The 72,089-nt window shown below is 38.0% G+C and overlaps 1 long non-coding RNA gene across 1 annotated transcript; it reads right to left on the bottom strand.

Annotated features, from left to right (window-relative positions):
- Nucleotides 1–22,158: 22,158 nt before the first annotated feature.
- Nucleotides 22,159–69,869, bottom strand: LOC108707705. The gene is made up of 3 exons (XR_001934308.2): nt 69,822–69,869; nt 50,900–50,984; nt 22,159–22,221 (listed from the first exon to the last, which is right to left on the bottom strand). It is a non-coding gene; the product is annotated as an uncharacterized LOC108707705 (long non-coding RNA).
- Between the last annotated feature and the right edge of the window lie 2,220 nt (nt 69,870–72,089).

The following is a 72,089-nucleotide window of genomic DNA, read 5'->3' as shown; positions in this document are numbered from 1 at the left end:
CTTACATATATGTAATTGTGATTTGGTCCTTAATTTTCAGTAGCAGGTCTTGTAATAATTTATTCTTTTATTATTCCACTGTCTTCCACTGTTTTTTAACTTTGGGTATATATGTTGTAAGACTAAAGGACTCATTTACGAGTGCAAGTGAATTGTGCAAAGTGCAATTTTTAAACACAAATTGCCATGTTCTTACCCACAATACAGTATGTTTTCACATAATTCCAGTGTTATTGCAGCCACAAGGGGGAGATGTACCTGATGCAATTGCTTCAATACAAAACAGACTCAATTGCATAGATAATTTTTGATTGGGTTGGCTTTAGAATTTATGGGATAGATTTCAGGGATTTCATGATTTCCATCAAAATGACATCTGCATTACCCCGGGGGAAGATGGCTACTCCAACTTATATTATAAGCAATTCAGGCAGGTTTTGATACCTCACTTAGCCATGCTGTTCAATAATATCAAGGACACTGGTTACATTAAATCCGAGTTTCTCTTGGCACACATAGTGACAATTCCGAAACCTGGCAAATCTCCTGACTTATGCCAAAACTATTGCCCTATTGCATTATTGAATACCGACCTGAAACTCTATGCCAAGATTCTAGCGTCCCGACTTGCTAATGTGCTTCCATCCTTAATCGATAACGACCAGGTGGGTTTTATTCTGGGGAGGCAGCGCTCAGACAGCACGAGACGTTTTCATACTTTGTTGCATATAGTTAAACAAACCAAACAACCCACAGTCCTTCTTTCTTTGGATGCCGAGAAGGCGTTCGACAGGGTCCACTGGTTATATATGAGGGAGACTCTGAACCACTTTGCTTTAAGTCCTGAATTCATCCAGGCAATACAACCCCTCTATTTTACACCATCTGCCAAAGTTAACATTTCGGGGACCCTCTCGGACGCCTTCCATATCACTAATGGCACTCGCCAGGGGTGTCCGCTTTCGCCTCTTATATTTGCCCTTATGGTTGAACCACTGGCACATATAATTAGATCACACCCATTATATTAATGGCCTAGCTACCCAGGCAGGGGTTCAGAAAATTGGACTCTTTGCAGCCGATATTTTATTGGCATTAACCAACCCTACAATTACCATTCCAAATGTTTTGCACTGCCTTCAACGGTTCCAACAGGTCTCCTGGTACAAAATAAATACCTCTAGGACACAGGCACTACCCATAAACATACTGCAACCAGCCCTAGATGCTCTCAGACACTCCTTTAACTTGGCGAGATTCGTATGTTACGTATTTAGGGGTTAAGTTGCCAAAAAATCCTGATGCTATTTACAGATTGAATTACCAGCCATTGTTGCACAAGGTGATCCATGACTGTGCCAAGTGGCGAAATGAACATATCTCATGGCTGGGCCGCATAGTGGCAACCAAAATGGATCTTCTTCCCCAAATTTTATACCTATTCAGGACTTTACAAATCTCTCTGCCCCCCAATTACCTCCAAGCCTTGCAACGCACAATTAATAGGTTTATATGGCATGATAAACAACCCAGGATCAAATTCCAAATCACCCAATACTCTAGGACCTCCAGAGGTCTTGGTATTCCTAACATTAAGGCTTACCACACAGCTACGATACTAGAATCGGCCATCCGAATGCACGCCCAATCGGGGCACAGAAAATGGGTAGATCTCGAACTTGGATATGCTGCCAACCGTCAGCTTACGCAGTATTTCTGGCTAAACAAACCTTCCTGGCCCTCCATTACCCTACCAGGTACACTTTGCAAATATGGCACCGTATGGCTAACAAACTTAATTTTGGGTCATTTCCCTCTCCACTGTTTCCAATTTCAGCTCTGCCTGCAGTTATTCCACAGATTCGGATAGCATCTTGGGTTGAAGCAGGCATCGAACAACTCCAGGACATTTATTTTGCGAACTCCTTGGAAACGTTTCAGAGACTTTCTGATAGATATTCTTTGAATCCACGAGACATCTACACTTACCTTCAGATTACTCACTGGCTCCTTTCCCAATCCAGGGATTATAAAAAGAGTCGACTCAAAACTAGTATGGAATATTTATGCCAAAAAGCATGGAATGGGAGACGACTTATCTCAGAGTGTTATAAACAAGTGTTGGCCCAGGACCTGGATAGTAAGTTGCCATATATGATTAGATGGGAGCAGGACCTCCAGAAATCTTATACTATACAGCAATGGCGGAAACTACTCGCTGCCCCCCAAGGAGCAACTAAATGCACCAATCATAGAGAGGCCCACATCAAGCTGATTTATAGGTGGCATCTAACCCCAGATAGGCTGGCTAGAATTGTACCAACTTACCCCAAAAATTGCTGGAGAGGGTGCGGACAGGAGGGTACTTTACTCCACATGTGGTGGGAATGCCGCATAATCTCCACCTTTTGGCAACATATCTTTCGGGTGCTTTCTCCACTACTCACACAACAACTCCCTATGGTTCCTGAAGTGGCCCTGCTACAAATTTATCCTATACGCATAGCCAAAACCACTAGGAAAGTGCTGTTTCATGTTTTCAATTCCGCTACCACCCTCATAGCCAAATACTGGAAGACTGCTACGACTCCAACGTTGCAAGAATGCTTAAACCAAATCAATATTAGAGGTAACATGGAGAGGGGGGCGGCAGAGAGAGATAATTCTTTGGAGTTGCATTATGAAATTTGGGGTGAATGGTACACTTTCATGGACACCTATAACCAACTTTGATAGAATCTCGAGTTTTTGCTAACACATTGTGTATTTTTTCTTTTCCTTTCCCATTTATTTTCTGTACTTGCACTGATAGTTGACATGTTTATATGTTTGAGGTTGATTTTATCTGCAATTGTACTTTTCATATTGGGATGTCACCTGTGTGTGAGAAATCATATCCCTATGATGTCGTATGTGTCATTGCATGACCATTTCTCTTTTCAAATATAGCAAATAAAACTGAAGTTTAAAAAAAAAAAAATGACATCTGCATCTGCTCTGCGCAAGGATGTGTCTGTTGGCCACTGTCAATAGGCACACTTGCACAATGTTGAACAGGAGGGGAGTCAGATGCAGTTATATGTAAATGCAAGGAGTAGATTTAGACACAAGTACATGCAGGTGCTGTCAAGTGATGCTGTCAAGTTGGTATAAGGACTGTGATGATTTGGTGAAACTGCAACTGTGGTTGAAGGTTGTAAAGAAGCCATAAAACATCCAGTACTTTTCCACATAGTATCAAGGATCATAGCTAGAAGTTGTAGTTCTGCAACCCCTGATAACCCAACAATAAAAAAGCTATGAACAATGACAAAAAAATAACAAACTGTTATCCTATGCTCACAGTTTCCCTTAACCATCCTTCAGAGTACTTTCAATATTATAACCAGTATAGAACAGCAACATGGAAACGCTGTGGGGGAGGGTTTTATTGACGTATATATTGCTCTCTAACATAATTCCATGTTGCCATTCTGCACTGATTGATATTGACATGTGTTTATTCTGTGGAGGAGCACACCCAAAGGGCAAGGAGCCCGGTGAGTGTCCAAATGATGCTATCATGGTTAAACACATACTCCAACAGTAGGGACGCCCTTATTCTAAGTTTCAGTTTTGATGTTGGATTTTGGATCGCCTTTGTACACTGATAATCTGAAATCTGTAGCTAGAATTGAAGAAGTGGTGGTGGCAGATAAACTGGACAAAGAGATTTCCCTTGGCAGCATTGCAGGCCCCTTTGAGTCTCCTCCATATTATAATTGCAGGGTATTCCCACTGTGTGTAGTAAAGAAGAAGGAGAAAATATTGTTTAATATATCACATTTCCTATCCAAAAGGTGAATCTGTCAATGATGGAATTGGAGTCTCAAATGCATTGCACATGCTTTGATAAGGCATTAGAGCTAGTCCTCAATGCTGGCAAAGGGGCCCTTATGGCAAAATCAGACATAGAGTCCACCTTTAGACTCCTACCTGCCCATCCTGACTGTTTTCATTTATAAGGATGCAAATTTTCCAATTATTATTTTGTGCTTAACCCTGGGATGCTCAATGTCTTGCTATTATTTGAATTGTTCAGCAGCTTTTTTGAATGGTTGGCTTCCCAGGTAGCTCAGTCAGATTATGTTTCACTACCTGGACGACTTCCTATTTCTTGGTCCAGCCGAGTCTAGTGAATGTTCATGGTTACTTAAGTTGTTCACGGTAGTCATGAAATTATCGCGTACCCATAGCACAAGAGAAAACTGAGGAACATATATCCATTTATGGTTTGAGTGTGAGATAATTAAACCATTTTGAATTTATGGTCAAAGTATTTTTGAGAAAATGGAGATAAATTGCCATATATAGAAGCTACCCAAGTCCTTTTGCTATATGACTCTACTACTAATAGAAGAATTAAGATGCATGGAGGAGATTGTAGCAAAAAAGAGAGGGGGAGAAATAAAACATTATAAAATATGGAAATGATGGTCTGTCATTTGAGTAATGGTAGGGATTGATCAAGAAGGGTATAGAGTAATATGTGAGACAATAATATATCTGTCAAGAGTCTAAACATAGCAATATGACTTAGTAAGTATAGAAAGGATGTATATAAGTAATTAAATATGGAAAATATGCCTGACCTTAGAATGTCATTGGATTAATGTACTGAATATTATTCAATTATTTGTTACTTTTTTCGTTTTTTATTTACTCTTTCTTTTTTTTCCTTTTTGTCTGTTGACATTGTGAAATGATAAGATATATCTTTTGATGTATTGCTTTGTTTTTATGAAAAAATTATGAAATAAAGATATTGGAAAATTGAAAAAAAAACAAGAGAAAATTGAGGTCCCTCATGAGTTCATAACCTTTATAGGCATTGAAATAGATTAACAAGAACTGGTTTTAAGGCTTCCACAGGAAATGCTTGAATCATTGTCTCTAGCAGTTAGTCGAGTTATAAAGAAAATTACTTTAAAGAACCTTCAATCCTTACTAAGTTGTCTATCTTTTGCATGTAGAAAATGCCTATGGGCAGACCCTTTTGTAGGAGGCGCTCTCTCTCAACTAAAGGGGCACATTTACTAAGTGTCGAATTTCAAAGTGGTAAAACTTCGAAATTCGACCATCGAATTTTAAAAATTTGATAGTCAAAGGTTTTTTTGATTAAATTTAACAGTTTTCGATCGAATTCAAATCGTTCGAACGTAGAAAGCGTTCAAATCGAACGATTTGAACGATTTAATCGATCAAACAATTTTCAAAAAAAACCTTCGACTTCTAAAAACTCGTTTTGATTCAATCGATCGATTCAATGATTTTCAAAAAAAACCTTTGATTTCTAAAAACGTATAGATTCTAGGAGGTCCCCATAGGCTAACATAGCAATTTGGCAGGTTTAAGGTGGCAAAGTGTCAAAGTCAAAGTTTTTTAAAGAGACAGTACTTCGATTTTCGAATGGTCGAATATTCAAAGTTTTTTCAATTCTAATCAAATTTTGGCCTATTCGATGGTCGAAGTACCCAAAAATTACTTTGAAATTCGAAGTTTTTGAATTCACTTTGACCCTTAGTAAATGGGCCCCATGGTGTTCGATGTTGTAATCATTATATTAAAAAATTTTATATAAATTTAAAAATACCTATCGGTATATAATGGTAGATCTTTTTGGCAATGGAGTGAAAAATATAATTTTAACTAGAACGGTACACTGATGCAGCAGGCAGTGTAATAATGGGTGCTTATTTTAAGGGACCGTGGTGAACTGAAAAGTGGCCTCGTTCTTGGAAAGATAATGACATCATACGTAACTTGACATGTTGGGAGTTGTTTCCTATAATGGTTGCTTCCCATATTTGGGGTAACTACCTTACTAACCAGTGAGTAATATTAACAAACAGACTTCACCTTCACCATCCGTAATTAATCTGCTTTAATTATTCAATGCCTATGTTTAAACATTTGCTTTAAAGCACATCATGTCCCAGGGGTTAAAAATAGCATTGCTGATGCCCTTTCCCGTTAGCAGTTTGGAGAATTCAGATGCCTGGCTCCTTTAGACAATATACAAGGAAACAATGCCTCAACTCACTTGTGGACCCTTGTTTTTGAAAATTAGCTGAAATGGTGTGTAACGCACTGCTTTATCCTTCTCTTCTAGCTTATGGCCTGGACAGATTTGAGAAAATAATTTGCTATAAAGAGAATGATAAATGGTGAACATAATAGCTTCACTTCCATTCATTTGCAGAGATGAATATGAGACAGCACTTTTTAAGGTAGTGTTTGCCCTTGCCTTTTACAGTGCATTCAGGTTAGGAGAATTAGCTTCCCCATGTACTAAAACACCTGGTGGTTTCAACATATCAGATGTAAAAATGTCCAAAAAATTATAAACAGGTTTTTCAAAAAAGACAGGTGAGGGAAAAAGATCACACTGGTTACTCTTTTGTCCACAGGTGGTGATTTATGCCCGCTTGCACTATTGTCCTTCTATATAAATTTACGACGCCCTCACCCGTGCCCTTTACTCTATTTAGGTAGCAGCCCACTATCTGCCTACCAGTTCCAACCATTTTTTAGTTTAGCTTTTTCCACCATAGGTTTAGAACCTTTAGCATGTGGTACACACATAGGGGTGCATGGGGGCTGCAACAGAGGTTAACTGTTTGGGTTTATCATCTGAAGAATTGAAGAACATTGGTAAATGGCAATCCAACCATTTCAGATCTTATATACATACACATCTAATGTAACCATTTAAGTTCAATTAATATTTTTCTTTTCAATCCTTACCAGGTTTTCCACCTGTATGTGTATGGATTATTGGCCACTCATATGTGCGCCTATGGTCGACAATAAGGTTTACAGTGGTGAACCTTATTGACAACCATAGGCGCACATATAAGGTGGAGAGGAATATGTGGTTTACAATGGTCGCAAATTATTCCTGAAGTGATACAACTTACAGAATCCTACTTATCCATGCTGGTGGAAATGACATTGGCCAAATCCGCAATGTGAACTTAATCTATAAAATAAAGCAAAATTTGGCCTGTTGCTGTGCTTTTAACAATGGTGTGTTAGTGGTGCGGTCAGAGATTTCATCTAGACAGCATTGGTGGGGGTGCTAGGGACCACAATGCTGTTGATAAAGCACGTAAAAAACTGAACATGTCTGTGTCATTCGTTGTCAACATAATTGGGGGTGTAGCTTTAGGGCATAGAGAGATGGAAAGAGACAATCACCCATTATTCAGGAGAGATGGTGTACACCTTAACCCAATAGGTTTTCATATCCTCAATATGGATTTTCAGACTGGTATTGAACAGGCCTTGGCCATGCTGGGGCAGCAGTCCATTTGCAATGGCAGCCGGGGTTCTATCGCACAGCCTAGATGTAATGCAGATAAGTTCTTATTCCCTCTAGATCCTCCAAATGACTTAATAGTCTGACTCTTCAACAGGTTAGTAGAGTAGCCATCTCCACTGCAGTAACATGAAATATCACGGAAACCGGAGAGTCTTCAAAATGTGGGTTTATTTTATCACAGCACTACATGTTTCGGACCTCTAGGATCCTTCCTCTGGTGCAAGTTACAAACAGTGTAATTGAAATGACCTTTTAAACACTTCTTTTACCCATAATCCCCAGTGTATCCACAGCTCCATCTGGTGGCCAGCGGAAAGAATGCATCAGCATAATTACAAGCATATGAATACTATGTTGCCATCTATTCAATAAACACCAATAGTACTTCTTCGTAGTGTTACAAATGTATCAATAGTAATAAGGGTTTTCCTCACCACTTTAGATCTGTTACAAAGTTCATATGTATTCAGAGTCATCCAACGTGTTTTCCACTGTAAGAGATATATATCAGTTAGTATTTTACGTTTAAATAAAAAACTTTTTTACAAAAAACATTTCAGGCTCCAGGCCTCATTAATTCCAAATGGTTCAATGCAATTTAACCTATCCATCCATTTTGCCTCGCGTTGCAATAACATTTTTTTCCTGTCTCCCCCTCTTTGTGGTCTTTCAACTTGTTCAAGAACCATCCACCTTAGGCTTGCTGCATTGTGTTTGGCTATATTGAAGTGTTTCCCCACAGGTGTACTGTATGTGTTTTCTTTTCAGTTGGATTAAATGCACCTATGGACCTCTTATGTTCACTTATACGAACACGCACAAGGCGTGAGGTTTGTCCTACATAAAGCATCCCGCAGGGACATTTCAATGCATACACCACCCAATCTGAGTTACATGTACAATATTGTCTTATAGGAATTTTATTGCCATTGTGGGGGTGTGTAATGTAGTCTCCCTTTATGATAGAATTACAGCTGCTACAATTAAGACAGGGGAAGGTACCATTCTTAGGTGTACTTAGGAATCTAGTGGTGGGTTTCTGTGTCACGATATCAGCTCTGACCAAATGGTTGGAAATATTCCTACCTCTTTTATATGAAAAGAGTGGGCGTTCACGGAATAATTTGCCAAAATTGTGGTCATGTCCTAAAATGGACCAATGCTTTCTAACGATTCCTTCAATTTGTTTACTGAGGACACCGTATTCAGTCACAAAGGGTATCCTTCTATCCCCTTTATGTGTTTTCTTTTCTTTCAGTAGTGTCGTCCTAGGTAAGGCTAGGACCTCATCCCTAATCTCACACAGGGTGTCTTTATTGTAGCCTCTGGCTGCAAACTTATTTATTAGTTTCTCCGCGGCATCCAAATATTTTATGTAGTCTGAGGCTATTCTTCTCACCCTTAAGAATTGACCTTTGGGAATGCCTTTTATAGTGTTGGGGGCATGGAAACTGTCAGGCCTTAGTATGTTTTTTCTTTCTAAGGGTTTGCTGTACAATTCAGTAGTGATTTGTCCAGCATCATTGTTCACTTTGACATCAAGGTAGTGAATACTGGTAGCACTGTATTCAGCAGTAAATTTAACTGTTGGATGTTGTTTATTTAAGTAATTTAGGAACTCCAACAGTAGTATCTCAGTGGATTTCCAAATTATAAAAACATCATCCACATATCTGAAATAACAGGCAATCTGATCATTAAATCTCGTATTTTCCAAAATCATGCTTTTTTCTAACATGCACATGAAAATGTTAGCGTAACTTGGGGCGAGATTACTTCCCATAGCTGTGCCTTGTGTCTGGATAAAGTAATTTTCAGCAAATCTAAAGTAATTTTTTCTTAAGACCAATGCCATTAGTTCCAATAGAAAATATACTTTATGATGGGCTATTGGTTCAAGGAGTAGCATTTGTTCAGCATAATGCATTCCCTCATCGTGTGGGATTGATGTGTATAACGATTGCACATCAATACTACACAAGATCCACTCAGGGTCTATGTTGCCTATTGTCTCCAGACGACTCAGGAAATCCGTTGTGTCTTTCAAACATTGGGGTATTTTTTCAACAATACATTGTAAGAATGTGTCGACATATTGGGATAGTGGCTGAAGTATAGACCCCATCCCTGACACAATAGGACGCCCCGGTGGTTTATCCAATTTTTTGTGTACTTTGGGGAGTATGTAAAACACAGGAATACGTGGGTGTGTAGTAATTAGGAAGTTTTTGGTCTGTTCCGTAATTAAACCTGCTTCAAGGGCTCCCATAACAACATCATCCACACTTTTTTTAAATTCCCACGTTGGATCATGGTTCAGTTGGACGTAATGACCAGGTATATTCAATAATCTTAAAGCCTCGGCAATATAATCAGTTTTGTTCATTACTACTATACTGCCCCCCTTGTCAGCCTTTTTAATAACAATGTTGGGATTAGATTCTAACTCATTGAGTGAATCTCTTTCAGATTTGCTGATGTTAGTTTTAGTGCCCCACATTTTATTACTCTTTTTCTGCCATAGTGAACATACTTCATGCAAGACAACATTTTCAAACACTTCTAATTTTGCAGATGTAATATCTGGAATGTATTCACTCTTATTTTTTAGTAAGTCACTTTTGTGTGTGGTTTCCCTCGAGGGGTCACGGTCTTTATTCAGGAAACACATTTTCAGCTTAAGTCGCCTAATGAATTTGTAAAAGTCAATCTTCCAGCTGAATAAGTCACTTTTCTGTGTGGGAATGTACCCCAGCCCTTTGTTAAGGACAGAACGTTCAGTAGGGGTTAAGGCGTGATCCGATAAATTAATAATCAAATCGTTTACCTCGTTCAGTATGACTGGAAGAACTGTCTCTGCACAGGCCTGCGCTGTGACTTTCTTTGCGGGTACACGTTGCCGACCGGCTCCTGAGATACTACTGTTGGAGTTCCTAAAATTACTTAAATAAACAACATCCAACAGTTAAATTTACTGCTGAATACAGTGCTACCAGTATTCACTACCTTGATGTCAAAGTGAACAATGATGCTGGACAAATCACTACTGAATTGTACAGCAAACCCTTAGAAAGAAATAACATACTAAGGCCTGACAGTTTCCATGCCCCCAACACTATAAAAGGCATTCCCAAAGGTCAATTCTTAAGGGTGAGAAGAATAGCCTCAGACGACATAAAATATTTGGATGCCGCGGAGAAACTAATAAATAAGTTTGCAGCCAGAGGCTACAATAAAGACACCCTGTGTGAGATTAGGGATGAGGTCCTAGCCTTACCTAGGACGACACTACTGAAAGAAAAGAAAACACATAAAGGGGATAGAAGGATACCCTTTGTGACTGAATACGGTGTCCTCAGTAAACAAATTGAAGGAATCGTTAGAAAGCATTGGTCCATTTTAGGACATGACCACAATTTTGGCAAATTATTCCGTGAACGCCCACTCTTTTCATATAAAAGAGGTAGGAATATTTCCAACCATTTGGTCAGAGCTGATATCGTGACACAGAAACCCACCACTAGATTCCTAAGTACACCTAAGAATGGTACCTTCCCCTGTCTTAATTGTAGCAGCTGTAATTCTATCATAAAGGGAGACTACATTACACACCCCCACAATGGCAATAAAATTCCTATAAGACAATATTGTACATGTAACTCAGATTGGGTGGTGTATGCATTGAAATGTCCCTGCGGGATGCTTTATGTAGGACAAACCTCACGCCTTGTGCGTGTTCGTATAAGTGAACATAAGAGGTCCATAGGTGCATTTAATCCAACTGAAAAGAAAACACATACACCTGTGGGGAAACACTTCAATATAGCCAAACACAATGCAGCAAGCCTAAGGTGGATGGTTCTTGAACAAGTTGAAAGACCACAAAGAGGGGGAGACAGGAAAAAAATGTTATTGCAACGCGAGGCAAAATGGATGGATAGGTTAAATTGCATTGAACCATTTGGAATTAATGAGGCCTGGAGCCTGAAATGTTTTTTGTAAAAAAGTTTTTTATTTAAACGTAAAATACTAACTGATATATATCTCTTACAGTGGAAAACACGTTGGATGACTCTGAATACATATGAACTTTGTAACAGATCTAAAGTGGTGAGGAAAACCCTTATTACTATTGATACATTTGTAACACTACGAAGAAGTACTATTGGTGTTTATTGAATAGATGGCAACATAGTATTCATATGCTTGTAATTATGCTGATGCATTCTTTCCGCTGGCCACCAGATGGAGCTGTGGATACACTGGGGATTATGGGTAAAAGAAGTGTTTAAAAGGTCATTTCAATTACACTGTTTGTAACTTGCACCAGAGGAAGGATCCTAGAGGTCCGAAACATGTAGTGCTGTGATAAAATAAACCCACATTTTGAAGACTCTCCGGTTTCCGTGATATTTCACTAGATGTAATGCATAATTTTAGTGAGTTAAAGGAACAGTTCAGTTTAAAAATAAAAAATGGGTAAATAGATTGGCTGTGCAAAATAAAAAAATGTCTCTAATATAGTTAGTCAAAAATGTAATCCTTAAAGGCTGGAGTGAGCAGAAGCTAGGGATGGGCGAATTTTTTCACCTTGTTTCGACATGGAAATTACACCCAGAGACTTGTATGGCGACGTGCGTCAAAAAAAAAAAGACGCGCAACAAAATTTTTTTGACACCCATAGACTTAAATTGGGGTTGGCGACATTTTGCCGCCAGCAAGTTTTTGGTGAAACTAAACGGGTCAATTTCGTCCATCCCTAAACAGAACATAACTTCCTCTCTAACTTTGAGTTAATCAGGGGCTTTAAGGGGGGGGGGCACATCATCATCATCATCATTTATTTATATAGCGCTGTCAAGATACGCAGTGCACATGGGACATAACTGTTCAGGGAGTTTGCAATTGATCTTTAGCATGCATGTCAGATTCAAAAGCAACAGTTATGACCCATGTGCCCCCCCTCAAGTCACTGATTGTTTACCAAGAGAACTGCAAAGCAGGAAGTAGTGTTCTAGCTATTATGTTACACATCCAGTCACCCCAGCCTTTATAAATTACATTTTTAGTTAACTAACTATATTGAAAACATTTTTTATTTTGCATCAGTTTATCCACTTTTTCAACTCTATGGGTTACAAATGGTTACTAAGGGTCGAAGTGAATTTTCGAATTCAAAAACTTCAAATTTCAAAGTAATTTATGGCAACAGCAGGTCTGTATGTGCCCCCCCCTTTTGGCAGCCAAGACTTTGAGTGCAGCCATAAAGGCTAGTTGCTGATTCCATTCTGTCATTCACAATAACTGGTAAACTTTTAAAAGGTTTTAAATCCCAATGCCTGTAGAGACTGGGGAATATGCAGCCTTCTAAGCAATACAATTTATTGAATTTTACAAAAAGTTATACAAAATGACAGTCCTGGTAGCAGCTGACAGAGATTTTTGATAAATTACCACCTTACTATAACATATTTGATATGCTACAAATGGATCTGAATAAAACAATTCAAACAATTCTCTTTTTTTCTTTCTTTCTTTCTTTCTTTCTTTCTTTCTTTCTTTCTTTCTTTCTTTCTTTCTTTCTTTCTTTCTTTCTTTCTTTCTTTCTTTCTTTCTTTCTTTCTTTCTTTCCTAAATTTAAAATGGATGGTCACAGGAATTTATCTTGCAGAACAACAACGGAGTATTTTAGTCACTTAATCTGGTGGCTTCCCTTGTGTATTTAAATAATTAATGGACTTATGCATTATACACTAATCTAAATACATTAACAAGTACTTAATTGGGTCCCACTAGATCCTAGTATCCAGCGATATATATTGTATTACTTGTAAATCAATGCAACATCTTTGTCCCTCCTCATGTCTGTTTCTAGGCTCACTGCAGGTAATGATAGAAGTTGTGACTGTTAAGCTCCTCCAGATATCCATCTAGTGTAGATTGGTTTATTATTTATATCTTTAAACAATTGCAGTAAAAAAGAAAAAATGGCCATTGACTTCAATGCATTGTACGTGGAAAAAAAACCCTGTGAAAAACACCCATGGACAATGTGTTGCATAAATTCTTTGGCATTTCACAAATTTTTCAGCTGTTTCAAAAATTTTCAAGACTTACAATTCTTGTTCTGCACCACATTCCTTATGTAAAACTCTTTCAACTCTATGGGTCGAAGTGAATTCTAAGTGAATTTTCGAATTCAAAAACTTCAAATTTCGAAGTAATTTTTGGGTACTTCGACCATCGAACAGGCCAAATTTCTATTCTAATTGAAAAAGTTTCGAATATTCGACCATTCGAAAATCGAAGTATTGTCTCTTTTAAAAAAACACCTTAAACCTGGCGAATTGCTATGTTAGCCTCTGGGGACCTCCTTGAATCTATACGTTTTTAGAAATCAAAGGGTTTTTTTGAAAATCATTGAATCGATCGATTGAATCAAAACGATTTCTAAGTTCAATCTAACAATTTGAATTAGATCGAAAACTGCTAAACTTAATAAAAAAAACTTTGACTATCGAATTTTTACAATTCGATGCTCGAATTTCGAAGTTTTACCACTTCGAAATTCAACCCTTAGTAAATGTGCCCCTAAGTAACAAACTGCAAAACGGAATTTTAAAAAACACAAACAGAATGAAAAATCACAAAATAAGAATAAAAATTTGCAATCCGCAATGCAATGTTCATTGCACAGTTTATTACATTGCAAACTTAATTTCTAAATTTCTGGAAGAGTATTTTTTTAAGTGCAAAGCAATGGCTTTTTCATTAAGACATTTTATTACATTCACTGTGCTCTGTTGCAAACATTAAATCACACAAACTTTTTTTTGGTTGTCTGTAGTAGTAGTGTTCTCAAAGTTATTTTAATTTTGCGCAAAAGAAAAACTAGCTGCACAAAGGAAAAATTGTTCACATTGCAGTTATTTTTTCTGCTAACTTCTATTACTACATAGGGCTATTTATATCTCTCAGTTTCAAATTCTGTTCTTCACTTACCCAATCACAGGCAGTTGTTGCTGCCATAACCCTATATTGCTATTTCTATGTAGTTTTCCCAATGTGTACAATAATTTAGATTATGTTGGCTCTAAATAATTAATTTGCATCTACCTTACCCTTTCTCGTTTTCTTTTTACTCCACAAACAAGGCTATTCTATCAAGAAATTTCCAGAAATATTAATTTGCGATTAAAACCATCGTCCTCCTCATCCTCCTCAGTTAATTGTGCTATACTACGCCTAACGCTGTCATAATGTTTGTTTACTATGTCTTCCTGGAGAATGGCATCTTAAAAAAAACAAGTGCATTTTTTTCCACAAGCAGGTCTTTGACAAATGCGGTTGGACAGGTAGATTTTAGGTATCAATCTTTTTATTTCTGTCAATACGCTCTCATGGTGGAAAAAACACCTTTTCAGATCTCATCCTCCATATTATTGAGTGCAGAAAAATTGAGTGAGTTCAGGAAATCACTTTTTCAAAATACCCAACCATGGCCAGGTAAAGTTAATAAAAATAAAGTTGCAAGATTGAACTAGATGGACGTGTGTTTTTTTTTCAAACTAACTTACTAAGACTATGACCAGTGGCCTTGTAGGGGTTAAAGGGCCGCTGTCAGAGCAGACACACTTTTTAGTACTCTTTTATTCATTGCATTTTATTCATTGCAATTGGAAATGTGCAATAGAACTCTATATTGAAATCCACTATTATTTACTTTTATCAAAATAAAAATGTAGTTGTAGTTTAAACAAATACTGTTATTTGAACTCTTGCTTAAAGTGGGTAACAGTAGATAACAAGCAGTTTTCTCAAAAATAATTATAACTTTGTATTAAAGGGAAACTATTGCGAATTTTTTGCGAATCATACTAAAATAAGAAACTTTCTAAAAATAATCAATTACAAATTCTGACCTCTTGCTGAAAGGGGGCTTCTTTTGCCTAGGCCCTAGAACATGTATTAGGAGATCCTGTCAGTTATTTTGTTAGATTTTGTTTGTGCTGGAGTTAATTATTTGAGTTACAGTAGCTATAATACATCTGCTAGAAAAATAGTCCCCCCTAAAAGATATATTGGATCTGTCAATGAAAATCTGACACCCAGCTCCTACAAGAAGACAGAATGAAGACAAACAGATGCTGAGAGTACAGATGTGAAGATTAACTTGATTGTATCAGAAATGGTACAGAATTTTTAATTGATTTTATTTAGAAAGTGTTTTTCTTCAGTATGATGACGCTTATATTCATTTTCATTTTCATGATAGTTACCCTTTAAAGATTGACTATTAGCGGGAAACTATGAAAAGTCCTTTTTTATACTCAGCTCTGTCTCTTCTTTGTTTTCAGTTGACTTCAAAGTTGACATCACTGTTTTCAGTTGAACACAATAACATCAAACCATAACTTCCAGGGCTCTATGCAATGTCTCAGGCAAACTTTTTACAAATAGTTTATAAAGCTACATAACAGTATAGAATAAGTAAATAAAACAACCATTTTATGCTATCTTCTAGCACTGCACCCAGCTTATAAAATAACTTTACACCACAGAAAGGACCACTCCATTTGTCAACAATAATTTTGCACATCTGATGTTTAAGGTCCTATCTAGGATAAAATATGTGAATTATAATTCTACAATTTAGCTATAAAATTACTTTTAAAAATGCTGTCATGAGTTCTAAGGTGTAGTGCTACTGTCAGTCTTATCTAAAGTTTGTTGCAGATATACTGTACATGTACCAGATCTCCATCTTAGATTAAACACATGCCAAATACATCCTACTGTATAAATTGTATAATAGTATTTTATAGAAAACAGCAGATATTTAAACCTTTCCACCTTTCCTATACAGTAAAGTGCATGCACTTATTCGACAGTCTTTCTTTTTTCATTCAGCAGTGAAGTAGTTAAGGGAGCTCATCTACATTTCCAAAGATTAACTCATCTCCCAGGTGTAGGAGAAACACAAGGCTAGGACATTATTAAAAAGCAATGGACCATGCTCTAATTTGTTCATGTTTTCAGTTAGCAGTCATTTATTAAGAATGTCTTACTTCATTCATATTCAGGTCAGCCTAATAATATCATATTAACCTCCTTCTCCATCCATGCAAAAAATCAAAAGTCTAATCACATTTTTCTACAATTTCTCTGTGGAGGAATAATGGGATTTTTTTCTCTATTCTGGATTGTTAGATTGATCTACTATGAGTATGCATACAATGTACACAGCAGTTTTTGCTTGTCGAGTAGTTTTCTGCAGAAATGACACTACCTGTAATTGTATTGGAAAAAAGGAAAATTTTAAATAGTAAAATTTATTTGTTATTGGAATCATTTGGATAATTTCTGAATCTTATTTGTATATGATGGATTTATTAAACCCTAATTTATTAAACCCTAATTTAATAAAACATGCACAAATATAAAAAACTCTATTCCCAGTTATTACTATAGCCCTGAATATTGTGCCAGTATAAGAAGACATCCAAGCACCTTTTAAGGAAGATTTTTTTTTGGTTTAGGCTCTACTTTGATATGAAACATTAAGCCAAAGCCACCTTTCTTGGAGCAATGTTAATGAAAAAACAGTTACATCATAAGCACACAGAACAGATCATCCGTTTTCCTCTGCCTGTGTTTTATAATGTGGGGAAAGCAGTTCTGCTGTCATGAGCACCTTCCTGTAGCTCCATTGACAGCCATAATCTCAACCTGTGTGGAGCTAAATTTAGTGACTTTCACCTTGCCAATAGCTGATCCATGTAACTCCACACAGGACAATGCTGTGTCTGTCAGTGAAGCTGTAGGAAGTAGTCCCACAGTGAATTAACTTTCCTCTACCTATGTACAAAACACAGGCATTGGAAATCTGATAATGTACCCATTGCCTTACTGTCTCCTGTCTATTTAAAGTCAAAGAGCTTATGAAAGCCAAATGCAAAGCTTGTGCTTATCTTGACACAACTTCCAAGTACACAACGCTGTGTACTTTGTATTTTAATACTTTGTATTAAAATTTTTGTCTCCAATTCTCCGAAAAAGTCTCTTAAAAAGGCCTTTCTCCATTTTAACAGTGCCCAAGCTGGCTTCTGTTCACAGATCCTGCTGAAGCATTATTTACTATTGGAATTTCCTGGGTTTTTTTTTTTGTAACTTAATTTTTTATTAAGAGTTTTACAGTTTTTTTAACAGAAAGAAAAAAAAAGGTGATTACACGGCATGCATTTAGATTCAGTGAGTAAGACAGGTCCAATGCAATTGAAGTAATAGAAGGCACCATTTACATGTTGTACATAATTGACAGCCAAGTTTATCAAACCAGATATACAAAAAAATAAAAGCAAAACAATTAACTGGGTTTCCTGGGTATTATAAACTATCTATCAATCAATGCTCAGTGCAAATAGGCGGGCTCTGTATAGTTTTGTTCTGAGAGAAGCTAAACACTATAGACAGATACGTTTAAAATCTGCAGTAGTAGTAAAGGTATCCCATCTAGACCAGATCTTTTGGAATCGGGGGAGAGTATCTCTAATTCTCGCCGTCATGCATTCCATCTCCCTCATATCTGCTATCCTATGAATTATATCCTTTAATGATGGGGGCTGTACTTTTTTCCAATGATGGGTAATTGCTAATCTGCAGGCTGTTAGAATATAATTGAGCAACCTTTGTTCAGCTTTAGTAAAGTATTCTAAGGGTTTTCCAACTAACGTGATAAGGGGATCCAATATGATTTCTGAATAGAATATAATACTCAAAAGGTTTTCTACAGATTTCCAAAATGGAGCTATTATAGGACAATACCACATTATATGTGGTAGAGTACCAACCATCCCGCAAGCTCTCCAGCAATGTGGAGTGACTGTGGGAAACCAACCATGTAATTTGCTTGGGGTGTGATACCAAAAGAACATAGTTTTATACAAGCTTTCCTGTTTCTTACACATGAAACGTTTTTTTCTGGCATTCTCCCATATATCTTCCCAAGTTTCCATCGATATTTCTTGAGCCATATACTCCTCCCATTTCAGCATATATCTGTGCTTAGGAAAGGGATCTATTGGTAAATCAGATAAAAATTTATAAATTATGGAGATCAGAGCCCTTTGAGGGAGTCCAATTTTACATAGCCGTTCAAATCCCGTGAGGGGGGTCCGCTGCCCTTGGCTAGGCAAAATTGTTTGGCAGAAGTGCAGAAGTTGCATATATTCAAGGAACTGTGTAGGGGATATGTTGTATTTAGTCTGTAGTTCAGCAAATGTGAAAAAACGATTTGTAAGGGTATTAATAAAGTCATGGACTGTAAAAAAATGTTTGGGGCCCCAAAATAATTTAAAAGCTTCCTGCATTCCCGGAGGGAATAAGGGATTACCAAATACTGGAGTCAAAAGTGGATGAGGGCTAATTAAATTATATTTTTTCTTACACTGATGCCAGATACATAATGTAAATATTATGGGATTTAAGACTCCAGGTGGCAGTTTGACGTTTGGCCCTGTAGGCCAGATAAATGAGGCTAGGTGTATGGGGGGATAACCATAGTGTCTCTATATATGCCCATTTCGAAGTTGGCGTATAAGTCGACCACCCTATAATTTGACGGAGATGGGCAGCAATATAGTAACTTTCAATGTTTGGGGTTGCTAATCCACCCTGTCTCTTACTAGCCAACATAACCGTTCTGGGGGAATTTCCTGGTTTTTGACTTCTACCTGTTTTGACTTCAATTCCTGCCGCCTGCCTTGACCCTTTTGCCCGTTTGCCTAATCCTTGCTGGTACCTCTTTACAGACTTCTTACTACCAAACACACAAATTTCTTGTTGGTTCCGCAGCAGAAAGCCCGGGGCCCAAAAAGGGCATCGGTGAACACTGGAATCCACAGGGGTTCCCTTGTGCTTCTGAGTGTACCACCTGCCTTCAAGGATCCTGATTGACGAGTATATTACAGTTTTACTGGGTAGGGTCGGATGCAGGTTGAGGTTTTCCTGACCCCAACATCACTATTGTCAACCAAACAAGTATTGTTCCTGCATCAAGTATGTTCCTGCATCTGCAAAAAAAACCCTATAGCATAGTCCACATCTCTCATGTCTCTCATTACAATGATGTTTCAGTGTAGCACGAGAGCACAGCAGATGTAAATCCTTTGAATTGTTTGACTGAACCTTTGACTGATAACATGATAACATGTATGAACATGCAAAATTTACATCTCTATTATCTGACTTACCTCAAAGCTAGGTATTATATGTATACATAGCATTTTAAGAATACTTTTTGCAACCAGACTGTACTACAATAAATTCAAAGTACTCTATGGGATAAGGTGGCTCAAGTGTAAAATGACAGAATGCACTTTGGACGAAATTGTGTTTTTAAGGTATTGTATAATTAATTATGTCAATTACGTCAGTGTACAAGCCCCAGTTTCAGATTAATAGGTGTAAAAAGTTTTGTTAATTAACTAAAATTAACTGTTTTTCAAACAAATGTGCACTTTATACCATTTTATAAATAAAAATCAGCTAAGCACCCATTTAAAATGTGGCCCAATCAAAACAACAAAAAAATATGTTGGTTTCATCTTAATAATTCAGGTAAGAAGAAAATATCTTGCAAATTGTTATTTGACAAAGGCAATACCTCATGAAAATAACTCCTGGAGTACTGCATTGATGAACATTCCTTGTGGTTTAAGGTGATAAAATGTTTTAGTTCATATACACCTTTAGTGAATAAACCCTTGTATGTGACACCTTGATGTGTGTATGTTTTTTATTTTGAAGCTTTCTAAAAAATCCGGGCTTCATAGCTTTAAGAAACAATGAAAGCAAAGAAGACCCCATGGGAAAATCGCATGTAAGAGAATAAAGATTTACAGCATATAACGAAGGCAAATTTGTACAACTTCTGAATTTTTATAGCCCGCTGTCTGAGAGCCTGCTTAAATTTGATGTTCTCTTTAAGTCAATTTATTTAATTGAAGGTTTGTAAATCTGTAAATTTGCAGGCTTGTGAATCCAATTTACACAAAACTAAGCAGTATAATTTGCATATGTTTGGCGAAAGTATAAGTTAACAACAAAATGACACTGCATCGTGCATGTCTGCAATAACAGACCAAATGTGCTATGGCAGATCGTTGCAGGGAGAAAAATTGTATATCAATTGCTACGGGATTGCTGAATACCTGCATATCATTTTGGCTCTACAAATTCATTAGAAGAATTTTTGTTTTACAGTTCAGTCTGGTGGATAGTTATTTTAAATGTGTGCAGCATTACTGATAAAGGAAATCTTGAGCTGGTTATAAAGATAGGAAAAGTTCTGTAGAAAATGTTTTGGTCACTATTAAGTGTCTTGAAACTATATAGGTATGGGATCCCATACACAGTATTCAGAAAGCTCCAAATTAAGGGAAACTTATCAACCAACCCAATTTTAATTTAAAAGAATCAAGTTTTTAAAAAGTATTTCCTTTCTATCTGTAATAAAACAGTACCTTGTACTTCAGTTGTACTTGATCTCAGTTAGGATATAAATAATTCTGAGGAAAAATCATCCTATTGGATTAAAGTTTTTTTATGGTAGAAAAAGAATGGTGATGTCAATTATGGATAAAAAACCCTTACCCCAGGTCCAGAGCTGCCAGGCTTACTGGGGGGATTCAGGGAAAAAGGAGCAATGGTCTTTGAAGAAGGTGTTTTACAAGCGCCTCACACAACACAGAACCCATCTGAAGTGTGGACAGGGGGCTGGTGAAGTTGAAAGTAGCCAGTGAGAATAAACTGGAGCAAAGTACCAAGCGGTTCAGGTAGAATCATAGTCAACAGATCAGAGGTGGGCAGCATAGATTCATACTCACAATCGGGCCAAAGGGTTAAGGCAGGCAGAAGGCAACGAAGTCCAGTAGGCAAGCAGAAGGTCACAAGAGGAAATCAATGGAAAAATAAGGCTAGGCTTCTGGAAACAACCAAGACAACCAGGCAATGAACCAAGCCTTTAGCATCCTTTAAATAGGCAGAATTAGCTCCAAAATGGGAGGGGTGAGTCAGAACATCTTTGCATATGCGTCAAAATGTCCTTGCGTCCAAAAAGTCACATATCGACGCTCGTGTGCAGGTGCACATCTGTGCACCGATTTGTGCACCTGTTCATGCATTTGAAGGACTGTGGAGAGAGAGCCCGGAAAAAGGAGTGTGCCCGAGGATGCTGATACAGATGAGTATCCTCACAAAGAGCATTCAGGATAACAGATTCTATACTTGATTTTTGTTTTGACATTAATTAGGATTTTTTTTTAGATGAGGAAATGTCATTCTTGTATTTGTGAACTTTCCAGAGAGATTTCTGTTTAATGGATCTCATACTATGCCCTATGATTATTATTATTATTATTATTATTAATAAAAATATATCCAGCAGATACTTTTTGAGTTTAATAGCATTGAAATAAATATACTACAGGGTAGCTTGACATCCAAGGAAAACAGCCACATAAGCTGTGAGTTGGGGAGATCTAGTAATGGAGGAGAGAGACAGGTCCCATACTTACCACAACTGAGCTACAAGCAGAGGGGAGGGTGGACAAAACGAAAAATAAACTACCCCTGGTACAAATGGCTGCCTCTACATGAACTCTGGCCCTCACTTCATATCCAAGATGGCACCTTAAATTAGAGCAGCAGCCCATATTACACAGCAGAAAGTATAAATTGCACTCTTGAACACTACAAAACAATACACAAGGAAATAGTAATGCTAGCCTAAATTACTTACTGATTTACTGATTATCTGAAACACTTGTAGACCTGACAAAGAAACTTGCGCACGTCACCTAGAGCAAAAAAACAAGGAAACTGTAAGTTTACACAACAAGTATATTGATGGATATACAAATCTAGAAGAAGACATTCAAAGATTCACTGTCACGTTCGGCACCCTATATCCAGAACACAAGCTAAGCTCCCTGGTCTCGGCTCTCACTTCTTCCTTTAACCGCCGCCTTTCACCTCGGGAAGAGCCCTCGGCTAATCGGATGCCGCCAGGTCTTAATTGAGAGAAGAGTTAAGCTTAACGGTTCTGGGCGAGCAAAGGAGCACGATAGTCTCACCAGGATACTAGAAGGAAGAACACCACCAGAAATAGGCAGGCCGGACCAGCACAAGCAGAGAATTGTCAGACAGGCTGGAATCGAATTGGAGAAAGTAGAAAAGTCGGAGAACAGGCAAAGGATTAGGATTGGAGAGATCAGCGTAATCACAGACAGGCAGGGTCAGGATTGGAGAGGTCAGAGTAGTAAGTAGGCAGGCAAGGGTCAAAACCAGTAGATCGGATAGAAAACACAATAACAAGGCACCAAGGAACTTAACAAATTGAACCTAACAACGGGCAACTTGCTAACACTGAACTCCCCTTTTATATTTTGAATCTCACACCAAATGCGCAATGACGTCATCACACTGGAGCATAAACCAGGAAGCGTGCCATAGAGGAACTGGACACCAAAGGAACAAAACGCATGCGGCGGGCGTCCCCGGGGGGCACGGTGGGCACCCCCGCATGCCAGGGGGCACACTACTGGACGTCCAGGGTAAGCGGAGTCTATTACATTCACTAGTTAATTAGCAGAAATTAAATACTGCAATACAACATAGGTAGAATAAGGGGCATCCCAGAAGAAATACACCACAAAGAACTGCTAGTGTATTTTACCACTGTATTCCAGGTAATCATGGAAAAATAGATAGAGCCACAGGCTATACAAAAGCAAGACTGCCCTCCCTTCAAAACATGGCATGCAAGTACTGAAACACTTAAAACTAAGGGAGGACAAAGCAGAAAAACACTCAAACCAAAAAGACTCTTACAAGACTGGCACCAAACAAGGCAATCACTGGACAGGTCAATGCCAGAAGTTCTAATTCACCAGCACCCTGGAAAACACGAAGCATTAACTAACCGGTCATCCTCTAGTCAAGAAAATTTTCTTAATGGGCACAACAATCTCTACCCCAGTCAAAAGGAGCAAAATAATCTAGTAGTCCATCTCTCCCCCAACCCTGTATATATTTTTGTTTCTGCTGCTTTCTATCTTTTCTTTCCCTTTTTCTCTCGTCCCATACTATACCCTCCATTTTCTCCCAGATAAGACAAAACAGAAGGCACATGCCTTCAATATGTACCAGTCAAGAGAAAGAAGATTTGCATTCTGCCAAGAAACCAAAGCAACATATACTGTATGTCACAGGGAAAACCACTTTAGAACATTCTGCATATGGGTGAGTCAAACTCAACCACTTATCCACAATCCATGTCACATAATGCCAAAGAAAGTGACATCACATAACACCAATGGACTCAACTGAAAAAAAATTCAGGAAATAGCAACTTAATCAGCTCCACAAATACTATACATATAGGAAACCCATATAGAAAATGGCAAACCTGCTAACTTTAGCACACAGAATTTCCCAAATAAAAATTACTGTATATCAAATAAAGGTATAGGACCTTTTATCAAGAATGCTTTGAACCTGGGGTTCTCCAGATAAGGGGTATTTCTGTAATTTGGATTGCCATACACTAGGGGAGTTGTTTATCAAAGGTAGTAGTTTTTTTTACCCAAAAAAAAATCTAGTTTTTGAGGGTAGTTTCAGTAAAATGTCGAATTTTTCGGGTTTAAAAAAAACTCAAATTTTTCTAGATTTATTATCTCACTCTGAGAGCAATCAGTATTCTAATTCTTTACAATCCTGACGCAGATATCAAGAGTTATAAAATGTCTTGTGAAAATGAGAGAGACTACACCCAAATGTCCCACTTGGTCTGATCACATGCCACTAAGAGGCCTTTGAAGATTAATTAAGAAAATAAATAACTAAGCAATAGTAAACTAGTAAAACTGTATAGAGGCTTGAGCCACCTACTTTCAACTCACCCAAACTGCAGAAACACAAATCAGCTTTATGTTGTGAGCACACAAAGCAACATTCAGAAGGCATTTATTATAGGATGCATCTACACATAAAGAACAAAAATCCCATAAACGACTTCACTACGCATTCTAGAGTGCCCAGTTGGCTAGCCTACCTCTGCTAGAACAATTAAATAAACTACAGCCTCAAAAGCAGGAAATGGACATTAAGAAACTTGAATGTAAACTTCATAGATTTAAATTAACAAGATACACAAAGGGCAGCAAACCTTTGAAACAGCTAGCAAAGCTACATGTACCTATACAAAAACAAACCACAACAGCAACAGACTATCTACTTAATAATTTAAAAAAACATGAGCAACCGGAAAACAAAAAGTTAATATTAAACACCTCAATTAAACAAATGAATTCTTAGATGCAAAGCAATGCAGCCTGGCAAAGCACCCTGACCAGGCAGGCTTTATCTCCTTTGCTAACTATTGCCCAGTATTACTCCAAAACAATGACTTAAAATGATACACCAAAGGCATAACTAAAATACTAAAAGACTAGCTGAAGGTGACTTCCAGCAACAGATCATGCATGTGGATCAGTCAAGATTCACTAAAACAATGGACCAAACAACTTAGCATACTACTCTCACCAGCAAAGGCATTTGATAAGAAGGGTCCATTAGAAATATATGTTAAGAATTCTTTAAGCCTATGGAATGTTCACACTGAACCTGAAAGTCAACAACATGGGCTTTATTATTTTCATCATTCATAAAGGCATTTTCTTTTTCTCTAAATTACTGAAACTGCATTATACTTAATGTTGGCTATGCTAGAATAAACCCTTAATGATACAATATACAATACTGTATATTGTATATAGCCTTTTTTCTGTTGTTTATTTTTCACTAGCCTTAAGGAATCATGCTCCAATGTATGAATATTCCCCTTATCAAAAAACTGCAGATAGTAAGCATTTCAGGTAATAGATTTTATACCTGTATGATTTTTCACTACTAATTTGTTAAACCTGCAATAGAACAGTGCCAAAAACTGGTCTGTTGCATGAGAATGATAAAACAGCCCCTTTACATGTATCTATTGTCCTGTCTATGTCATAATGCTTATTTAATACCAATTAATTTTAGAAAAAAGACCATCGCTAGAGCCAACGATGCATCTCACAATAAACTGAAACATAGGCATGGATAATCACAGTTTTTAAAAATGTGTATGCCTTTAATTATTTTCTGTTAAATATGTAGATAACATTTACTACTCCCTAATGTAAGAACATTGTGCACAGTACAAGGACACTGTTTTATTATTTGCTAAACTATTCCTATTAATATATGTAGTTTAATTTCTGTATCTGAAACATCCTACTGCCTAATGAATTCACAAGAGAATCCAGAGCACACTGACTTACACATGCTAATTGAATTACATCAGGTTTCAATTAACTAACTAACCAATTTCAAAATAATTAATGATCTGCAGAATCTGCAAGCACAGATGCATACAGAAAAAAAAAACAACCAGGTTTTTTAATCTTTGCAATATGATTACAGCACAGGACACTCAGAACAGTTTGTGATATTTGTCAGTTAGACTAGAATATTTAACCCAGCAAGTGAACACACTTTATTGCTCAGTAACTAGTGAAGAATAAAAAAATTGCATTTTTAAAGTCAGTTTCTGAATCACTGTAAATAATGGTAGTGATATTTCAGATCAAATGGTTAGAGGAGGACAAGGTGCTCCAGAATTAGTTGTAAAGTTACTCATCAAACAGTGAAAGTGGTCCGGGTGCACCAGCCCCAGACCCCCAGCTTCGGGGAGCGGTACAGCAGAAGATAAAGAAGCAGGGCTGACCGGCACTCAAACGGATCCACAAGACCAGAGATATTCAGTTAAAAAATACATTTATTGGTAGAAAAATTAAAATGATAGTTTCATCTCCATCCACCCTGAGCGTTTCACACTCTTCAGGGTGCTTAGTCATGGGAAATTCATTTAAACATTAAATAAACCCAATAGCTTCCAATTGGGATTAATTATATCTTAGTTAGGATCAAGTACAATCTACTGTTTTATTATTACAGAGAAAAAGGAAATCATTTTTAAAAATTTGGATTATTTGGATAAAATGGAGCTTTCTGGATATCGGGTTTCTGGATAAGGGATCCTATACCTGTATAAGACTTCCTCAAACACCTGCCATGACACTAAAATGCAATAGTTCAAATGCATAAAATTGCATAAAATTGCAATTTTACCAAACTGAGATGTTTGCTTATTTATTTCAAAATTTGGATCAAAAATAAACTGTCAAAAACAAATCCAATACTCATTATTTCCAATGTGTCTAAAAACTTTGCTTTTGCACCTGGGCAGTAACCCATAGCAACCAATCAGTGATTAGCTTTTTTCAGTCAGCTGCAGGTGGAACACTGAAAGCAATAATCTGATTGGTTGGCAATGGTTATTGCTCAGGTGCAAATTTGCCCAGTTTTTACAATCAAGAACCTTGTTCTTCTGATTGATATGTGTTGCTGTGTTCCTGTTAACAACTGTTCCCATTATCAATTGACTGCTACATGGACTGACCTCTGACTGAATTTGACCACATCTCTGGGAGTTCCTGTTCAGTAGGGATGTAGCGAACGTCGGAAAAAAAGTTCGCGAACATATTCGCGAACTTGCGCAAAAACGCGAGCGGTTCGCGAACGGTTCGCGAACCCCATAGACTTCAATGGGAAGGCGAACTTTAACATCTAGAAAAGACATTTCTGGCCAGAAAAATGATTTTAAAGTTGTTTAAAGGGTGCAACGACCTGGACAGTGGCATGCCAGAGGGGGATCAAGGGCAAAATGTATCTGAAAAATCTGCCTGTGTGTGCTTGGAAGAGATAGTGTAGGGGGAGAGCTGTTAGTGATTTCAGGGACAGATGATAGTAAGTTTGCTGGCTAGTAATCTGCTTGATACTGCTCTGTATTGGAGGGACAGAAGTCTGCAGGGATTTGAGGGACATTTTAGCTTAGGTAGCTTTGCTGGCTAGTAATCTACTGTTCTCTTTAAACAACTGCCATACGTTGACCTTGTAGGCATTGTTTGCCCAGTTTTTTTGGACGCAGCCACTGAAGCACAGTTGCCAGAAAAAATATGCCATATAAATGCTGAAAATAGTCATTTTTCGCCATACGTTGACCTTGTAGACATTGTTTGCCCAGTTTTTTTGGACGCAGCCACTGAAGCACAGTTGCCAGAAAAATTATGCCATATAAATGCTGAAAATATAAATTTTTTTGGTTGCAGCCACTGAAGCACAGAGGCCAGAAAAATTATGCCATATAAATGCAGAAAATATGCATTTTTTTGGTCGCAGCCACTGAAGCACAGTTGACAGAAAAATTATGCCATATAAATGCTGAAAATATAAACTTTTTTGGTTGCAGCCACTGAAGCACAGAGGCCAGAAAAATTATGCCATATAAATGCAGAAAACATGCATTTTTTTGGTCGCAGCCACTGAAGCACAGTTGACAGAAAAATTATGCCATATAAATGCTGAAAATATAAATTTTTTTGGTTGCAGCCACTGAAGCACAGAGGCCAGAAAAATTATGCCATATAAATGCAGAAAATATGCATTTTTTTGGTCGCAGCCACTGAAGCACAGTTGCCAGAAAAAATATGCCATATAAATGCTGAAAATAGTCATTTTTTGCCATATACGTTGAGTCAACGTATGGCAAAAAATGACTATTTTCAGCATTTATATGGCATATTTTTTCTGGCCTCTGTGCTTCAGTGGCTGCGGCCAAAAAAACTGGGCAAACAATGCCTACAAGGTCAACGTCGTTGACCTTGTAGGCATTGTTTGCCCAGTTTTTTTGGCCGCAGCCACTGAAGCACAGAGGCCAGAAAAAATATGCCATATAAATGCTGAAAATAGTCATTTTTTTGGTCGCAGCCACTGAAGCACAGTTGCCAGAAAAATTATGCCATATAAATGCTGAAAATATAAATTTTTTTGGTTGCAGCCACTGAAGCACAGAGGCCAGAAAAATTATGCCATATAAATGCAGAAAATATGCATTTTTTTGGTTGCAGCCACTGAAGCACAGAGGCCAGAAAAATTATGCCATATAAATGCAGAAAATATGCATTTTTTTGGATGCAGCCACTGAAGCACAGTTGCCAGAAAAAATATGCCATATAAATGCTGAAAATAGTCATTTTTTGCCATACGTTGACCTTGTAGACATTGTTTGCCCAGTTTTTTTGGTTGCAGCCACTGAAGCACAGAGGCCAGAAAAAATTAAACCAGTAGGGTTTGCACCCTAGTTTGTAACGGTGGCGGAGGGAGGAGGAGGACGCTAAAGGACAGCTGTGTGTGGAGTCATGAGGCTTGAAGAGAAGGACAGCTGCATAGAAGTCAGAACAAGTCTTCCGGCGTGCAGTAACCCTCCGAGATCCACCCCTCATTCATTTTAATAAAGGTCAGGTAATCGACACTTTTGTGACCTAGGCGAGTTCTCTTCTCAGTTACAATCCCTCCTGCTGCACTGAAGGTCCTTTCTGAGAGCACACTTGAGGCTGGGCAAGACAAGAGGTTCATGGCAAATTGTGACAGCTCTGGCCACAGATCAAGCCTGCGCACCCAGTAGTCCAGGGGTTCATCGCTCCTCAGAGTGTCGATATCTGCAGTTAATGCCAGGTAGTCCGCTACCTGCCGGTCGAGGCGTTCTTTGAGGGTGGATCCAGAAGGGTTGTGGCGCTGCCTTGGACAGAAAAACATTTGCATGTCTGACGTTACAGACTGGCCAAAGGGCTTTGTCCTTGCAGGTGTGCTCGTGGCAGGATTACTGGCACCTCTGCCCCTGGAATGTTGATGAGTTCCTGAAGTGACATCACCCTTAAAAGCATTGTACAACATGTTTTGCAGGCTGGTTTGTAAATGCCGCATCTTTTCGGACTTGTGGTATGTTGGTAACATTTCTGACACTTTATGCTTGTACCGAGGGTCTAGTAGCGTTGCGACCCAGTACAGGTCCTTCTCCTTAAGCCTCTTGATACGGGGGTCCTTCAACAGGCATGACAGCATGAAAGACCCCATTCTCACAAGGTTGGATGCAGAGCTATCCATCTCCGCTTCCTCATTATCAAGGACTGCATCATCCACGGTCTCCTCCCCCCAGCCACGTACAAGACCAGGGGTCCCCAAAAGGTCACCACTAGCCCCCTGGGAAGCCTGCTCCTGTTGGTCCTCCTCCTCCTCCTCCACAAAGCCACCTTCCTCCTCTGACTCCACTTCTGGCACCTCTCCCTGCGTTGCAGCAGGTGCCTGGGTTCGTTCTGGTGATTCCGACCAGAAATCGTGCGCTTCCAGCTCCTCGTCACGCTGGTCTACAGCCTCATCTGTCACTCGTCGCACGGCACGCTCCAGGAAGAAAGCGAAGGGTATTAGGTCGCTGATGGTGCCTTCGGTGCGACTGACCATATTTGTCACCTCTTCAAAAGGTCGCATGAGCCTGCAGGCATCGCGCATAAGCACCCAGTAACGGGGGAAAAAAATCCCCAGCTGTGCAGATCCAGTCCTACCACCCAGTTCAAAAAGGTACTCGTTGACGGCCCTTTGTTGTTGCAGCAGACGTTCCAACATAAGGAGCGTTGAATTCCAGCGAGTCTGGCTGTCAGAAATCAAACGCCTGACTGGCATGTTGTAGCGCTGCTGAATGTCAGCAAGGCGTGCCATGGCTGTGTAGGAACGTCTGAAATGGGCCGACACCTTTCTGGACTGGGTGAGAACGTCCTGGAATCCTGGGTACTTGGAGACAAAACGTTGGACTATTAAATTTAACACATGTGCCATGCAGGGCACATGTGTTAAATTGCCTAGTCTCAACGCTGCCAACAGATTGCTTCCATTGTCACACACCACTTTTCCGATCTGCAGTTGGTGTGGGGTCAGCCACCGATCGGCCTGTGACTGCAGAGATGACAGGAGTACAGATCCGGTATGGTTTTTGCTTTCCAGGCACGTCATCCCCAAGACAGCGTGACAACGGCGTACCTGGCACGTCGAATAGCCTAGGGGGAGCTGGGGGTGCACAGGTGTGGAGGAGGAGAAGGAGGACCCAGCAGCAGAGTAAGAAGAAGAAGAAGACGAGGTAGAGAGCGATGGAGGAGTAGAGGTGGTGGCAGAACCGCGTGCAATCCGTGGCGGTGACACCAACTCCACTGTTGTTGTTGAGCTACCCATTCCCTGCTTCCCAGCCATTACCAAGTTCACCCAGTGGGCAGTGTAGGTGACATACCTGCCCTGACCATGCTTGGAGGACCATGCGTCAGTAGTCATATGGACCTTTGGCCCAACACTAAGTGACAGAGATGCGGTAACTTGGCTCTGCACATGTTGGTACAGGTGTGGTATTCCCTTTTTAGAAAAAAAATTGCGGCTGGGTACCTTCCACTGCGGTGTCCCAATTGCTACAAATTTGCGGAAGGCCTCAGAGTCCACCAGCTGGTATGGTAAAAGCTGGCGGGCTAAGAGTGCAGACAAGCCAGCTGTCAGACGCCGGGCAAGGGGTGACAGTCAGACATTGGCTTCTTACGCTCAAACATGGCCTTCACAGAAACTTGGCTGGTGGCAGATGACTGGAATGGGAACAGGTGGTCAAGGTGGAAGGCGGAGTGGAGGGTGGTTCAGACGGGTCAAGGAGAGCAGAGGTAGAGCAGTAAGATGCTGGACCAGAAGGAGTGTGGCTTTTAGTTTGCCTGTTGCCTTTGAGGTGTTGCTCCCAAAGTGCTTTGTGCTTGCCGCTCATGTGCCTTCGCATAGAAGTTGTACCTATGTGGCTGTTGGGCTTACCAAGGCTCAGTTTCTGACTGCACTCATTGCAAATTACAATGCTTTTGTCAGAGGCACACACATTAAAAAAATCCCACACTGCTGACTTTTTGGAAGTGTGCGATCTGGCGGTAACAGTAGAAGTTGGCGGAGTTGGCGGTATTGGCGGCAATGGCGGGTGCGTTGGCCGGCTGAACACAGGTGCCGATACATGTTGTTGCCCTGCTGATCCCTGCGGGCTGTCCTCCCTGCTTCTTCTAAGTCTTATTCTCCTACTGCCTCTCTGACTCTCCGTCTCTCCATCTGAACTACCCTCCTCTTGCTCTCTTCTACTAGGCACCCACAAAACATCAATCTCCTCATCATCATTCTCCTCAGATGCATCAATTTCTTCTGACACATCACAGAAGGAAGCAGCAGCGGGGACCTCCTCCTCATCACTCATTATGTCCATCTCTATCGTGTTCTCTGCCAGAATTAAATCTGGTGTAAGGTCCTCATCTCCTTCATCTTCTTCTGGCAATAATGGTTGCGCATTACTCAGTTCAAGAAACTCATTGGAAAATAACTCCTCTGACCCCAGTGAAGAAGGGGCACCGGTGGTGGAGGAAGTGTTACGTGGGGTGGCCATAGCAGTGGAGGATGAGGAGGATGTTGTGGTAAAGTTAGAAACGGTAGAGGATGGGGTGTGCTGTGTAAGCCAGTCAACTACCTCTTCAGCATTTTGGGAGTTCAGGGTCATTGGCTTTTTAAAACTGGGCAATTTGCTAGGGCCACAGGATTGCATAGCAGCACGGCCCCTAGCACGGCCTCTGCGTGGCGGCCTGCCTTTGCCTGGCATTATTTTTAAAAAAACAACAACAACAACAAAAACTCAGTTGGTTTTTCTGGAAACGATAATACACACAGCTAGATGGCGGGTTGAAGAAAACACTGTGCAAATAATGCCTACAAAGTCAACGTATACACTACTACAGCGGTGGATACGGATTACGTAAAATATATGAATGCTGCTTGAAAAAAAGTAACTCAAGTGGTTTTTCTAGAGACGATAATATTATCAATATTTAGACAAAATGTGAACAAGCTCACACAGCTCGATGGCGGGTTGAAGAAAACACTGTGCAAATAATGCCTACAAGGCCAACGTATACACTACTACAGCGGTGGATACGGATTACGTAAAATATATGAATGCTGCTTGAAAAAAGTGACTCCGGTGTTTTTTCTGGAGACGGTAATATTATGGATATTTAGACAAGATGGAACAAGGTCACACAGCTCGATGGCGGGTTGAAGAAAACAGTGTGCAAATAATGCCTACAAGGCCAACGTATACACTACTACAGCGGTGGATACGGATTACGTAAAATATATGAATGCTGCTTGAAAAAAGTGACTCCGGTGTTTTTTCTGGAGACGGTAATATTATGGATATTTAGACAGAATGGGAACAAGGTCACACAGCTCGATGGCGGGTTGAAGAAAACAGTGTGCAAATAATGCCTACAAGGTCAACGTATACACTACTACAGCGGTGGATACGGATTACGTAAAATATATGAATGCTGCTTGAAAAAAAGTAACTCAAGTGGTTTTTCTAGAGACGATAATATTATCAATATTTAGACAAAATGTGAACAAGGTCACACAGCTCGATGGCGGGTTGAAGAAAACAGTGTGCAAATAATGCCTACAAGGTCAACGTATACACTACTACAGCGGTGGATACGGATTACGTAAAATATATGAATGCTGCTTGAAAAAAAGTAACTCAAGTGGTTTTTCTAGAGACGATAATATTATCAATATTTAGACAAAATGTGAACAAGCTCACACAGCTCGATGGCGGGTTGAAGAAAACACTGTGCAAATAATGCCTACAAGGCCAACGTATACACTACTACAGCGGTGGATACGGATTACGTAAAATATATGAATGCTGCTTGAAAAAAGTGACTCCGGTGTTTTTTCTGGAGACGGTAATATTATGGATATTTAGACAGAATGGGAACAAGGTCACACAGCTCGATGGCGGGTTGAAGAAAACAGTGTGCAATAATTGCCTACAAGGCCAACGTATACACTACTACAGCGGTGGATACGGATTACGTAAAATATATGAATGCTGCTTGAAAAAAGTGACTCCGGTGTTTTTTCTGGAGACGGTAATATTATGGATATTTAGACAGAATGGGAACAAGGTCACACAGCTCGATGGCGGGTTGAAGAAAACAGTGTGCAAATAATGCCTACAAGGCCAACGTATACACTACTACAGCGGTGGATACGGATTACGTAAAATATATGAATGCTGCTTGAAAAAAGTGACTCCGGTGTTTTTTCTGGAGACGGTAATATTATGGATATTTAGACAGAATGGGAACAAGGTCACACAGCTCGATGGCGGGTTGAAGAAAACAGTGTGCAAATAATGCCTACAAGGCCAACGTATACACTACTACAGCGGTGGATACGGATTACGTAAAATATATTATGGCTGCTTGAAAAAAGTGACTCCGGTGTTTTTTCTGGAGACGGTAATATTATGGATATTTAGACAGAATGTGAACAAGGTCACACAGCTCGATGGCGGGTTGAAGAAAACAGTGTGCAAATAATGCCTACAGGGCAAATAATGCCTAAAAGGTCAACTTATACACTACTACAGCGGTAGTAAAATAAAAAAAAGTAAAATAAAAAAAAAATGAATATTAAAAAAAAAAAAATTAAAGTTGGTGCTGCTGAACTACTAGGAGCAGCAGATTAGCACACCAGTCCCACTCCCCAACACTGCTAGACTAATAGCACTGGGCTCTTATAGTAGTAGTAGTAGTAGTAGTAGTAAAACAACAAAAAAATAAATAAAAGCAGTCCTTACAAGGACTACTGTTATTGCAGCAGTCAGCAGATGAGATTAGAAGCAGGACAGCTGCCCACTGCAGCTACATACAGAGCACTGCAGTAGAAGGTAGATTACTAGCCAGCAAAGCTACCTAAGCTTAAATGTCCCTCAAACCCCTGCAGACTTCTGTCCCTCCAATAACAGAGCAGTATCAAAACGATTACTAGCCAGCAAACTTTCAACTGTCCCTGAAATCACTAACAGGCAGCAGCTCTCTCCCTACACTATCTCTTCAGCACACACAGGCAGAGTGAAAAAACGCTGCAGGGCTTCGGTTTTTATAGGGAAGGGGAGTGGTCCAGGGGAGAGCTTCCTGATTGGCTGCCATGTACCTGCTGGTCTGGGGTGAGAGGGCAAAAAAAAGCGCCAACAATGGCGAACCCAAAATGGCGAACGTCGCGCGACGTTCGCGAACTTCCGGCGAGCGCGAACACCCGATGTTCGCGCGAACAAGTTCGCCGGCGAACAGTTCGCGACATCTCTACTGTTCAGCACTCTTGCCATTCCTCCACTGAGCCCAGACCTGTTTCCAACCTCAGGTGCTGATTCTCTTGTGGGACTTGTAGGAGAGGCTTATTAAATCTTTTGTGCCTCCTTGATCAGGTACATGATATTCCTGCATTGAAATCCATTTTCCAGAAGAGCAAACAGATGTTAATATTTAATTCTGAAATTTGACATTGGACTAGACATGTCAGTTTCCCAGGTGCCCCCAGTCATGTGCTCTGATAAACTTCAGTAACTCTATACTGCTGTACTCTCCCTCCCCAGCAGCCCATTGGCAGAACAATGGGAAGGAAACCAAATACCAGCTCCCTGACAGTTGCATTGCTAAAAATGTTCCCATGCCCCGCCTAGTGGTAGATATGAGAACAGCAATCAATAGTAAAAATCCAAGTCTGGCTAACTCATGTTGCAACTCCTTCAATTGAGTAGGAGCCTGTCTTAAAGGAACAGTAACACCAAAAAATGTAAGTGTTTTAAAGTAATGAAAATATCATGTACTGTTGCCCTGCACTGGTAAAACTGTTCTGTTTGCTTCAGAAACACTACTATAGTTCATATAAACAAGATGCTGTGGAGCAATGGCGGAAATTGAAAAACGGCTATATGGCACAGGTTAACGAACGGATAACAGATAAAACCATTAGACAGACAGGGCTTATCTTCTATCTGCTGTGTAACCTGAGCTTTTTCTCCTTTGAATGGCTGCCCCCATTGCTACACAGCAGCTTATTTATATAAACAATAGTAGTGTTTCTTAAGCAAACACAGCAGTTTTACCAGTGCAGGGCAACACTGCATTATATTTTCATTACTTTAAAACACTTTTATTTTTTGACGTTACTGTTCCTTTAAGCCATTACCATTGTGAAGTACTGTCTCTTTCTGAAAGCACATGCCCAGGCAAAATGACCTGAGATGGCTGCCTACACACCAATATTTCAGCTAAAAAATACATTTATTGGTTCAAAAATAAACATTTTAATGGTAGAATGAATTATGTGCAATGTAAACACTCTAATTTAGCAATAAAACTATATCATAAAAATCACAACAAAATCCCTTTAAATAGCTATCAAACAGCAGTAACAGTAGAGAATACTTATTTGCCGAATAAACAAAACTCTGTTATACTAACACTTTATTACAGTATACACTAACAAAATGTTAAGATAGCAGTGTTAGACTTTCACAGAACGGCAAGTAGGAAAAAATACACAGCCTAAGTAATTCCAAGTAATTATTTGGTACAGTGAAGAATTACAGCTATTCAGGCAGAAACACCTTTCAATCAAACAGCACAGGCAGGTTAAATTAAAGTTGGGTCTGTGTCCAAAGAATGAGATGATGGCCTCTCCTGAGGAATCAATCTTAGATTGAGGGAAATCTAAAAATAATGTGCTGGAACAACATTGTTATCAATAAATGGCTTCCCTTGCATTACCAGTTGTAAAACAAATATATAATTTTATTGGCTTTCCTTATAAGATTTGAAAACTAGCCAATCAGACAAATAAGACCAATAACATCATCAGTTCTCATCAGCTCTCATAAATGATGGCTACATCTAAGCAAACTGCTACCTCAAGGGCATAGCCTGTGACACTAACAAAAAATACCAAATGCTATGAATCGATAATGTTAACTCAATGTTACATTGATTATCAAAGACACTTGATTACATGCTGTGAATGAAACCCCTATGTAACTAGGATATGTATAAGAATGTTTCTAAAACAATTTAATTTTGTTGTATTTAATAATACAAGTATGGTATTCATTTTCCGGAAACCCATTATCTAGGAAGCTCTGAATTACTGAAAGGCTGTCTTCCATAGACTCCATTTATCCAAATAATCCAAATTTTTAAAAAGGATTTCATTTTTCTCTGTAGTAATAAAACAGTACATTGTAATTGTTTTCAACTAAGATATAATTAATCACTTCAATTAATAAAACCCAATTAATAAAACCTAACCAGTTTATTTAATGTTTACGTGATTTACTAAGACTTAAGAAGAAGAGCCAAATTACGGAAAGATCCCAAACATTATGGATAACAGGTCTCATACCTGTAATATTTACTTACAATAATGTATTTTTGCATCAAAGTATCCAGATAGGTAGATAATGAAAACATGAGAGTTAAAATCGGAAGAAAAATTAAATTTTTTAAGACGTTGCATAACAAATATACCTTTTAGTATATTGTATTTCCCTTCTAAGCACAAAATCACGATTTTCAAGATTTTTTCGTAATTTTCACCCGAAAACTCCGAAAACCTCTGAGTATTGACCGAAACCCAGCGCACATCAAAAAATCATTGGGATTTCTCCCATTGACTTATATGCAACCTCGACAGGTCTGAGATGCCGCATTTTCAGATAAAGACTTTTCCATCCTCAGGGTTTAATAAATTCCAAAAAAAGTCTGATTTTATATAAAAAAAATCACACATTTTTCATTATTTTTGCATTCAGAGTTTAGTAAATAACCCCCTTAGTGTTGACTTGGGAAGAAAAAAACATGAATTTAAATACTATGGCACCCCATTCCCCGCCCATGTCATGCACCTCTTGTATATGGAAGAAGCAAGCAGCACTACCAAGACAGGAGCCAGCTTTTGTTTGCAAATCCAGAAAGAAGGCAGTTACATTGAGGGCAAAGTATCAGTTTTTTTGTATCTGTGTTTAGGACTTTGATGTTTGCCCTAGTAATACCAAACCCCTTACAATTATATTAAAGTGTAAATTATATTTTCAAATACCATTTAACTTTAGTAAATATTACATACAGTTAATTTTTTGTATATCCTCAAAGTATTCACTGAGAATTGTCACAATTTTACATGGCTTTGAAATAGCTGACAGTGACTGTGAAATTGGCAAAGCATGTCACACTTGAGGACAGGGCTCAAAAGATATGATTACTATGATTTTTTTATGGAGCAGAAAACCCCTTTAATAGCTGGGTGCCAGTTCAGTGCTTGATTTAAGTCTGTACAATTGGGAACCTGGGTGTTTATTCTTATTTCTCTGACCTTTGATATTGATGTTCTTATTATAATTTCCTTTGATCTTTATTTAATACCCTTTTGTACCTACCAGACATTGTACAACAACTTCTTTACTGATGTATAGATTACCCTCTTTGGGTATTTGGGGCATTTTGACCTCCCTTGTCAAATCTTGAAATGTCATGGCTCAGATTAAGCAGGGGGGCATGACTCTTTCCAGATGAGAGGGAAGCTCCTGAAAAGTCTTTTCTGTGTCCAACTTATTGATATGTGTAACTTTGCAAGTAGATCAAATATGTAACCATTTGGCAAAGTTTGCTTGCCATATCCCACCATATAACTCAGTTTAGATAGATCATTTAGACATATCATTATAATAACGTCTTTAACCAAAATAAGTCATGTGACACATTTATATTGATTATGTGATGTGCTGGGATCCATTTATTTGAATCACACTTTTTTTGTAATTTGTATGGCAATTAATAAGCCACAGGTCAAGATGCAACAAGTAAAACATTTATCCACTTAAGTAATATAAGGTGTTAGATTTGCCCAGGTAGCGTAACCCTATAGCAACCAATATAATGTAGAATGCTCTCCTTACCTCCCAGTTTGCACATTTTTCAGTGTAGCAGCAGTTTTGTTCATTAGTACATGTCTGAAGATACCTGGAGATATTTACTTTGTGGGTAAAACTCAATGAAGGCAACAACCATCAAAAGGGTAACAGCATACACAAAAGAGAGGAAATGCTATAATATATAAGCAGACTATATTTATCGTAATTATTTTGTATGTAGAACACAGGTTTTCTATAAAACCTTAAAAAACATCATTAGAGCTCATTACTTGATAGCTAGCAAAGTTTAAAAAAAGATCCCAGAAAAGATGCACAGAAAACAATGTTAATAGTGAAGGATTACACAAAGGTCATCACATGTACACCTAGGCTCTGCAGATCTCTAGCATGGGCTTTGGTGACCTCCAGATTTTCAAGCAGCAGATCTGTCATTCAGCCAGTTTTTGGCTAAGGTCAAGGTGGTTGTCCTCCTTGACTTCCCGAGTGGTCTCATTTTAGAAGAGGGGTGTTGAGAGTATTTATAGTGTTGGAAATCCACCTTTTTTTCTGTAGGAACCAAAAGTTCATTGCTGCTCCTAGCATCCTTAAGACAACCTGGGACATTGCATGACAATCTCTGAAGAGTTACTCCTTCTCTTCCAAATGGGTGCTTATAATATTATGCCCCTGGACATACAGTATGTAGAAAATATTATTTTTCCAAAATAGTGTGACAATTTAATGTAATAACTAAACAGGTCTGCAGGTCAGATTATATACTCTTTGTTATACTCCAAACAGTTCTTCTGATTGGAGTAAAACTACGATACAGATCATCGTCTGATGATAGAGGAATGTTAGATGTTGAATCATACCATCATACCATGAGAGTAATTTTTTTTTTTGCTATGACCCATTGTTCAGCTTTTAGTATCTGAGTATTTACAGACAGTATAAAATAAGACTAAGAAGTGCATATATAGCATCTTACAGTCAATTTATTTCAGTTATGGTGAAGAATGCTCAGGGATTCAGTCTAAAAAAAGGTCAGTATGCATCACTCTTTTGCAAGTTGTCATTGTTCTTCTCAGTAGATGGGAAACATCACAATTAAGTAATGCAGGAAGGCTTAGCTTTCTCAAGTCATGACCCAAACTGCTGCTACAAATAAAACATATGGAAGTTTTTCTTACATTCTTATTCCAAGAAAGTTTTGTCCTAATTAGTCACTCTGTGGTCTACTCTTCAGGATGCTGTTTTGGATAACACAACAGATGTAAATGTACGAGAAAAATATTAAAAATATTTTATGTGCATGAAAATTATACAACAATGAGCCAGATTCAATTCAGTGAGAAAAAGGTATCTCATGTTTTATCATGACAACTCATGGATGAGATTCAATTTGAGGAGAAAATACTTTTCTCCAAATTCAGTTTCAGTTTTTTTCCCATAGGCTTTAATTGAGTTTTCACATGATAAACCATGAGATAAGTTTTTCTGAATTGAATTGCATCTCAAATTGATTCTTGTCCATGCCTTTTCACGTGATAAACTGTTTTCTCACTGAATTGAATCTGGCCCAATGTATGTGATTTGACCTTTGCATTTTTTCAGCATATTGGAGAGAGCAAATGATTTTGATTAGTTCTACAATCCTCATCCTCACATACAAGTGAAGTGTTACATAAAATAGTATTGTACTGAAGCATTTGAGTATATTTCTGTTAAAGATAATCCTGTCTTGGTTTAGTATACCAAAATTATAGTATATACCCTCAAAGTTGTAAAATATTGGGCAATTTATTCTTATGTGCAGTGGAGTTTAGATTTGGATATTTAGTTTAAAGCAGAATGGAATTATATACAGTAATTGTGTTACTAGTATAAAGACTGTATTTTAACAAACAAGCAAATGTGCATAGTAAAATCAAACAGATTACAAATTCATTTAGCATATGACTAATTTATCATATGGGTAAGCTTTCCATTCAGGGTTGATAGCGTTACAATTGTAAATTTATTATGGACAGAAACACATTGCCTGCATGCCTTAAGGCACATGTTCCATGCTGTTGCCATGTCTCATCTCGTAACACTGCCAGCCTATAATCACACTCCAATAACAACATCTTCGTTCCATAGTGCTATTAAAATTTAGAAGGAAAAATAAACCAGATGCTTAACACATGACACACACAACACATGTATGTGTTTTTGTCCATAGTCCCCATGCGTTACAATACTTTTCTGAATTATGATTCTTCTTTGGATCTGTAATTAGAGAATTAAACAGATGGCAGAATGAAGGTTTACAGTGTTCTAATGAGCAAGGATGGCTGAGTGAGCCACAGTCTGGCTGACAGTAATATTTCGAATTTCATATAATTCACATAGAGCTGCAAAGAACAGATTTTTTATGAGATTTTTATGACTTTACTTTACTGTTTTGCTCTTAGAAATAGGCATATAAGAGATTTAATAACAGTCAGTTAAAAGACAAGGGCTATGTCCTATACAGCAAAATACTCACATATACTATCCTAGCTGTTTAACATAATAATTAATCCTCTATACTTCCTTTACTAAAATGCCCACATCTGGATATCAAAGAATGTTACCAGGATTGCAATGGCTTAAAGGAGGTAAGCTCCTTGACAATAGGTAGAACAAAACGGCTAAAGAAAAATATGAATAGTCCATACGTCATTCCCCAGATCCATCCCAGGTGTTTAATATTTGCACCAGGAATCTGCTGACTTTTACTGATGCCAACAACCTGACAAATTATTCTTTCCAGAAAACAAGCTCAGTCTTTATAGTGTTAAAAAGAGCATACTGAAAACAAAAGCCCTTTAGGCATGTCATAGACATTTGGGAATGGCATAAGTTGGCCATTATTATATGATAAACTGTTCACAGAATCTGAAAATCATTTTCATATTATAGCAGTTGTTTCAAGGGTAGAAAAGTCACTTAATATAAACATGAAGGTAGCACATAGTGACACTCAAACACAAAGGGAATAAGAATATAAGAGCAAGAACGTGATTGTCTTCATCCAAAGATTGCAATAAGCCATCCTTTGTGACATGTTCATTACACACCTCTGACTAAATAAATTATATAATGGATGAATGTGGAATATTAGCAAATGTTAGTGCTTTAAAACTTATATTCAAAACCAGCAAAGCAGAAAATATAAACAGACAGATAATATTTTATTAGCAAACATATTTACAAATAATTTAAAGATGTTTTAGTTAGTCTTCCTCTTTAATCTTATCTTCTTAAACCCAATGTAAAGCCCATCTTTCTGGGCTAGGCCGCTAGCTCCATCTTAAAGGGTTATTTTTTTTGCACACAAAAAAGCAGGGAATGCCTGGGTGCTGGTTATTCATACAGATTCAACATAGGAAAAACAAAAACCGCACTCACAGGTCTTTCGTGAAAAAGCATCATAGTTGTGGTTTATTTCAACGTCTTGGCTAATACACTCTAGCCGTCCTCAGTATATATACTGTAAATATATAGTGAATAAAGTACCCCCTCTTGTAAAATATAAGGATATTATAAGTTACCGAGGAGTTTCATGACCATATAAAATCACGAGGCCGAAGGCCGAGTGTTTTTATACAGGTCATGGAACTCCGAGGTAACTTCTAATATCCTCATATTTTGCAACTGGGGGTACTTTATTTATTATAATACACACATTTCAGTGAGTCATGTGACAGAAATTACATCAGAACTCACCGTTTATAACTGATGACTTCAGAACTCACCGTTTATAAGGATATAATTTACAAGATATTCATGGCTTTTGTGTATTATATATATATATATACACACACACATAGTATAACTAATCATTCCCAGCACACTAGTGGTGACTTCCTTAAGTAAAGATACTTTTCATAAACTTTTTAAAATACTTTTGCACAGCAGAGTGTAATTTCTACAATATATTACAAAAATATAGAAAATGTGAATTTTAAATACAATGGTTTTCTTTCTAGTTTATTTATTATTATATCTCAAATACATTGAGTTTATGTTTATATTTTTTAAATTAACCCAAATAATGCTGCCCTATAAACTGCACTTATCACTTCCTCCTATTGTTCTCACTTGTCATATACTTTTCCTTTTCCTAAATATCCTCTGTCAGTTTTGTACTTATCAGACTTGTCAACTTAAAGTCTTCAGGGCTTTTCAATAATCTCTGTAGTAGCTTACAGTTGTAAACTCCTATTAAGGTAAATTCAACTTTGTGGTCCATTTCAGTGATTTGAAGCCTACTTAATTGTTTTCCCTTTTTTCTATCTGCAGTTCCACATATACCAATGCATTTATTTATAGGCATCTAAAGTAACTTTGCTGCACCTGATATCTAGCACATTTATCTAATTTCAAATTCATTTTTTTAATCTATTAAATTTGAATATACTCAAAATTTGACTGGAGGGTTATTCAATAAAAAATTGAATATCTAAAACTCAGACAAATATTACTGACCCAAAAACTTGAATCAAATTTGAATCAAATTCGACTAAACTCAAATCAAGTTTTTTCTCCAAAAAACGCAAATGTCAGGAAGGCTACTAACAGCATAAAAATGGTCACCGGACCTCTCCCATTGACTTACACACAAACTCGGCAGGTTTTAGGTGACAAATAGTCAAATTTTAATTTTTAAAGGGCCAAGGCTTAAAAATCTCGAAATTCTAATTTGAATTAAAATTCCAATTGAGTTTGGATAATTCACAATTTGAATTTGACAGTTTTGACCATAAAAAATTTCAAAAATTAAAATTTTCAATTTGACCCTTAATAAATCTGCCCTTAAAGGTACCTATTTGAATCTCTCCTTCCTCTCATTGTAAACATTTTTTTGAACCTACTGTATACTGTATTTTATTTTAGTCTTATAGCTACTTTAAACAAGTGGCACAACAGTGTACTGTACATGTAAAATAATGCATACTATAGTGTTATTAAATTGAATCATACATAACAGGAGTTTCCATTAATAACCATATTTAGTTATGATTAAAGAGAAGTATGGGTTAGTAAAACTGCAAAACAGACCAGTTAAGTCATAGGTTAAGAAATAAGTAAGCAGTCAAGCATAAAGAATAAAAGAAGGCAGCAAGGGAAAAGTTTGGTAAAGCATAAAAATGTTATAGGAGTCATTCATAACCACTGGAGTGCAGATGCAAGATCATTAAGGGGCACAACAGCATACCCCATTTCCTAAGCACTTGCACCACTTTGCTAGCTGCTCCTTGCACAGCGCTCCAGTGCTCGATGCAAAGAATAGCATCAGGACACCCACCCCAGCCCTGTCCTGACTTCCTGCTTTAGAGCAGGCGGTAAGGACAGGTCCCAGATGATGCCATGTCTTAATGACAGGAATGACAGGAAAGGTATGGGACAGGAGGGGAAGCCTACATGATTCCCCCTGCCAACCTCATTTGAATTGAGATCTGCCTAACGTAGGCAGCTCTTGAAGCTAGGCACATTCAGCACACAGCACACAGTTATCTGAGCAAAGCCCCACGCAGTGGGCAAAATGCAAAAAAATTGCAGATTGCCCTGTTGTATGAACTTTTCACACTGTGAAGCTGGCACTCATTGACACTACAATTACCATGCAAAATTACACTCTGGCGAAGGGACATAAATGCGCAAATTCACTGAACGTTACCCCCGCGCCAGACTTGCCTTCGCCACCTCAGACCAGGTGCCATAGAGTAGATAGGACTTCCTAAAATGTAGTTAAAAAATTTTCTAAGCCCCAAAAAACACTGGCGTCTTTTCTTTTTTTCAGGGTGATAGGCTGCAAAAGAGCGTAAATTTTTTTGGGGGAAACCTGCTTCCCCCCTACATTTCCTTACATATGGCACATAAACTATACACTGGGCTCATGTGTAGGGCATTTTAACAACTCTATTTTCTTTTATTAAGCTTCCCTGGGCTTGTGTAATGTAATGTATTTGCTTCAACATATACATCCATTCAACTTTAACTTCCCATCGTATGCAAATTAGCCAACGCTAGCGCAACTTACCTCAGCTTGCCAAATTAACGCTAGCGCAACTTCGCCAGCATTAGGCGCCCTGGACGCAATTTTGTATGTTAGTGAATTAGCGTTGTCTGAGCGAATTTTGGTCTGACGAAGTTTTGCGCTGCCATGTGAAGCAACTGTACATGTTCTCTGTTCTTTACTGTTTCATAATGCATTATGTATACAGTTTACTCTGTACTTAAATTGTAATTTATTTAATTTCTAACCAAAACCCCCTGTTGGACCAAAAATAACACAAACAACCCCCAACATACTATAGAATTAAAGAAAAGTGTACTGATTCATTTTTAAGCCTAAAACTTTTTGAAGTAAAAAATGACTGTTCTGAACGGTACATTACAAATGACACCTATTTACTTCAGTTAAATTAAAGTACTTTTGAAAGGTCTTACAGTTAGTGATGGGCGAATTTGCGCTGTTTCGCTTCGCCGAAAAATTTGCGCGAAAAATTCGCGAAACGGCGCCGGCGTCTCGTTTTTGACGCCGGCGCCCGTTTTTTCGACGCCGGCGCCCGTTTTTGAATTTTTTCGGCGAATTTTCGCGGGCGTTTCGCGAATTTATTCGCCTGCCGCGAATCGCGCAAATTTGCCGCGAATTCGCGCCTGGCGAATAAATTCGCCCATCACTACTTACAGTATTTGGCAAATTAGACCAAACGCATTTCATGAACTTGGCATTGGCTGGTCTCCCGTCCTGTGAAATGTTGCTTTGCTGACTTATTTTCTGACCAGTGATTGTGTTTACTTTCACCTCTAATACTCTGCCAACTGCAACCAGATTTAATGATAGTTCCCCACTCAAAAGTGCTCCCAGAAATCCAAAGTCAAAATCCTTCTTCGCCATTGAGTAGCTGCTCAATTACTAGCCAATACTTTCCCACTCTAAAGCTGGCCATAGATGTTGAGATTTATAAAAGATCCGATTGTCATCGTGAGACTACGATTATCTCGGAACGATCGTACGATCGTACGAATTTTACATCAACTAAAAAGACGAATTTGCCATGAAAACAAAGGGTTGCTGCCTGCTTGGCCCTGCAAACATAGATAGATTGCACTGGGACAGACAAAGATTTTTTGATTAGGCCGATCAATTTCCTAACAGATGTCGGCCAAAAATTCGTAAAATGTTCGATTGTTTGAATCCCACTAACCGCACGATAATTTCGAAGGATTGGTCGGACTTTGTTAAAATTGGTCGTTTGGCAAGAGAAATCTTTGCGTCTATGGGGACCTTAATACTAGTCAGTCAGATTCCTCCAAAGCTAGTGTTCAAGTAAGCTACAGTATATACAGTATCTCTTCCCAATATTATCAGTGGGATCACTGATTGCACATCAACCTGTTAATAAGTACTTTGTTATTTTTTAAATATATCACTTATCTACCTTAATGAGCATTATACATTGTTAAGTCATTCATACAAAGATTCTATTTGTATCATATCATAGGGAAATGTGATGTAAAACCTTAAATGTTCGCATTGCAAATGTTATTCCCTTATCAACTTTAATTACATTCCCATGTAAGCCTTATTTCTCTCATACATATCTCAGCTGCCCAGGAAACCAGTGGTCCAGGTCATTAAGACAATCAGAGGATCATAAATAGTGATGATTCGCTTCGGAGAAAAATTTGCAACTGTGAAAAAATTCACGAAATGGCAAAAAATTCACTTAACGCATTGATGTTAATAGGTGACTTTTTTTGTCTCAATGCATTTAAGTCAATGGTTGTTTTCTCTTATGGCAACTTTTTTTTCTCAGTGGCAATTTTGGCTTGGGGACTTTTTTGTCATGGCAAAATTTTTCGCCGCAGTTTTGCGAAATAATTTGCAGATTGCAAAGTACTTACTGTATTTACATGCCTGCCAAATAAATTCGCTCATCGCTAAACATAAACAATAGTAAACCAGAATGTATTTGAGGGGACAAAAACTACATTTGAAAATAGACAATTAATTGGATAACTTGAAATACAGTGGTTTGGGTACTTTTAGAAAGGTTTCCTCAAGAAAATATGCACGGTATTAGTACAATTTTTGTATTTTTGATATCTATGGCAATTAGTCCACTTATACAGTAGCAGCCTTAAAGGTCACCCTTACTATTCTACTGTATCTGTCTTAAGACTGCTCAGAACCTTAGTATAATGCTATCCTCTGAGAATTATTGAATGTGGTGTAATTATGTTACCCTGGGAGATCATCTTGAGTGTTCTAAGGTGTGACAGATTCCTGTAACTAAAAGCTCTGTAGACATCTTGTAATTTCACTTTGCAAGTATATTCCGAATGAACAAAGAGCATTTTAAATCAGAAGTTCACATAAAGCCACCCCATTGAAAGTAACATGGCAATTCAGATTATAAAAAACAGACATATTCTATGCCAGTGAAGTTAAACATGAAGTTTAACCTTTTGCGTGATTTTAGACTGACTGAAATATTTATATTTACATTGATCCACTATTCAAAAGCTCTGCTGCCTTTGTTTGGGCCTGAAGAAACATGTATTTTTTCTGAGCTGTGATATCTCAAAGGACAAACTGAGATTTTATGGATGAAATTACAGTGTCAACTATGGAATAAAAAGATCTATACTATTGTAGAAAATGCTTGTGAGAATTCTAGAAACTATAATTCTTTAAGCTATAATTTAATGAAATTAAATGAATACATGGGTGCTTGTGTTTAGTTTTAACAAAAAATACCAGCATAGAATGTTTTTTTTGTTGTTATTCAATAATATGTGTAGTAATTGTATAATTTGAAAATGTACAGTTCAGTTATTCTTAAAGAAGAAAGAAAGGCTTTTTAACTTGGGGATACCAAAAGTTTGACACACCCAAGTGATTGTATTTACTTACCTGATACCCCAGGCTATTCTTATCAGTCGAAAACTGACCCAGGGTGCTTCCAGCAAGTACCACGGATTCAGTTTTGTTACTGAGATGCCTTAAAGGTCCCCATGAGACCACACTCTGATGGTCTGCATCAATCACCACAGCACAGTTATGCTTAAAAACAGGGCACACAAATGCCAGGACAAACCAGACTTTTCCAGTGCAACTGCTCCCATTTCATGTTAAAGTACAAGTGCAATTTCATCTGTTTTTGCATGACCCCCTGGGGACCACAATTACACTGGAATCATGGCAAAACATGCTGCATTGTGGGTAACAAACATGGTCACTGTACTAAAAAATGCACTTGGCAAACTGGGGTGGTAAATGACCCCTATAGAGAGATTGTTATATATAAACAGACAGATAATGTCTAGGGTGGTGCACCTCTGCTATCTATTAAAAACCGTAATGCTGCGCACAAAATGCCAATATCTGTACCAAAAATGCAGGGATAGAAAGTACGTACAGTAGACATTTGAGTCAAGTGACCCAAAAAAAAAACCTTTCATTCACTATGATCTAAAGTCTTGGAAACACCGTTAGTGCCCCCAAGACTTTTTGTCAGGCCATCTAACATGGGGCATTCAGCCCCTCTCAGCCCAATTAAGTGCTGCAAGCCCAGTCTTCATTCAATCCCAGGTCTAAGGCACTAGACTGTTGTGCAGTTTTCCTTGGAACCCTCAGAGACATTGATGTTGCTTTAAGAGAGAGAGTTATTGATGTGGAGACATGTACATGAAAGGTCATGTATAACCTGACTGTGGAGCAAACAAAGTTTTTAATGTTTTTCATGGTATGACAAAGAGAAAAGAGATCCCAACCCACAAGAGAGACATGACTAGGCTAAGAAACCTTAAAGGAATTGTTCAGTATAACAATAAAAACTGGGTAAATGGACAGGATGTGCAAAAAATAAAATGTTTCTTATATAGTTAGTTAGGCAAAAATGTAATGTATAAAGGCTGGAGTGACTGGATGTCTAACAGAACAGAACACTTTTTCCTGCTTTTCAGCTCTCTTGGTTTCCACTGACTGGCTACCCTGGTGACCAAGCAGTAACCAATCAGTGACTTGAGGGGGGGCACATGGGTCATAACTATTGCTTTTGAATTGAGCTGAATGCTGAGGATCAATTACAAACTCACTGAACAGTTATGTCCCATGTGGTCCCACTTCAAGTCACTGACTAACTCGGAATTAGAGAGTTAAAAAGCAGGAAGTTGGATTCTGGCTATTATATTAGAAATCCAGTCACTTCAGCCTTTGTAGATTACATTTTTGCCTAATTAACTATATTAGAAACATTTTTTTATTTTGCACAGCCTATAATTTTTTCCAGTTTTTATTTTCGAAGTCGAAGTTTTTTCAGTTCAAATCTAATTTTGGTCTACTCGATGGTCGAAATTCAAAGTTTTTGATTTCGAAAATTCACTTTGACCCTTAGTAATGGGCCCCCTAGTCAATACATTTCTAATCTTTGGCCCTAAGGCAGCTGTTAGAATAGTTACTAATATTCCAAAGATATTGCTGTGAAATATATCAACTAATGTAATAAATTGTAACAGAATATGCACTTGGACTACTTAGCTGCCAGACAAGAACATTTAACTTTAAAGGAGACATTTCATATAACCTTAAAGGAGACATTTCATATAAAAAATTCATATTGTAATATAATATTCCCCCTTCCTTAAAATATATAGTTAAGCCACTGGTCTCATACCTGTATTCTCATTTTACTATCATGTGTTCATCTGAAGGCAATATAAAATTGACACTAGAAGGCCTTTTAAAGGGGGATATGGACTGGACTGATAATACCGTATGCCTACAGTACACAAGCCTCTTAAATAGAGTGCTCTAAATGTGATGATTGATGACCTATCCTAGTAGCATTTTTAGTAAGTAATGTATACCATGTTCAATCATATAAAAAGTTTGGCAGGGTTCCGTTATTATGTAGCCAGTTCTTGACAAAATATAGAAGAATTTAGCATATATTATAAATACAATATACAGGTATGGGATCTGTTATCCGGAAACCTGTTATCTAGAAAGTTCCGAATTACAGAAAGGCTATCTCCAGTAGACTCCATTATAATCAAATAATGCAAATTTTTTAAAATCATTTCCTTTTTCTCTGTAATAATAACATAACAGTAGCTTGTATTTGATCCCATCTAAGATATAATTAATCCTTATTGGAAGCAAAACCAGCCTATTGGGTTTATTTAAAGTGGACCTGTCACCCAGACACAATAATCTGTATAACAAAAGTCCTTTTCAAATTAAACATGAAATCCAATTTCTATTTTATCCATGGGCATAGAGGCGGGGCAGACAATTACTTTCACTTTCCATTCAGCACTTACTAGATGTCACTGCTCTCCCCACATTCCCCCAGTTCTCTTCACTATTTAATTGTGTAGCCAGGGCATGGGGATGGACAGGGTCGGACTGGAGGGCCCAGGGCCCACTGGGACTGCTGGTCCAGGGCCCCCCGCCCCCCCTTCTGCGCCGCTCGAACGCCGCCATGCGCATGCGCGAGCGGCGCTTCTCGGTGCGCAAGCGGCGATGCGCATGCGCAAGCGGCGATGTGCAAGCGGCGATGCGCATCGCTGGAAGCTTTTTCAACATTTTTATACTATTAGAGGGGGTCTGGCCCGGCGGGGGCCCTCGAGGGTCGGGGCCCACCGGGTTTTTTCCCGGTGTCCCGCCGGGCCAGTCCGACACTGGGGATGGACATCGGGTCCCCCATTCTGGTGCACAAACATGATTCTGAGATGATACAAGGCTTTCCTTAAAAACAGTGTCCACAAAATGGCTACTGCCTGCTTGCTATCATTTTGAATTCCCAGACTGAAGGAAACAAGATTCAAATAATTTATACAGTGTAATTAAAGTTAATTTTGCTTGACTAATGTGATAAAATAGGATTTTGAACATTTGTTTTGGGTGACGGGTCCCCTTTAATGTTAACATGATTTTCTAGTAGCCTTAATTTCTGAAAGACCCATTATCCAGAGAGCCCCAGGCCCCAAGCATTCTGGATAATAGGTCTCATACATGAAGCAAATCAATGGTCTTCAAATGATTTATTCTGCTGGGATTAAAAAAAATTGTATTATATTGCTCATTGCATAATATTATGTTTAACCAAGTGCTCACCTAACCATTATATGTGAAGTAAGGGACTTACAAGTAATATTTTGATATATTCCTGTTCCATTGTTCTTTCAATAAAACAAAAACCTAGCCTTTGGGACCTGCTGACCAGTCAGAGCCCCTATCGTTACAGATGGGAGATGAAAGGGGTAGTACACAAAGAATGGAGCAAAGAAGTGCATAGGAAGAAGTGCAAGAAAAGGGAAAGGGTGCGATTCAAAAACTGGTTTTAAATAAACTAGAAACATATTTATAGACATTCATCAAATAATAACACTTATATTTTTAAAAAGTCATTTGGAATATGTATTAGATTAAATTAAAAATAAAATGTATATAGCGTGATATCAGTTTGTAGAAATTTGCAGCGTGTTTTTTAGGCTGTTACAGTATATGACATACATTTTTGATATACAGTGTATATATGAGTATATTTTTTATTTCCTGATTTATAAATTCTCTTGGCTTTCTAGGTCAGCCCCCAAACCTTCCCACTTTGTACCTGAGGTGAACATGCTCCACTTGGTGCGGCATGCATGTTATTGTCTTGATACGTCTATGAATTATTCATCCATACCTTATCTCGTAGAATATTGTGTGTAACAAATAAACATGCACTTGCTGCTTCAGTAACCCCATGTAAAATCTTCCCACGAGATAGCCTGGTGAAATACAAAGCAAATACAGAGAATAAGGAACAAAATCAATGACACTAAAAATAAGATACATATAACAACAGCAACTGCAGTTTCATGTTTGCTTGAAGATTAACTTTGGAAAGAAATTCATAGTGGGTAACTGTGCAAAGTTATGATGCTAGCACTTGGCAGTCTTACAAAGAATCACTGTTTTACTCTTTTTTTCTGTTACAAATAAGCTTTTCTGAAACTCATATGAGACCCTTATCTCTGAACTACAAAACACCATTTTGTATTAACAATTCATGAAACAAAAAGCTTGGAGTACCTGAAAAACTGGAAAATCTATTTGGAGTAGAATACTATTTTTTTTTAATGAATTTGTGTTGCTGCGTGTTAAATATTCTGTTATTTTACAGTCTTACATTCATCAGTTATTGAATAAGGCTTTGCAATAGTGTTTATTTTGTGTTAGTATCACAGAAACCTTGTTTGCATAGGGAATATTTTAACAGAAACACTTAGCCAGTATTAAAGTATAAAAATGCTTGTAAATAAAATTAAGAGAGTAATAATCAATAGTTTTCTCCTGAGAAATATCAATTATCAAAAAAGTATACATTGCCTCTATGAACAACTAAATTGTGTGATATACCTATGTCAACAGCAGCTTTAAAATATAGAGGCAAAAGGCAGCCATAAGAAAAAATAATCATTAGTTATCAAAAGCTCAATAGTCAAAATATGTTAAACAGTAAGTTAAAATGGCAAGAAAAAAACATTATGGGGAAAACAAAATCAGTGCTTTCATTTGGTGAAGAAAAACATTTATTTACTCTATTAAAATAGGTGGAAATTTTAAGAAATATATATATATATATATATATCTATATATATATACACACATACATACATGTGTATATATATATATATATATATATATATATATATATATATATATATATATATATATATATATACATATACACACACACACACACACACACACACATGTGGAAAATGCTGAAGCACAAGGTGATTTTTCATATTGAAGTTTGTTTATTAGATCGATGTGTCGGTCCACACAGCGACCTTTATCAAAATAAGTAAAACATTTAAGTGCAAGTACTTTATAGACTCACCCACCAGAAAACCATCACCAAACCCAGCCCAGAGTTCAAGTGTATAATTTAACCCATGGTGGACCATGTATTTAATCTAAGTGATCTGAAAAACAAAGTACATAGTGCCATGTAATGATATATGTTAAAATCTAATATCAACTATTACATAAATAAATAAATGAAGATAGTATTATACATTCACATATATGAAAAATATTAAAATTGCATAACACACCATAAAACCAATTGTTTACATAATGAAAGTATCTAACAGTTGCAGTTTAAACAGAAAAACATTACTTAGGGGCAGATTTATCAAAGGTCGAGGTGAATTCCAGGGAATTTTCGAAGTAAAAAATTTGAAATTCAAAGTCATTTTTTTGGAATGTCGAACGAATTTACTTTGACCGCAGAATACACAAATTTGATGAAAAAAGTTCAAATTCGATATTCGAATTATTTTAATTCGATGGTCGAATTTCTAATATTTTTTACTTCGAAATTCGAACCTTGATAAATCTGCCACTTAGGACATTAAGGGCCACAATAGCCACTCAATATTAACTTATTTATAAAAATATAGTGAAAGAACAATACTCATTCAGACCATGGGGGGGTGACGGTATTTAACTTTCTGATCCAATATACCTCTTTCTGTAGAAGCATACGGTCCCAATCTCCTCCCCTAATCAGCTCTTGCACCAAATCTACCCATAAATCTAAGTGTTGGAAGTCTATGTCCCATCTTTAAAAAGTGCTGGGGTAAGGGTAAGTCTGATTTCCCAGTTTCGTAGGATTCTATGATTGCCCATCCTCTCTCGCAATGTATTTTGCGTCTTGCCAACATATGTCAAACCACATGGACATGCTATAATATAGAGAACATGTGTGGATGTGCAAGAAATCTGATGTTTAATAAGGATTTCTTTACCAGAGGATGGTATGGGGATGCCTGAATGATTTATCAGGTGACATACTGTATATCTACATGTAGTACACCCTGTGCACTTGTAGCATCCATCCTTTAATTCACTAAGAATATTCCCTTTGGATTCATAACATTTAATAGGATGTCTGCATTAACAAATTCCTTAAATTTGGTCCTCGCTTGTACCCCCACATTGGTTTTTGAGTCGGAGTTTGGGACAATTTTTTATCACTTTGTAAAATGGGGCAGCTATTTTCCAAAATGGTTTTAACTGCAGATGAGCCATTGGTGTAGCTAGATGTTACAATAAAGCCATTTTGTTCATTCAAGGATGCTTTTTCTTGTGTATCGTGTTCCTATGTCAGATGATTGCGAGCCTGGTGTGCTTCAGCATTTTCTACGGATATACAATTTTCTCTGAATATCACCCAGGTCTTCATCCCAGTAAGTTTGTGCCTTAGACATCCATCGCATATATATATATATATATATATATATATATATATATATATATATATATATATATATATATATATATATATATATATATATATATATATATATATACAGTATATATATACATATATATATATATATATACATATATATATATATATATATATATATATAAAATCTCAACAATATATCAACCAACGAGTTCAATGGTCATCATTACTAGCTGTTATATAGTCATCATTACTAGCTGATAGGAAATGTCAAACATATGGAGCCATTGACTTGTTAATTGTCTGTAAGTGTTTGTCCACTGTGATAGCTGCCTGAAAATGCAGATGTTGCCTGTCAAGTGCTTCCACAAACTGAGATTTTTCTCTTCCGTTGGTTTATAGGACACTGTAAAATGAAGCTAAAGTTGGGCTGTCAAACATAAAAATGATGTCCCACATTTCACCCTTACTAATGTCTTGTGATGCTCCTGTGCTTAGGGTGTTCAGAGTTTTCCTTGTATATACATGCTTGTAGGCCTCTTCTGAGAAGAGGTGATTGTCCAATAATAAAATTTGCTGTATTTCTCTTATCATATTTTTGGTAAGAATGTCCATTCATTTTATTTTTTCCAAATAGGTATTTTAAAACAAAGGTTGAATGTCAAGCCTATATAAATATGGAAGAGATGTGGCAATGACACATCAGGGATTTAGTAGCCCAATTACAGTGCAACAATCTATTAGTATGTCAATAAAAGCACAATTATTTGTTTTTACTGATATGGTCATTCAATGTATATGAACTGCAATGGAAGTGCATTTTCAAGTGGAAAAACTGTAATTAGCAGTGTCAGTGAGTTTCTAAACTCTGACTGATCACTATTTTCTGGGGTTAAAAAAGTAGCTTACATGATTCTGCCATTACAGACCAATTCAAAGCAACATGAGTATCAATAAGAAACACTAAAATATATTTTACAAATGCATTATATTTTAGAGTCTATCTCATCCTATTAAGAGAAAACCCTATTCATCAAATACTGCATTCATGCATTTCATCTCCCTTATTTAATAACAACATGCTCTAATTCATAAGTATTTTATTCTACGACTTGTATAAATTGAGTTTTTCAAAATGTTAATTAGAAATATGATGAAAAGTAAACCTGAAGCAGTTTTTCTAATGGAACTATGGCACTCGTTTATTTTTAATTTAATGATATCATTTTCATCACTTGGGCCCAAATAATTCTTAAGGCACCCCATAATTTAATTAAACAAGAATTCCAGGAGAGTATTAAGAGGGTAATTCTCTTTTCTTTTTTCTAATTAACTCCTTGAGCACCAATATCTGGGTTCAGTGTTCTATGCAACATTACTCCAGTTGCTTCCAAACAATAAAAAGAAGTCAAGCATATGAAACAGCCTATAATATTATAAAATTGCATTACATATACTCATTGTAATACAAGCAACATCTATGACCTGAATACTTAAATGGAAATCAACTGGCTAGCTTTCGTATGTTGTCTTTATTCAATACGTACTACAGATATAGAATCTGTTATCCAGAAACATTTAGTTATAAATAAATATATGGGCAAGCTCCCATAGCATAAATTCAATGTTGCAGTTTAGAAAAAAAATTGCCACAATGATAATGTTTTATTCAGATCAGATTGCACATGTCAGCATATCACATAAAGTCACATAAAGTCAACATGTTTCATCTGTAATCCCACTTCATAATAATAAAAGTGTACTGCATGAAGTCATTACAAATCATGGACATAAACTCCAAGGTAGTTGCGTGTAATGCTAAAAACTCAATTGCACATGTGTGAACTACATAAGGGGGTGTTCGGCACCAACGGTTTCAGTGTACTGAATGTACATGTGCTCCACTATGAACCAGCGCTTCATATGCCGATTACACACACAAAAATGTTCTAATTTTAGAAGATAATTGGCTTAAAGCATTCAGGCCAGAAAAAGCACTTTGTTTTTGGATTGTGGGGAGGCATTCGCTTGTGTGAAACATACCAACTTCTCCTTGCGACCAATACAATGAAAAACACCTCAGACTCAGATTTTCCTGTCTAAATGGGTAGAGGTTCACCACAGCTTTATTAAACCATGTTTAATCAAATAGAATAACCCATCCTTGCCATATTATGCCAAACCACGGATTACCCTAGATGCCAGCCACCGCAGCCGTGGTGGGCATGTAAAGAGAAAAACTTATATTAACCAGACCCAAATGGCAAGGACCAAAATCCTGCCAGCAGCTGTGATCACATCAGATTAAAACACTGGTATAACTAACATCATATTGACAAATGTAAGCATTTTTTTTTTTTTGGAAAATAAAAACATATTACAGTAACATTGTAAAATATAACAATGTAATAGGTTGGGGAGTGGGATGATAATTAGGTTGAAATCAGCTTGCTCTAGGAGTGAGAGATAGCCAGGTTTGCCAGAAAGGACAGCCTTTTTTTCCAACAAAGAGTGAGTATTTGTGGAATAGCCCCCGGGCGATGGTGCACCAGTTAGTAAACTGAAGTGTACAGTATTAGGTTAGTGAGAACATAGAAAAGCTCATGCACTGTGTGTTGGAAGAAACCCCTGTGTGAGAATCTTCTGAGTGGTGTTTATTTTGTTTAACTGCAATATTCTGAACTGGCAACCAGTGCTCCAGTCTGCCCCTGCTCGATCTGTAAGAAGCTATCCAATAAAGTCTTCCTTGGGTCACCATATACTTTGTGACATGCCTAATTCTTACAGCAAAGGCCTTTCCAGTCCCCTTTCCCCTGAAGAGGGTCTACCAATTACAGGTTAGTAACTTTACAAATGCTTTAAGGGCTTAGTTGTATGCTACAATGAGAACGGGTATGCTGTGTAATTGTATACACACAAAGAATAACAATTCTTACAGCAGCTGTTCAAGTGACCATTCACTTGTGAGAGATGTAGGTGGGTTTTCCTTTTGGAAACTTCTTTACAGAATCTAAAGGGTCAGCTAACAGTATAGTAACGCTGCTCACTACTGATGAGCTAATTATTTTCACCATGCATAGATTCCACATTTTGCCATTTGTGGATTTTTTCATGAAGCTGATACAAAAAAGCCACAGAAAAAAATTTCTGAGAAAAATGTAAGAAAAACGGTCAATGCATTTAGAGTGAGAAAAAATACCCACTGACAATGAGCAGTGGAGTGAGAAATAACTTGACCAAAAAACACCTATTGACTTTAATGCAATTGGAGTGAGTAAAAAAGTCACCCATAGACTCCAATATATTTTTCTACAAAAAAGTTGCTGCAACAAAAAAGTTGCCATAACAAAAAAAGGAGTCCCATAGACTTTAATGCATTTCACTACAGCAGTTTAGCCAATTTTTCAGCAAATGGGTCGCTCATCTCATTCACTCATCACTACTGCTCAGTGACGAACCACTGGCAGGGGCCAGTGAAGTAGAGCGGAAATGGGACAGTTGAGTATAAGGAGGGAGACAGGTTTGTTACAGTTAAAAGTAGATGTTGGTGGGCAAAAAAGCAAGGTGACCAGTCTACAGCTAGCCCACACAACCAGATTTTTGAAAGGCCACAAAGGCCTGGGCCTAGGGCTGCAGGAGATCTCTGCACATGTTGTTCCCTGTGTAAAATCAAACAATCAGCTAATTCTCTCTCTCTCTCTCTCTCTCTCTCTCTCAAATGGGATAATTACTGTATTTTTATACAATAAAAACACAGAAAATCCAATTGCCAGCAATCTCAACATTTACAAACTTTGCTCTTATGCCACAAGAATAACCCCCACCAGCCAATACCAAATTATGGCTCTACAACTTCTACGCCAATTTTACCTAACCCCATTACGCAGATATAAAATGGCTGTATAATCCTGCATGTCTAAGGTGCCAAGACAAAGAGGCCTCCCTACTCCACTGTATCTGGCTATGCCCAGTTGTTCAAATCCTATGGTCAAAAGTGTATGATTACTGGCACCTTTTGACGAAACAAAAATTCAAACCTAACATTGAATGGGCAAAATTAAAGGGGGGGTGAGAGGTAACCAAGCCAATAAAGCCCTAGCATAAAGGTTGGTTGCAGTGACCAGTAAAGCCATACTATAGTAATAGCTATCCGTCACCCCACCATCAATAGAACTAGTGAAAAACAAATTACACTGCTTATTTCATAAAGACAGGTTGGAGATGTCCATCAACAAAGAAACCCAAACATACAACATTTTCAACATCTGGTCCACCTATATCTTACATCTCCCCCCAGAAATTAGACAACTGACAGTCAACATGTTTAGACACACAACCTGGTACAACCTAGAATGTCTTCATTGCAATAGCCCCCTTCTACTGGCTACTACATCCCCAGTTTGAAAATACAGCAATGAATAAAAGTACAGTAGGAGCACTTACAGGTCAGAGTTCAGCTCCAGCGTGCCACACAAACACTGCGATCCCACACAGCCAGGTTCCATATACAGCCAAATGGAGCACCAAAGGAGCTGATTATTCGTCCATTAAAAAATAGAAATTTATTAAAGAATCATTAAAAATGGTAAAGGCATGCCCAGAACATATTGTAGACTGCACACTTTACGCGTTTCATGGCTTCCTTTACATAAGATAGAAAACTGGATTTGTGTACAGAGGGTGGTTGTCAATGTAATTCTATTTTTCAGGTAGGCTTCTTGGTTGTTGCTGCAGTGATCACTGTTGGGTCTATTTTTATTTACTTTATTAATTAATACACTGGGTCGGGTATAATAAGCAATGTGTAGGTGTTTGCCAGTGATACAAAACTATATATATGCCAGTTAATTCCATCCAGGATGCATTATCTTTCCAGCCAGATCTGGACAATTGACAATCTGCATAGATAAGTGGCAGATCATATTCAATGTTGATAAATGCAAGGTTAAATAACTTATATAGTGTAAGTGAAGTTTATTTTTCTTGACTAACATCATAGACTAGGATTTGGAATTAATTCTTAACGTGATACTGACACTAAAAAACTACTTTTTAAAATATGAATGTGCATTAAAAGTTACCTATAGGTTATGCTGAGTAATTGTTAGTTGAGGTTCCTAAACCTGACAGTTTTTTCCAACAATAACTTGACTGTCCCATCTCAGCCTGCATCTCAGTTAAAGTTTCTAATACCTAACGGACTCCTGCTGCACAAATAGGTCGATCACATGGAGCCAGATAGGTAATGTAAAAGTATTGGGCAAATACCTTTATGGCAAAATTATAAGAAGCGTTCAAAGTCAATGTTATGGTAGATGTTACAAAAAGGTTACATTTCTGGTGTCAGTATCTCTTTAAGGTGACAGTTCCCCTTTAACAAAGCACTGGCAAGGGCCCATCTCAAATATTCAGTGGAGTTTGGTATCCAAAACTGATGTTATATTAGTCCTATTTGCTCAAGGAACAGGTCCTTTTTTTCATCCAGAAGGAAAATATTGCCCCCTCTGAGGTGATTTGGAAAACTATTTGTCACTGTCTTGTTTCAATGCATAGCAGAAAGCTTACTGGTACTCTGATGACAAGCATACCTGCAAGACTGTATGCATAGTTTATATAACACCATAACTTCACTTGTGGGGATCAGAACTATAATTGTGGACATACATGAGCTCTCACTTCTTACTTGTTCATTTTTGTGAATAGCTGCATCTGACCAAACATACACACACTGAAGTAAATTGAATTACTGAATGGGTGTACAAAAAGTTACTAAGAACCTGATTTCACCCTTACGGTGCCTCTAGAACAGAATGTACTACACCTGGAAATCAATGTGTCTGTTTTATATGGCTATGCCAATATCAGTGTAATACAGTACTGTCGTAGAATATAAATTATTAGAATGCTGAGAAATAAAGCAGTGTACCTTGTAAACAAGCAGCTCCTTATCTCCCTAGTCTTTAAGCCTTATTTTTCCACATAAGTACAAGAGACTGTAGGCTTCTCTTTGTGTAGCAGTGCTTGTATGCACGTGTGTGTGTCTGCATGCATGTGTGTTTCTGTTCACATATTATAATAGCTTGAGTATCCTAGATAGTAGAAATATTGTTGTTGTCCAATGACTAATTTCAGTTTTGCCTGCTGCCTTTTTCGCAACAAAAATACAGCATTAAAATATCCCAAATTATGCTTATAGGCAATGAAAGTCGTGCAAAAATGACATATTCTCATAAGAATCACATGGCGGTGTCACGTTATTTCCTTTACCAACTATGGGACACAAGAGGGGATGATCTTATATATTTTTTTAAGAATGTTGATGACACACACAACAAAATAATTTAGCCTGATTCTTTCATGTGATGTTTGATTTGACTGCTGTAAATTGTGGGGCTATATGGAATTTAATTTGAGTATTTAATTTCCACAGTTTGCTGCATCATTAACTCTTCCTGCTAAAAATTCTTTCCAACTGAAATTGTGGTGGCCTAGCAATTTTCACTCTTCTCGTTAATGTCATTAACGACAGTTTTGTCTTAATAAATTAAGGGATATTACATTAGTGACAACTCTTTTGCCTATTTTAAGAGTCTACTAAATTTTAGGGTTCAGCTATATTGCTTCTGTCTTAGCTTAATTACAAATAATACAGTAAAAGATGCACTTACAGAGGGGCTGTGGAAGTGTTAGATTGATCTCTTTTCATTACACATTAGATATTGGGGCACAAAGACATTTTGAATTAGTGCATAAACAAGCTAGTCATGTCTAGACAGGTTTCTAGTTTCCAAAAGAAATACAGTTTACCATATGAAATAAGGTAGGAACAGTCTGTATTTGTAACATTTCCTTGACTGGTAGAAATGAATGAAGCTTGCAGATAAAGCTTATGTTAGTCCTCTGAACATTGCAAGTGTGGAGGATCCACACTAATAGCTTAAACTTAACAACAGTAAAAGGCCACACCCTGCTATATTTCTGCACTCCTAGTGATTGTCTAGCTGTCGTGTACTGCACACATGTCTAAAGTTATATTCAAAGGGGGGTGCCTAACATATCGCCCCCCAATTTTAAACACATCACTGTTTACTGTGCCTTTAATTTCATTGGAACATGCCCTTATCAGCAAACTCCCAATAACTATGCATGGATCATAACAATTACCTCTTCCCCCTGGGAGCTATTACACATTTTTTTTGTATAATAGTTTTTTATTGGTTTCCAGAAAGAAAAGGGGGGAGGGGATACAGAAAAGAAAAGGGGGCACGGGGAGGAGTGGGGGAGGGTACACACAGATGTCTTTAAAACATCACATCATAAACATCATTCTCATGTAAGGCATTACACAATGGAAATATAGCAGCAGGGAGAGTCCCTTCAAGACCCTACCTGCATAGGAAGCTATTACACATTTTGACAATCCCTTTACTAGGTTTGATGCCTTGTGGACTGCCAGAAAAAACAAACAAACACAAATAGTTGTGATCATCTAGTATTCACTCAGTCAGTAGTGTAACAGACCAGTGGACAGTGACAACCAGACTGCAAAGTACATTTCACTATATAATGTGGATCGGTGGGAATGGAAAGTTTGGTCTACTTATTCTTTTTAAAACACCCAGACCCAACAGCAAGACCTGAATAGATAATACACTTCCCTGGGGTTTAAATCTCCCACTAGGTTAAAAAAATGAAAAGGAAAATAAACAGTTTGTCACTTTGACAATATGTAAATCTGTGGAATCTTACAAAGGTTAGATTTTCCCCCACAGATGCACAACAGAATGCAATCCATTCAGCATATTCAAAACATGATGGTAAATGCTGCAAGGCATCTGTTTATATATTTTATTTTCTTATTTGTAGTTGCACAATCCCATATTTATTCTTGCTCTCTGAATGTCACATAGACCTACTATATCATTCTAATATTCAACATCACTATGTTATAAGCTTTTGATAACATCTAAATAGATCCTTTTAAGTTAAGCCAGTATCCATTCTACATTCTAATTCATGACAGCCATGCTTGTAAACTGCTTGATATTACAATAAAAATATTTCAGTCCGAGTGGGAAAGCTAATTCTCAATAAGGCATGGCCTTACAAAGTGCAGTAAAATGCTTTCAAACATTATGAAAATGCATATGTCTGAATACAAATCTATTCCATGACCCTTTGGCATCTGATATTGCAATGATTAAAATGACCTTCTTCAGTATGAAGATTGCTTCTATTCGAATATTTCCCTCTTGTAGCTCTTTGTTATTAAATAAGACAACTTAATCACAATCTGCTCTGGGTATTCTGTCACATTCATAATTAGGGTTACAGGGTTTCTTTAGAAAAAAATTGGTTTATATGTCTTCATAGGTGGTTGATCTTTTTTTTTCTCCAGTACTTGAATGTGCGGTGTAAATGTTTCTCAAATATTTCTCCCAGCTGTTGATAATGTTACTGCCTCTGTTTCTTCCAGTGATTTTCATAGTCTATACATATAACTCATTATATCTGCAAACATTTGCCTTAGTGCTTTAAATAAAACAACGATTGCTTATTCACAGTAGTTGATATTCTCCTTCTGAACATTTACACCATTGACTGCACTGCTATTTATATTGCTGCTGCAAGAAAAAATGTGATATTAAAAAAATAATACCTAAAGATTGCATAGGTTTTATAATTTTGGCAAAATTAGAACCACATACTTGTGCAGCTATGTCATTGTGCCAGTGATTGGAAGAATACAAAGCTTTGTTTTCAATATACAGTCCCTTCAAAGTAATTTAATTAAAGGGGCTGTTTAACTTGAAATGTACTTTTACTTAACATAGGTTTCAAAGAAGGTGCAAAAAAAATTTTTTAGGCATGTATTATATGGTTTTGCCACAAATCTCAGATTTCTGTCACCAAGGAAAAGTTTCATGAAACTGTGTCAAAAATTTGCCTTGTGGTCTGTTTTGCTGGTGAAAAAAAGACACGTGGTGCACAAGATAGACACATGGTATTAAAAAGGAGTCTGCTCAAAATAACCAATGAGATTTGAGCAGTTGGGATTCGAGTACCCAGATATTATCTGTTGGTGTTCAGATTTATTAATTTTGCCTGCGTTTGTAAGCTAGTACAGGTTTACAAATTACAGAAGCTCCAGTCCTGAGCATTATAGATCAGGGGTGTGCAGCCTTTGTCACCCTGTGATCTCCTCTTGCACCTGGTTTTTGTCATAAAAATAAAAATAGTGTGCCATTTATCGTACAGTGCAAACCACAAAAAAGCATCACATAATAGCAGGGCCGCCTTCAGAAATCATGTGGCTCTGTACAGCAACATTTTGTGGGCCCCCTAGTCCCTGCCAGCTCCCAAGCCCCACCCCATATCTCTTCTACCCTACTGTAAAAAGCCCAAGCAGTCATCAGAGCTAAAACAATAACCCCCCCCCTAAGTTATAAAAAGCCATTGGAGATTAGGGCCCCCTGCAAGTAAAAAAAATACTGATGGCCTGCCCCCAACAAGTAATAAAAAGCCATTGATCGGGGCCACCTGCAAGTAAAAAAAATATTGATGGGCTGGGCCCCCCACAAGTTGTAAAAAGCCATTTATTAGGCCCACCCCTACAAGTAAAAAAAATATTGATGGCCTGGGGCCCCACCACAAGTTATAAAAAAGCCATTGATCAGGGCCCCCCTGCAAGCAAAAAAAATATTGATGGCCTGGGGGGGGCCTGGCAAATCAAGTCAGTGAAGCATGACCGGGCCCCCTAAGACACAAAAACCCTGCATCATAGTATATAAATGCAGTTTTAACTCCATGTTTAATGCCTGCCAATACACCTATATAAATGCAGTGCCTGCCAACTTCATGTTTAATGGCTGCCAAAACTTCATGTTTAATGCCCATGATTCAGAATATTGAACAGCATAAAAGCAGCACCAGCTTGATGTCAAATGCCCACCAATACAGTGCCAACTTCAAAAACATTGGGACTGCAGGCTGGGACTAATTGCAGAGATGGTCTGTACCCACTGATATGTTTCTACAGCCTCTATGAGAACAACAAAACCGGATGCACTGACCATTTGTGAGGGAAGGCAGTGAGTATTCTATACAGGCTTATTTTTTCAGGAGAGTGATCTGCTCCTTCCTTTTTCTATACGTGCACTCTCTGGTGCTGGTGTTCAAAGGCAGCTGCTATTGGGACATGGTGTTGTGGCAAGGCAACAATTTTTTTGTATATGGGAGCCAGGCAAGGACAATTTTGTATGAGATAAATCTTTAACATGGAACTCAAAAGTTCTGGTATGATTAATTTTGCATCCCCCTCATGGTCTACCAGATTGTTTAACTGGTGGACTGTGAATGATGTCTTGAGCATCCCTGCTATAAACCATACTTTTTTAGTGAAACAGAAAAATGAATGTAATTTTGCCTTCCCATTGACTCCAATGCAATTTGGCAAATTTTGACACTGGCTTGAGAATTTTGACAAAAAAGCAAAACATCATTACCTCATCACTAGAGCCTATACTTAGGGCCGGAACTAGGTCTAGGCAGAAGGCACGTGCCTAGGGTGCAAAGGTGAAGGGTGTGCTAGGCACATACCTCTTCCATCCTCTTACCCTTAGTCTGGGCCCTCTTCCCCACACTGAAGAGCATTTGCATGCTCCCTGCCATCCCTGTGTGCTTTCACAGAGCTGTATTAAATTATTTTTAGTTTCATTTAATTCCTATTATTCCTCCATTTACTAAGCATACAAAATAATGTTTGCCAGACACAAATACCAAAAAATATATGCCAGTACTCATTTAAAAGTTTGTTCATTGATACACATATTTATCCTTTAGCTTATCTCTCCTACTTACACAAATCCAGTTTTTTCCATATAAGTTAGAAATAATGACCTGGGCATGTTGCTCAATTTACAGTATGTAGGAGTATACAGGGTCGGACTGGGGGGCCCAGGGCCCACTGGGACTGCTGGTCCAGGGGCCCACTGGGACTGCTGGTCCAGGGCCCCCCGCCCCCCCTTCTGCGCTGCTCGAACGCCGCCATGCGCATGCGCGAGCGGCGCTTCTCGGTGCGCAAGCGGCGATGCGCATGCGCAAGCGGCGATGTGCAAGCGGCGATGCGCATCGCTGGAAGCTTTTTCAACATTTTTATACTATTAGAGGGGGTCTGGCCCGGCGGGGGCCCTCGAGGGTCGGGGCCCACCGGGTTTTTTCCCGGTGTCCCGCCGGGCCAGTCTGACACTGGGAGTATAAACTAGAACAGGCAGTGCTGAACCCATGACATGTTCAGAATCAAATTCAACAAACACAGAATATTTGTCTTCCTTTCTTCCATCACTCTTCTCATTTACTCTGCCACATGACAAATAGTTTGTTCTCTTTTTGATGATAGAAGGTTGGGCACTGAAAGCCTGCCACTGAGTTAGTAAGCTTTTATTATTACTGATTACAGCTTGTTAGTAAGAGAGGTGAGTGTGCTCTGACAACGGACTTGCTGCAAGAGATATCTTACACATTCAAGTTTCTTTGGTTAAAGTAAAAGCATAACATTTATAAGATTCCTGTGTTTAAAAAATGAACTACTTTCATTACTATTTAATAGATCCACAGAGAAACATTTTTCTTTGGAAAAAAAACTATGCTATATAAAGCCATACTCAGATGACCTTTTTTTCAACAATAGTTTAAAGGCATAAAATGTTTTTTTTTAAAACACATCAGTTAATAGTGCTGCTCCAGCAGAATTCTGCACTGAAATCCATTTCTCAAAAGAGCAAACATATTTTTTATATTGAATTTTGAAATCTGACATGGAGCTAGACATATTGTTAGTTTCCCAGCTGCCCCCAGTCATGTGACCATAAAACATAGACCATAAATAACCCGATGAGCCCATAAGCCTTCATGGGCCCGCTGACCTAGACCTGCTTCATGTGGCACTGCGGCCACACCCAGTAAAAAATGCACATCAGAGGTGACAGAGATGGACCCCACTACCCCTCCACTGATCACAGGTTAAGGTAAAGGGTGCACACCAGTGGCAAAGAACGGAGAGGGGGTGCATGTCAAAAGGGGGCCCTTCATGTCTCATGGGGGGACCCTTGAGGATAGAGCTCTGGTGGGCCACGGAACCCCAGTTCAATGCTGGAGATATTAAGCTACTATTAATTCTTAGTGAGAAGAATGTGAGAAGATGTTATAGTTCACAGACCTTGAGGATCAAGCATTTAACATCTCTAATTTAGTAGTTAGCATTTTAAAAAAGGTGACAACTGACAAGGTGAAAGCGAAACAACTTGGACTATTCAATAAAAAGCAATGTTTCTGCTTTTCTCACAATTTCCTTCTCTATTAGCTAAAATAAGCTTAACCTGTAATGCACTCCATGAATTTGCATAAAGCTATACAGCCTTCTCCTTTGAAATAGCAACATAAAATGGCAGACACCAATTATGATCTAGCAACTGGTTGTAAACATATTGGCTTTGCAACTAATTACTCAGACAATCTAATAAAGAGATGTTATCGCTAGTAAAATGCATCCCTCCCCAAGACACGCAATTAACCGGATTATTTTCAGCAAGCTGGTAAATGTTTGCTTTTAATTGTACCATAATGTGAAATTAGAATGTGTCATGTTGCCCCCTCAGCCTCCCTGCAGCCTGTGTTTCACACAACCTCTAGCACATTTGCTTTGTCTCTGTATGCTTTCCACCAGCCAATTTGCTGTTGTCATGAGAGAGGAAGGGAATATTTTGTGTCACCTTCCTTCACCTTTGGATTGTTAAAAAGAACATTGAACTGCAAACCCGGCTCAAATAATCCCAATTTAACAAACCTGGACAGGACATCACCTGCAGAACTTGGTTTGGACAGAAATTACACAGCAAAACCGTGCAGAAAATGAGCTGATTTGGCAGCAATGCAGTATCAGGACATTTCCCCTCAAACTTACATTGTATGACATGGTTCTATTAGATACTATAGGTAAAGTACAAGGTGTCTTGTATGTAAATAATTAAACTGCATATCTCTATAGTATGTTTAATATTAATAAAAATATTCTTTAATAACTGTACATATTGCAGTTTTAGCGTAGTAACAATGCCAAAGGGACATTAGTCTTTCCAAGCATTTAAAATTGTGTATAGTTATTTTTGCTTGGTTTTCCTATATTGCTTTCATTGAAAGTTAATTAATAAAACACGTAATCTACACATTACAGAATCACCTAGCCAGCTTTTACCTTTAAAGGTATATTGTCTCAGGATATCACTCTCTACTCTCTAAGGGTAGGGGCAGATTCGGGGAGATGTAGTCGCCTGGCAACTAATCGCCTCTTCTGTGGGGCGACAATATCCCCGAACTGCCTTCTCCCTGCCTTCCACCTGCTTGAATGAGAAAACGCCAGCACAATGCACTCGTGGTGATTTCCGAAATCGACCGAAGTTTCCTTGTGACGCAATTTGGGTCGATTTCAGAAATCGAAGTGTCACGAGTGCATTGCAATGGCGTTTTCTCATTCAAGCAGGAGGAAGGCAGGAAGAAAGCCGTTCGGGGATTAGTCGCCAGGCAACTAAATCTCCCCGAATCTGCCCATCTGCCCTTAGCCTTAAAGTTATTTTAAAGGTGAATAAGGAATCCTACCATGCTGGAATATATATATATATATATATATATATATATATATATATATATATATATATATATATATATATATATATATATATATATATATATACATACACTTCCCCAAAATTCCAGCACTCACGATAAATGTCCTTTCAGGGCCTGGGTGCATGCCTCATAGCACTGCATACGATCCTCCCCAGAAGAAGCCGCACGACTCAGGACTTATTGTAAAGAAATAAATTTATTGAACGCACTAACGTTTCGGCTGCCACACCAGCCTTTGACAAAGGCTGGTGTGGCAGCCGAAACGTTAGTGCGTTCAATAAATTTATTTCTTTACAATAAGTCCTGAGTCGTGCGGCTTCTTCTGGGGAGGATTATATATATATATATATATATATATATATATATATATATATATATATATATATATATATATATATATATATATATATATATATATATTTATATATATATATATATATATAATAAAAAAAGAAAAGAAATTGCCTAAGAATATGATTCTCTACATCATACTTAAATTTATTTAAAGGACAACCCCTTTAAGGTATGCCATTGTTCATTTGCCTGGTATTTTTATTGCAAATCCAATATACCACTCCGATTTATCCTAAATGTCTTCTTTTCAATATAACAAAGACAAATACAAGAAATCTGAGAGACAAGAATGTGCTGGAAATAGAAGTTTGTTTATATATTGATGGAATATAACCTTGAATAATACAAATGTATGTGCAGATTAAGAATATTCAAAATCTTATGTTTGTCTAACACGACATTGCTTTAACTATGTTCAGGTACACATTCCTATTCTTACTACTGCTAATACTTTGTGCTGAAAAATATGTAGAACCCAGGTTGCTTTTTAAAGTCACAGAAGAAAGTCAAATTACATTGCAGTTAACATCATATACATACTATGTCTTTTTAGATAAGCTTCTTTCCTAACTATTCTTCACAGAATTAGGCTCCCATGTTGTCAATATTTTCAAAACTGGCACCGGGCAGCTCCTTAGATAAACATGAGAGGGCTCTCATCCCAATTGTCGATGTGGAAGTCAAGGGGCCAATAATAATAACGTCTGCAATTTCCTTTCTGTAATAGCAGACTGTACTATTTTTTTTCACCAAAACAATCCACACAGCAAATTTCTATTGTGGAGACATTTTTGTGGTTGAAATTGTTTGCTAGTCCCTAATTGTGTCACTGCTAAATTCAAGAATATATGGAAGATATATAAATAGATTGCATAGAAGCAGTTGCGGTTGAATCCCTACCTAACTTCTTTTTAAAACAGTGCAAAAGGAGGACAAACACCTGAAGCTGTCTCTAATCAGTCAAAGAGAGTCAAAGAGGAAAGATTTACTAACTCCAGAAAGACAACTGGATCAAAATTAAACTGGGAGGGCCCAAATCAGCATTGCAGTATAAATATTAACACCTCATGCCAGAAATTTCCTTTCTTTCTGAGACTAAAGACATAAAGAGCATAGTGACCTCCACTGAAGAACAGTGCATTCAAAATGACCCTGTCCACTTACTTCTGATTGTTATGTTAATTAATAAAAAGCACCCTGTCTGATGCACACAGAGGATTGATAGGACCTCTGGGGAAAATACAGGTTTACACAGGGATGCACCTGTCACTGCTAAGTATGTGTTAGACAGGGTGCTTTCCACTGATTAACATTACAAATAGTGACAGACATTTGGGCATTTCACAGCTGTGTGATATTAGCCTAAAATGCTATATAATCATTTCTTGAAACTATTGCATCTGCCAGTACAACAGCAGAATTTCACATATATATAATGCTCACATGAATAATTCCCCACACTTAAAAATAAATCTTACTTTCATCTAATCTCAAGGGATTTCCTTGTGGTTCTGGGAACATTTGGTTAACAAGAATATAGAAATCTTAAGCTTTATTATACTGTATCAATATGTGGTACATTATATCCTCATTCAAGTGCCCATTTTCAACTGTAGACAATAGTGTCTGGTCTATTATAATAGAAACTCATTGCTTATTTTATATATATATATACAGATGAAGCCACTTGGATTTGTGTGTTAAATGCATCATGACTCGGGATTAACTGAAGAAACTGAAACTCATTTAATGCATTTAACCTTTTCATCAAAACACCATTGTTCACAATAGTGAACGCTTTAACTGGATGGGATGTTGTGACCAAATTTTCTGTGTTAAATGGGATAAGTGGGTTAAACACGTTTAGATATTCTGTGTTGAAAAAAAAAGTGAATGCATTGGTCCAAAGTCAATGGGCATCCGGATCATTTTGACTTTGCACTTTTTATGCGCACCCCAATTTTTTTTTTATGCGCAGATTTTTCTGCACCGAATTGTCGCCACAGTTTCACTAATAAATCCGCTTGTGGCAAAATGCAACAATTTTATTCGCCCAACACTAAAGAGGATGTTAGGCTGGGCTGAGATTGGACTGCTTAGATATTCTAACTGTATTAGAGTCTATGGACATTTTTTTTTGCAGCAAATCATGGTAAAATATTTGTTCATACCTAGTTTGGATAAATTAAGTATTATCACAACAATAACCTGGTGAGGATTCTTTTAAAGGAGACATTTTATATAATCTTCATATTCAAATATATTATTCATCCTCTCTCAAAACATGTAATGATGCAGAAAGAAAAACGTTTTGAAAGCATTTTACCTCCTTTTATCAGAGCTGCAGAGAGATCTTTACAGGTCAGAAGCTAGGCTGAAAAATGAAATTTCCTATCATACTTACCGTAAATTTCTTTTCCTGGCCACTTATCATGTCAGCAATACTATGGGTATTCGCCCCGCCCCCATATCCCAGTTAGCATTGTCCCTCCCCCAAAGAAAACGATAAAGGACCCAACCCCTCCTCACTTACTTGTCTCATAATTTAGTCAACAGAGGGTGGGTTTGCTGACATGATAAGTGGCCAGGAAAAGAAATTTACGGTAAGTATGATAGGAAATTTCATTTTTCCTGGCCACTTCATGTCAGCAATACTATGGGTTATACCCAAGCAATGACAACCAAACCAGAGGGAGGGCATAAACAGCTTTTAATTAACAGAAAAAGACCGCAGAACTGCGGAAGCAAAATTATGTTGAGAAGGTTTCTTAACATTCAAACGATAGAATTTAAAGAAGGTTCGAGCAGATGACCAAACTGCTGTCTCACAAATTGCCGATTCTGAAACCTCCGCTTCTGCTGCCCAGGAGGTAGCCACAGCCCTAGTTGAATGAGCTTTTAGCCCTGCTGGTGCCTGCTTGCCTTGAAGATTGTAAGATTTTTGTATCAAGATCACAATCCATCTAGCAATTGTAGACTTCGCTGGTTGTTCCCCTTTTCGAGGACCTGCCGGTATCACAAACAGACTTCCAGACTTTCTCAAAGACTGAGTCATAGCCAAATAATGTTTCAGCATCCTCACCGGATCTAGCTTCTGGAGCTTTGAGGAAAGGTTGGGCTCCTCCGGTATGATAGGGATTATTATGTCCTGTGCAAGGTGAAATGTGGAAACCACCTTGGGTAGAAATGAGTCTGGAGGCTTTAAAATTACTTTATCCGGCCAAAAGGAAATGTTTTGCTCTTCTACAGACAGAGCATGTAGGAGACTGACTCTCGCTGCAGAAACTATTGCCACCAAGAATAAAGTCTTTAGGGTCACCAACCATAAGGACGCCTCTTGCAAAGGCTCGAATGGATGTTCACAAAGGGCTTTTAGCACCATTGGTAGATCCCAAGCAGGAGATAAAGTCCTTTTTGGAGGACAAATCTTTAATGTGGCTGAGAAGAAACGCTTTACTAACGGATCTTCTGCCCATCTTATCCCAGTCATAGCTGAAAGTGCTGCTACATGAACTTTTAGAGTTCTGTATTGCAAACCTTTGCTCAATCCTTCCTGCAGGAATTCTAAAACCTGAGGTAAAGGTGGTGGAAAACAGGAATTAGCCTTCTCCAATTGCCATAGGAGAAATCTTTCCCAAATCTTATAATATGTGGTAGACGTATTACTTTTTCTTGCCCTAAGCAATGTAGCCACCACTGCTTCAGAGAGCCCCAAGGCTACAAGCCTTTTGCGCTCAATCTCCATGCCATCAATGAGAGCGAGTGTGGGTCTGGATGTGCCACTGGTCCCTGGGTCAGTAGATTCTCCCTCACAGGAATCGGCCACGGGTCTGCTACTGCCAGTCTTCTGAGCAGAGGAAACCATGGGCGACGAGGCCAATAAGGGGCCACGAGGATGAGCTCCGCTTCCTCCTGAATCACCTTCAGTAGGACTTGAAGGAGGAGAGGGATTGGTGGGAACACATAGGCTAGACGGAACGACCAGGGCTGAAGGAGTGCATCTGTCCCCTGAGCTCGAGGGCTGAAATATCTTGCATAGAATATCGGCAGTTGAGCATTGTCCGGAGAGGCCATGAGGTCCACTTCCGGAAGACCCCACTTCTCTACTAGCCGGTGGAAAATGTCTGGATGCAGCTTCCACTCGTGTTTTGACAAAGCCATACGACTGAGAAAGTCCGCTTTCTGATTGAGAATCCCTGGAGCATGAACTGCTGTCAGATTCTCCAGATTCTGCTCCGCCCAGCTCAGGATTGGACATACTGCTTTCCATAGTAGCAAACTTTTTGTTCCTCCTTGTTTCCTAATATAGGACACTGCTGAGGAATTGTCTCCCTTGACCTTTACCGCCATTCCTTTTATATCTGGAGCAAAGGCCTGCAGTGCTTGAAACACTGCTCTTAGCTCTAACACATTTGCGTGCACTTTCAATGGAGACTTCCAGATTCCTTGAGCCACACTGCTCTCCAGGAGAGCTCCCCAACCTTGGGAGGAGGCATCTGTTGTTATTATCCTCCAATTTATTGGAGCAAGGGGAAAACCCCTGGACAAATTTGAAGGGTTCATCCACCATTGAAGGCTGACCTTGAGTTCGGGA

Source organism: Xenopus laevis, chromosome 2L, assembly GCF_017654675.1.
Source record: "Xenopus laevis strain J_2021 chromosome 2L, Xenopus_laevis_v10.1, whole genome shotgun sequence".
NCBI classification, from domain to species: Eukaryota; Metazoa; Chordata; class Amphibia; order Anura; family Pipidae; genus Xenopus; species Xenopus laevis.
The sequence above is the reverse complement of the archived record's forward strand: the minus strand, read 5'-3'. Positions and strand labels throughout refer to the sequence as shown.